This window comes from Ixodes scapularis, unplaced genomic scaffold (assembly GCF_016920785.2).
Source record: "Ixodes scapularis isolate PalLabHiFi unplaced genomic scaffold, ASM1692078v2 PGA_scaffold1__304_contigs__length_218370807, whole genome shotgun sequence".
Lineage (NCBI taxonomy): Eukaryota > Metazoa > Arthropoda > Arachnida > Ixodida > Ixodidae > Ixodes > Ixodes scapularis.
In genome coordinates, this window is record NW_024609846.1 from 8,393,220 (window position 1) to 8,465,308 (window position 72,089).

Below are 72,089 nucleotides of genomic sequence, written 5' to 3' on the forward strand. Positions count from 1 at the left end.
TAGTGTCTTAAAAATGAACTCCCATATTTTAGCTGTAATATATCGTCCGCCCAGCGGAAATCTGGCACGATTTTTGACTTTTCCAGATAAATAGCTGTGTCACGCAAACGAAAGCAAATATGATATTTTTGTCGCTGGTGATTTAAATATTAATTTGTTGGAAGATGCCCCCATCAGTGCCGACTTGTTATTATTGTTACAGCGAACAACTTCGTTAATATAATTACTCATCCCACGCGCACTCCACTGTCCACATCAATGTTAGCTGATCGTTTTATTACAGGCTATGAGAAGGAAAAGATCAAGGCTGGCGTAATAAGTTCAGATATTAATAACGATCTGCCCTAATTTATGCTATAGATGACACAACACGAGAAGAACATAAGCGTGACACAAATTTTCCGACTATCCAGACGTTCACTGATTATACCTCGACGTTCAGTGATTATACCTAATATATTTAAACGTATGATCTCACCCTTTTGGCCATTATAATCAAAGGTGTTAGAGAATGGCAACATTGGTCTGCTGTATTGACGGCTGACTCCTGGTTAGTACAGTTGGTGCAGCCCTTCGCGAGTCCAGGGGGGGCCCTTGGTCGGCTCCTGGACCTGGTGGATATTTTCAATGGCGACAAGTCGCCGAGAAGGCGAGAAACGCGCTCCATTTGAGGTATAAGTAAATTTTTTTCTTGCGTCAATCTACTCTGCCTAGAAATTTCCAGCGAATTATTTTAGGCACTTCATACCTCCAATTATGTGCAGTGTTAACAAGGGTAATAAACGTTACGTTTTCGGGACAATGGGTAATTTTTTGCTCTATACTCCGCGACAATTTTTCTTGGCAATGCAGTGGAAGGTACAGGCCTGCGTCCCCTCTCCCATTTTGAGTGAACGCAGGCTCTCCTCCTCCCCCATTTCCGGGGAGAGGAGGAGAGCCTTCGTACACTCAAAATGGTAGAGGGGACGCAGGCCTGTACCTTCCACTGCATTGCCAAGAAAAATTGTCGCGGAGTATAGTGAAGCACTATCTAAAGTCGTGCACTCACGCCCGTACCTCACAGGAAGGTGAGAAACATCTTGAACAAAAAAGCATATAAACCAAATTTATTTGACTTAAGTGCGATTTTTCATACGTCAATTGGCGTTATATGATTTCAATCGCTTTACCTTAAAATATTGATTTCTGCTTTTCAGTTCGCACACGGTCGTCTAGTTGGCCAACACAACAGCTTTTTCATTAAAGAGCGTAAGGCGGAGGTATGGTCTCGAACGAAGAGCAACAAGCTCGTGTGAGACACATCGATCATACTGGCCAATGCAAGGTCTGCCTCAGATTAATAACTCAGTCTGTATCTCTGTGACTGCCTATCTGACCTCTTTCTTGCACTTTCTCTCTCTACCGGTCAGTGTGCTTTCATGCTGAAGCATGCTTCCTGCGTTTATTTTCGCCCTTCGCATTTCAATTTCCTTGCATAGAAATAGCACAGAAATAGTGCAACCAGCCCCTGCTGCGTTGCGCCACGACAGCGCAGCAGAGGTTGGTTGCACTATTTCTTTACGGGGCGCGGTGCCGTCGGGGCCGAGGTCCGCTCCGATTGCAAATCCAAACTTAAAAACCCATCGAATTTTTACGATTGACACACCTATAAATTTACAAGAAATAGCGAGAAGACTCGTCGCACACACATTGGAAACTTTCCACAATACATCGAACGAATAAAAACCCATCGAATCCACAACACAATATAAAAAGTTAATTACGCAGAAATAATTAACGATCAAATTATCCCGTTTTGAGCTGGAATTTTGCAAGGCGTACGAAATGTGCTCATCCTTACGGACTCAAACTCGTATTTATTTAGGTGCTCCTTAAGGTCATAAGGGGGCATTACATAAAGATGAGATTGTAAAAAAACATTTCAATATTTATATAACATATATCAACGTGAACAAATTTAACTACTCAGAAGCGATTATCAAAAGATAAATTTACAAGAAATAGCGAGAAGACTCGTCGCACACACATTGGAAACTTTCCACAATACATCGAACGAATAAAAACCCATCGAATCCACTACACAATATAAAAAGTTAATTACGCAGAAATAATTAACGATCAAATTATCCCGTTTTGAGCTGGAATTTTGCAAGGCGTACGAAATGTGCTCATCCTTACGGACTCAAACTCGTATTTATTTAGGTGCTCCTTAAGGTCATAATGGGGCATTACATAAAGATGAGATTGTAAAAAAACATTTCAATATTTATATAACATATATCAACGTGAACAAATTTAACTACTCAGAAGCGATTATCAAAAGATAAATTTACAAGAAATAGCGAGAAGACTCGTCGCACACACATTGGAAACTTTCCACAATACATCGAACGAATAAAAACCCATCGAATCCACTACACAATATAAAAAGTTAATTACGCAGAAATAATTAACGATCAAATTATCCCGTTTTGAGCTGGAATTTTGCAAGGCGTACGAAATGTGCTCATCCTTACGGACTCAAACTCGTATTTATTTAGGTGCTCCTTAAGGTCATAATGGGGCATTACATAAAGATGAGATTGTAAAAAAACATTTCAATATATATATAACATATATCAACGTGAACAAATTTAACTACTCAGAAGCGATTATCAAAAGATAAATTTACAAGAAATAGCGAGAAGACTCGTCGCACACACATTGGAAACTTTCCACAATACATCGAACGAATAAAAACCCATCGAATCCACTACACAATATAAAAAGTTAATTACGCAGAAATAATTAACGATCAAATTATCCCGTTTTGAGCTGGAATTTTGCAAGGCGTACGAAATGTGCTCATCCTTACGGACTCAAACTCGTATTTATTTAGGTGCTCCTTAAGGTCATAATGGGGCATTACATAAAGATGAGATTGTAAAAAAACATTTCAATATTTATATAACATATATCAACGTGAACAAATTTAACTACTCAGAAGCGATTATCAAAAGATAAATTTACAAGAAATAGCGAGAAGACTCGTCGCACACACATTGGAACTTTCCACAATACATCGAACGAATAAAAACCCATCGAATCCACTACACAATATAAAAAGTTAATTACGCAGAAATAATTAACGATCAAATTATCCCGTTTTGAGCTGGAATTTTGCAAGGCGTACGAAATGTGCTCATCCTTACGGACTCAAACTCGTATTTATTTAGGTGCTCCTTAAGGTCATAATGGGGCATTACATAAAGATGAGATTGTAAAAAAACATTTCAATATTTATATAACATATATCAACGTGAACAAATTTAACTACTCAGAAGCGATTATCAAAAGATAAATTTACAAGAAATAGCGAGAAGACTCGTCGCACACACATTGGAACTTTCCACAATACATCGAACGAATAAAAACCCATCGAATCCACTACACAATATAAAAAGTTAATTACGCAGAAATAATTAACGATCAAATTATCCCGTTTTGAGCTGGAATTTTGCAAGGCGTACGAAATGTGCTCATCCTTACGGACTCAAACTCGTATTTATTTAGGTGCTCCTTAAGGTCATAATGAGGCATTACATAAAGATGAGATTGTAAAAAAAACATTTCAATATTTATATAACATATATCAACGTGAACAAATTTAACTACTCAGAAGCGATTATCAAAAGATAAATTTACAAGAAATAGCGAGAAGACTCGTCGCACACACATTGGAAACTTTCCACAATACATCGAACGAATAAAAACCCATCGAATCCACTACACAATATAAAAAGTTAATTACGCAGAAATAATTAACGATCAAATTATCCCGTTTTGAGCTGGAATTTTGCAAGGCGTACGAAATGTGCTCATCCTTACGGACTCAAACTCGTATTTATTTAGGTGCTCCTTAAGGTCATAATGGGGCATTACATAAAGATGAGATTGTAAAAAAACATTTCAATATTTATATAACATATATCAACGTGAACAAATTTAACTACTCAGAAGCGATTATCAAAAGATAAATTTACAAGAAATAGCGAGAAGACTCGTCGCACACACATTGGAAACTTTCCACAATACATCGAACGAACAAAAACCCATCGAATCCACTACACAATATAAAAAGTTAATTACGCAGAAATAATTAACGATCAAATTATCCCGTTTTGAGCTGGAATTCTGCAAGGCGTACGAAATGTGCTCATCCTTACGGACTCAAACTCGTATTTATTTAGGTGCTCCTTAAGGTCATAATGGGGCATTACATAAAGATGAGATTGTAAAAAAACATTTCAATATTTATATAACATATATCAACGTGAACAAATTTAACTACTCAGAAGCGATTATCAAAAGATAAATTTACAAGAAATAGCGAGAAGACTCGTCGCACACACATTGGAAACTTTCCACAATACATCGAACGAATAAAAACCCATCGAATCCACTACACAATATAAAAAGTTAATTACGCAGAAATAATTAACGATCAAATTATCCCGTTTTGAGCTGGAATTTTGCAAGGCGTACCAAATGTGCTCATCCTTACGGACTCAAACTCGTATTTATTTAGGTGCTCCTTAAGGTCATAATGGGGCATTACATAAAGATGAGATTGTAAAAAAACATTTCAATATTTATATAACATATATCAACGTGAACAAATTTAACTACTCAGAAGCGATTATCAAAAGATAAATTTACAAGAAATAGCGAGAAGACTCGTCGCACACACATTGGAAACTTTCCACAATACATCGAACGAATAAAAACCCATCGAATCCACTACACAATATAAAAAGTTAATTACGCAGAAATAATTAACGATCAAATTATCCCGTTTTGAGCTGGAATTTCGCAAGGCGTACGAAATGTGCTCATCCTTACGGACTCAAACTCGTATTTATTTAGGTGCTCCTTAAGGTCATAATGGGGCATTACATAAAGATGAGATTGTAAAAAAACATTTCAATATTTATATAACATATATCAACGTGAACAAATTTAACTACTCAGAAGCGATTATCAAAAGATAAATTTACAAGAAATAGCGAGAAGACTCGTCGCACACACATTGGAAACTTTCCACAATACATCGAACGAATAAAAACCCATCGAATCCACTACACAATATAAAAAGTTAATTACGCAGAAATAATTAACGATCAAATTATCCCGTTTTGAGCTGGAATTTTGCAAGGCGTAAGAAATGTGCTCATCCTTACGGACTCAAACTCGTATTTATTTAGGTGCTCCTTAAGGTCATAATGGGGCATTACATAAAGATGAGATTGTAAAAAAACATTTCAATATTTATATAACATATATCAACGTGAACAAATTTAACTACTCAGAAGCGATTATCAAAAGATAAATTTACAAGAAATAGCCAGAAGACTCGTCGCACACACATTGGAAACTTTCCACAATACATAGAACGAATAAAAACCCATCGAATCCACTACACAATATAAAAAGTTAATTACGCAGAAATAATTAACGATCAAATTATCCCGTTTTGAGCTGGAATTTTGCAAGGCGTACGAAATGTGCTCATCCTTACGGACTCAAACTCGTATTTATTTAGGTGCTCCTTAAGGTCATAATGGGGCATTACATAAAGATGAGATTGTAAAAAAACATTTCAATATTTATATAACATATATCAACGTGAACAAATTTAACTACTCAGAAGCGATTATCAAAAGATAAATTTACAAGAAATAGCGAGAAGACTCGTCGCACACACATTGGAAACTTTCCACAATACATCGAACGAATAAAAACCCATCGAATCCACTACACAATATAAAAAGTTAATTACGCAGAAATAATTAACGATCAAATTATCCCGTTTTGAGCTGGAATTTTGCAAGGCGTACGAAATGTGCTCATCCTTACGGACTCAAACTCCTATTTATTTAGGTGCTCCTTAAGGTCATAATGGGGCATTACATAAAGATGAGATTGTAAAAAAACATTTCAATATTTATATAACATATATCAACGTGAACAAATTTAACTACTCAGAAGCGATTATCAAAAGATAAATTTACAAGAAATAGCGAGAAGACTCGTCGCACACACATTGGAAACTTTCCACAATACATCGAACGAATAAAAACCCATCGAATCCACTACACAATATAAAAAGTTAATTACGCAGAAATAATTAACGATCAAATTATCCCGTTTTGAGCTGGAATTTTGCAAGGCGTACGAAATGTGCTCATCCTTACGGACTCAAACTCGTATTTATTTAGGTGCTCCTTAAGGTCATAATGGGGCATTACATAAAGATGAGATTGTAAAAAAACATTTCAATATTTATATAACATATATCAACGTGAACAAATTTAACTACTCAGAAGCGATTATCAAAAGATAAATTTACAAGAAATAGCGAGAAGACTCATCGCACACACATTGGAAACTTTCCACAATACATCGAACGAATAAAAACCCATCGAATCCACTACACAATATAAAAAGTTAATTACGCAGAAATAATTAACGATCAAATTATCCCGGACTTCAATACTTTTCCTAAATGGGCCCCTGGCCCAGAACTAGAACGACACAAGCCTTTTTTCTTTTTTCTTTTTTTGTTGCGACGCGTATTTTTTGAAATACCGAATTTGTCCACTTTTCGTGAAACACCCTATATATATCTGTGTATTTGTGCGCCATATATATATATGTGCGTGCGTGCGTGCGTGCGTGCGTGCGTGCGTGCGTGCGTGCGTGCGTGCGTGCGTGCGTGCGTGCGTGCGTGCGTGCGTGCGTGCGTGCGTGCGTGCGTGCGTGCGTGCGTGCGTGCGTGCGTGCGTGCGTGCGTGCGTGCGTGCGTGCGTGCGTGCGTGCGTGCGTGCGTGCGTGCGTGCGTGCGTGCGTGCGTGCGTGCGTGCGTGCGTGCGTGCGTGCGTGCGTGCGTGCGTGCGTGCGTGCGTGCGTGCGTGCGTGCGTGCGTGCGTGCGTGCGTGCGTGCGTGCGTGCGTGCGTGCGTGCGTGCGTGCGTGCGTGCGTGCGTGCGTGCGTGCGTGCGTGCGTGCGTGCGTGTGTGTGTGTGTGTGTGTGTGTGTGTGTGTGTGTGTGTGTGTGTGTGTGTGTGTGTGTGTGTGTGTGTGTGTGTGTGTGTGTGTGTGTGTGTGTGTGTGTGTGTGTGTGTGTGTGTGTGTGTGTGTGTGTGTGTGTGTGTGTGTGTGTGTGTGTGTGTGTGTGTGTGTGTGTGTGTGTGTGTGTGTGTGTGTGTGTGTGTGTGTGTGTGTGTGTAACGCGAACTTCCTAACCGGAGCCATGCGGACCGTCCCCGGCAAGTTGCCCCGCAACCCGAAAACCACAGCACATCCGGTCAGCCCACCCCTCCTCCTCCGCTTATGGCCTGAATGTCCAACGAGACTGAATGTCCAACGAGCCTGAATGTCCAATCGGTCACGTGACAGGCGAGACGGAATGTACAACGAGACGAAAGATCCAATCGAGACGGAATGTCCATCGAGTCTGAATGTCCAACGAGACGAAAGGTCCAATCGAGACGGAATGTCCAACGTGCCTGAATATCCAACGTGACGAAAGATCCAACCGAGACGGAATGTCCAACGAGCCTGAATGTCCAACGAGTCTGAATATCCAACGGATATAGAATGAAACTTGCAAAGAATTTAGAAGACATTTCTTTGTTGAATTGTAGAATTACTGATAGTTACGGCGGTGAAAAATGCGTTCGATGAAATGGGGAACCGGACATTTCGGTGCGGAGATATCGGTACGCGATCATTTCGGTATGTGGTCGCTTCGGCACCGGCGCTCTTCAGTACCGGGATTTTTGATGCACGGCTGTTTTGGTATGCCGCTGACCTTGTCCCACTGACGTTGCCTCTGTGAATTCCCCAAAATGAAATTAAAATTATGCTCGTAAATTTTCTAGACTTCATAAAATCCCAAAAACGATTCATTTATTGTTCGTTTTATATATCTAGATTTAAAGATTATTTCTATAATTAAAAAAAAAGACGTTTAAAAGGTCATACATGCTACAAGATCAAAGAACGAACTCGTTGACCATTGACAACTTGTCACGCGTTTGATTTTAGAAGGTCGTACCTCTGGAGCGGAAACAAATGTGGGACCCACGAGCGTCCTCAGCCACCGTTTTTCCGTATTTTACGAGTTGCTGTATTTTTCTTATTCATGTCCCTAGTCCCGCAAAGAGGATGTCCCTCGCATGGGAGAAAAGAGCCTTATTGATTTTTAGTATTATAATTATTATTAGGTGAAGTCGGTGTAGTGTGTGTAATTACTCTAAATTGTACTTTTTTTTTTTTTTTCTTTTTTACAGAACGAACGGGAAAGTTTTAGACATTTCTGATTGGACGTCTCGGTCCCCACAAACGAAAATTCGATCCTCATATGAAAATCAGTGATAGAATACAACGTTCCTTCCATTAGGCCTTTGTGCAGCTAATCTCCTCAATTGGTGAGCTTTTGTCCGGTGATTGTGCGGAGGATTCGGCACATTGACGCTTATCGCGACGATTAGTTTTGCATGCTTCGGCAATCAAAGCGATTGCTGTCACAGTGAACCATGTATTAAGCAAGAAGTAGGTAATATTAATAATTATTACAATACTTTTTTAGGGTTGGCTTCCGTCGTTTCTGCCTTTCCTGGTCACGTGGCATGCAGCAATCGCACCGATACGCGCCCAGGTAGCATACCAAGGCTGCGATCGGATTTCAACTGGTTCTAACTCTGTCACAGAGCCGCTGCGACAGTGCGACCGTTATGTATTCATATGCGTACATTACAAGTGCACATATGACCACGGCATCAGGAGGTCAGCCCCTCGCTCGGTCCTCCCAAATTCCCTAATGCTAGAGTTGCGAGTGAACATACGAAGAACCCGACTTTTATCATTTTGAATAACCCGAGTACGATTCACTATCGGACCCTTGCCAATTCTGAGAGCTGCATTTGTCATCCTCTCTTTCTTGAAAAGAAGGTCTCACTGTTGACCCCCACTGTCACCGGCAATCTACACGCCCAACCCTAATCAACTCTTTTCGACAGTTCGACAAACGGGGACTTTCGCCCCATTCTTCATTCTGCGAATCGGGACGAATTGTCCTTCTTCCAGTTTTCCAGAGACCAATGGAATTTCGACGAAGTGACCGGATTCGTGGTGAAATACGCTTACCTTACAAGAATAGAAAGCCACGTGGAACGATCTATTGTTATGTTCACACATGATGCAGGCTATTAGTACATCCGGGTGTGAACCTTCTGCTGCACGCCGAGACAGATATATGCGTTCGCGCCCTTTATCAGCAGTCAAGCTCCCACCTACCAAGACGTCATGAACTACATCGACAGAATGGCGAGCTTTGGAGTGCTTCCAGAAGCCAGTTAAATTACATGGGCTTCTCAAAACCACTATGCATGTCACATGCAAAAGAAAAAAAAAGGAAAAAAAATTTGCGTACTGTGTGATACTAGTATTCTCGCTCTACTCACTGACATACAAACCTATTGGTAGGGAATGGATGCGTATGTAAACAACTGACGACTGAAGTGTACAGTGAGTAGTTGTCTGTTCCAAAGATAAATGAACAAAAATAAAAATGTGTCAAATTCAAACAATTCTTCCGCATTTACTCAGGAATTGTCGGGTCACACCAGCCACCACCCCCATGCATTTACAGGCTCGTTAGATGTAGATTTTATTTTAAAAAAATATATCTATATTTTTTTTATTAGTGGGAAATTACGGCGGGCGGTCATGTGTTTGCAATGCGGATCTTAATATGTAGCTCATCTATAGATCGAAACGGGCAGGGATGAGGACTGAACTAGAAATTCCTGGGTTCTGAAGCGCGGCTTTTATAGACGTCCCCCAATTGCGATCCACTAGAACACCCGTACATTGCATTCCTATTATATATTTCAAATTGGCTGACCTATGTCATCGGAAGATCCCAAACATTTGAACTGTTAATATCAAAGGAGCGTTTGGCGTCGTACAATCGACACCTTTAACTGATTGGTACATAGCTGCGCATCGGCACTCAGCTAACTAACCATCAAGCCTTGCTATAGACGAAATAATAATATTTATGTCTGCTCTGTTTCCTTGTCGGTCTGTCAACGTCGGCTTTTGTGGCACGACATTTTAGTGTGATGTAACTACGGCAATGCCTGCAAGAACGCGGTCTAAATATACACACAAATCTGTACATTTAAAAGGGCAAATTATTTTAGCACGTGACAGGCGAGGCGGAATGTCCAACGTGCCTGAATGTCCAACGAGACGAAAGATCCAACCGAGACGGAATGTACAACGAGCCTGAATGTCCATCGAGACGAAAGATCCAACCCAGACGGAATGTCCAACGAGCCTGAATGTCCAACGAGACGGAAGATCCAACCGAGACGGAATGTCCAACGAGCCTGAATGTCCAACGTGCCTGGATATCCATTATTGGATCTTTCCTCTCGTTGGACATTCAGGCTCGTTGGACATTCCGTCTCGTAATCCTCCTGCTCGGGTTAACCGAGAAGAGCCCTTCTTGTTCTCCTCTCTTCAAGACCGGCGCCCCATTCAATCCCCCTCGTCGCAGACCGGGGTTCCTGGGCGCCTCTCCCCTCCTCAACTAGTCGGAGATGTTCACTCGGACAATAAAAAGGGTCGAATTTTTTATTTTGCTTAAAAAATATATATGTTAAGGCTTCGTCTCTAAGAACGCGGTAGCCACAAACCGCACGTTCGTCGGATTTTTTTGTTCTCGACTTACGAATTTCAAAAAAGGCCGCGGCGGAAAGCAGTGTTTTCACATCCGTCGTGGATCGGAGGTTTCCCTCGATCTCCTGCCGTGGATTTTCAGTCCACTTTATATCAACTCTTTTTTAAAGAACACTGCGAGCACAGGTAAAAGGCTCTAATACCATAATATAACTTTAGCCGTTTTGCTTTTTTTCTGTAAAAATGCCAAAAACGGCCCCTCGGTTAATTGTTGACGATTTTTGACAATTAAATACTGGCGATCTGCTTGGGTTACATCAATATTTTTCTGTCTACGGCCTAGGTTTCGGTCCGAGGCCTTTTACGGCCTCGAACCAAACCTTTCTGACTGCTTGGATGACAGCCTTGTTCCCAATGGCTGCTCGCGAGGCCTTTGGAGCCCATGGAAAAAGTCATCGGTGGAGAAAAAAGTGTTTTCCCTGTAAAACTTCAGTGTAGGAAGTGTTCACATCACAACAAAAAAGTTTCTCACCATTTCTAGTCAACTTCGTCGAAGTTTGATCCTCCAATATATAGACAAATGAGTGAGGTCTCACTTTTTCATGTTATTTCGAAAGGGTTCAATGGCGCTACTGGTGTCAAGCAAGGGTCGCCGGTACTTCCAATCAATTCCAGAAAAGCAAGACTCGATCCGTGATTCAGCCGACTACAAGCAACATCACTGATGGAGGAGCGGAAAAAATAACAGACGAGAAACTCAAACAAACATTCTTCACAATTTCTTTTTTATTAAACAGAATGTTTCTTTTTTTATGAAACAGAAAAGTTAATGTGTTTCTAAAAGCGAACGGAAACAGCATCATCGCCCAAATCATTATTTTGTTTATCCTTTTCGTCACAGCCTATCCTATGACGTTCCTAGTGTCTTTGTGTTCACCACGCCACCTGGTATCGATATTACAAGCCTGTGGGCAGACGAAGAGCAGGCCGTTGCAGGATAGCAAACACACGGCCGCCATTCATGCTTTATATTTTTTTTTAAGTTTTACTATCTCTGAGTTGAACTTCGAAACAGGTACAGAAAAACCTTCTTGAGAAACGACGTTAGCTTACCCAGTTTTAGGTATGTGCGTTTTGAGCTGGAATTTTGCAAGGCGTACGAAATGTGCTCATTCTTACGGACTCAAACTCGTATTTATTTAGGTGCTCCTTAAGGTCATAATGGGGCATTACATAAAGATGAGATTGTAAAATAACATTTCAATATTTATATAACATATATCAACGTGAAAAACTTTTAACTACTCAGAAGCGATTATCAAAAGATAAATTTACAAGAAATAGCGAGAAGACTCATCGCACACACATTGGAAACTTTCACAAGAAAAAAATCGCAGCTGCTGCTGGAAAATAAGCGCTAAACAGGCTTAGAAGCGTTGAGTCATAGTGAAGAGTCACGCAGCAGTGGCATGATATAATCGTGACTGTTTTCGTTAGAGCTTTTTCACTTGTTGTTGTTGCAGTTGTTTCACTTGCCAACTCATTCTAGTCAGTTGGGGTCCGAAAAAATGGGAAAACTTTTAACACCCTAATTCTAGCAAAAGAAATTTAAAATTTGTTAGGGGAGTCATCACAACAAAAAATGTAAGCGGGTGGTAGGATGTCGCCTTGACAAAACTCGGGTGACCAATTAAAGATTTTATGCGAATGGGACAACCTTTAGAGATATCATCTCTGATGGATTCTATAAAAAGACCGTCATAAAACCTTTGGGGTGATCGAACTTCATATCATATATGAAAAACCCCCGGGTCAAAATGACGAGCCCACATGTAGTCAAAAAGCCGGTTCACAGAAGTAACTATCTGAGAAGATATAACATGCGGGCCGGCAAGCGACAGCCCAGTCCCTTCGAGAAAGGCCTAGCGAACAGCTCGACATTTTGGCGGAGTGAGGGAATAGGGCGCATATTCCTATGTGTCGTCTTCCTCGTGCCATCGGACAATGTAAACCTCCATTTCCAAACTCTGGTACCGTACCTATGTACACATAGGCGTAGACTACGAAGGGGGGGGGGGGGGGCGCGTCGGGGCTCGTGCCCCCCTAATAAAATCCGAAAGTGGGGGGGGGGGGGGCAGAGCCCCCCCCCCTTCCCCCGCGGGCTTGGGCCGTGATCCTTACCGAGACGCTCTTTACGCGCCATGTAACCAGCTTCTAGTAGTGGCATATAAACAAAATAACGCCCACGTATGGAAAATGGAATCCCAGCGTTTTTTTTTAGCTTCAATCTCCAGTTCTGGCGAGAAGGTAACGCCCTCCAACCGCCCCCTTCCCCCCCCCCCCCCCCAAGAAAAAAAAAAAGAGTCTACGCCGCTGTATGTGTATGTTCAGTAAGTACGACAGTGGGTGCGCCCGAACCGCCGCGACTGCCCTCAACGGCGTTTCGCTAGATTAACTGCATTTTTACAGCAGGCGGAGAACACCCCCACAAAAAATCGTCATACACGAGGAATGGGCAGGACGACTTCAATGAAAACAACGTATGCCTGTCGTAAATGACGATGAATCGCTCTGTACGCTTGTGGTCAACCTGGGGATTCAAAGCGTTTGGCCCAGGTTCCCCTCCGACAATCGTCAGTGGTCACCCGCACCCCGACGGGGCCAAGGGCAACTGGCCACGCGAGCGGCGCTCCGCCGCTGATAAAGGGCCGTCGCAGCGGATGCGCGGGGGCTTCTTGGGATCGCGGCGCGGGCGATAACGGTGATTGAAGGTCCTCCTGTTGTTGAACCGGTGTGCCTGGTCACTCCCCGAGGCGGGTAGCAGCAAGGGAATTCCCACACTCTCTAGGCTCGTTCGATTTGCCTGCACTGCCTGCACCGGTGAAGAAATGTGAAGGGAAGTGTACTTCCGGCATGTGTATTGAGATACGACCGGAAGTACATATCCCTACACTTTTCTGCACTGGTGCCGGAGAGGCAGGTAAATCTAATGAAGCCTCTGTGGACACCGCCCAAAGGCGTTGCACCTGCCCCGACGCTACCACTATTTTATTATTTTCCGAACGCTCCCTGTTTCTGCTTTCCTCCGCCGACGTCAGTTATTGATTTGCGCGCGTGTATATCTGCACTTCGCAGGCCTTAGCCACAGAACATGGATCCAGATAGCTGGGTTGCACGATGATTACGATTGTTATCAAACCGATGACGCCAGCTGTTTCAGAGTCTTCTGCAACACATTAAATACACGTCAGCTTAATGCACCGCTTCTTTAATTATCGGGCAGCATGCGCCGCCTTGTGTTTATGCACCATCATCTTAGACTGAAATTTCTGCAGTAATCGCTCCATGGCCCTTAAGCAAACAAAACAAATTATATATAATTTGTTTTGTTTGCTTAAGGGCCATGGAGCGATTACTGCAGAAATTTCAGTCTAATATAGGATAATTGTTCATAAAACGTTCATTAAAAATGTCATCATTTTTTTGTTGTAAATAATGGTCTTCTGTACATAAAAGCATATTCAAGTCAGTTTCGAAATTTTCATTCGAAAATTCACATTCGCGTGGATTTAAGTGACGGTTTTAATATCGATTAGAAACCAGAGCATTTATTTTATAAACATTACATATATAAATTGACAAACAGTCAAAATAATACATTTTTCCATTCAGAAAACACGTCAAAGAGGCATTGCATTTTTGTTTTTTATTTCGTTACTGAGACATGCCAATTCCATGGTTAATTAGAAAGAGTCAGTTCAGTTGGTGTCTTGCGTTGTTAAAATTTCGCAACCTGTAGATGGGCTTACGCTGGAAGCTTCTTCACGTGATAGGTTGCGTAGTCTGTCAGCTGCAAGTCCTTGTTTATTTCTTCTAATATTCAGCGTGCTCTTTCCTAAATGTCAGTTGTTCACCTCAGCCTTTTATTTTTATTTCTTCGCACTCGCCTTGAGTAAACAAACGTTATTTGAAAGGCAAGTGCCTGGCGTCAGGAAATTTAAGAATGAAAAAACTGACACGCAGTTTCATTTAGAGCTGTTTGCTTAAATAAAAGGGCAAAGCGTGCTTGAAGCCCTGCGCTTTTGGAGACAAGCCGTAAAATGAAAGCCGCCGTATTGATCCTGATTATTTTCTACTTAAAACACAACTCCGCATCTTCGCCTCGTTTAACCAGTACGTATCTAGCATGCGTTAATGAAATGTAATTGAGATGCAGCGCATTTTCACCGCTAGAGTTATGCAACCCATTGTAAAGTTCAGGATGATACAGCTACCTTGTGCTTAATATGCTATACTCAACGTATTTGAGCTGGATTTTATGTGATCTAGAATGAAGAGCCCCAATAGGCCAAGTCGATGTGGTAATTCCCTATAAGTATCTTGCAAGCAAGTTCAACTTAAATTTATTTTCCCTAATTAGGAAAATGTTCTTGACACACGGGGTAAGCAGGCGGCACCATCAAACATCAACACTGGAATTTTGTACAGTTTCTAGTTTCACATATAAGTACTATCGTAACATATTGTCGGCGGAATAAGGCGAAGAAATGATAAATAATTATCTGAAACGAAACGTTTTATCGGCAAACTCTCGTTAAAAAAAATAAAAAGCCAGCACCGAGACCGAAGAAAACCGGGCGGTGATTTGTCCGCGTTACTATGAGGGAGAGAAAGCGAATCTTCTAGAAGTCCGTGACCACGCGTTGCTTTTCGGTCCTGCGGGTTTCATTATCTTTCCTTTGAAAAGCGCATCGTCCCAATTCAACGCGAAAGGAAAACAAAAATGACCAATAAAAAAATACGGTAAGACAGAGAGAGAGAGAGAGAGAGAGAAACCACTTTACTGAAACACCAGTCAATGAACGTCAGGAGAGAAGTCCATCTCCCCCGTCGCCCCTAGCAGTCGGCCGGAATGCCTTAGGACACAGCAACAGCAAGGGCTTGACCGATGATCCCCTGCTGGAATTTGGGGTCTCGGCTGCGGAGCAAAGTCTCCCAGGATTCTAGAGTGCAAGAGCTGTCGTACTTAGTCGGACATCTCCATACCATGTGGACCAAATTTGCTGCCTTATCAAAAAATTAGCACTTTGACGTGAATGCTTCTGGATGCCACTTGCTGTAGAGTACGGGGTTGGTAAACAACGCCGTGTGTAATTTCCTCCACACAACCTCCTCTTTCTCAATGAGCCTTCCGTCCACTCCCAGATAAATGTTTCGATTTAGTCTGCAGTGTAGTGATTTCCTGATATCCGCGTTTATCGTCTCTGCTTCGGGGAATCGGAAAATAATTTCGGGGAATCGGGTGGTTCCGGAGGTCGACCGGTAAGTGAAATTTTGGCCGACCAAATGAGCCTCCTTGTTCTGTCCAAGTCTCTGGTGAGCTGGTGCCCAAACAAGCAGAACCAGCTCTCTGGGTCCTCCTTCCTTGTTTAATATACGCATGCCAGTCTCCGTCACCCTCCCCGATTCTTAATTTCTAACAGCGTTTTGGAGTCGCTGATGACCAGCTTAACTCCCCTTTGGCTGATAGCCAGGCTATGGCCACTTCTTGCGCTTCTACCGTCTCGACGCTACTGACTGTGCAGCACGTCACCGGGGTGCCGTATTCCATAACTGCCACGGCCGCCGTGTGCCACTTTGCTCTCATAATCTGCGGCGTCCGCATATAGGACGTCCTGTCGACCTGTATACCTAGCTTGTAATCCCTCTGCCCTGTCGTTACGTCTGCCTTCGTGAAAGGAAGGGTTTCTGGGTGGCGGAGGGATATTTATCTTGTCCCTGATCTGTCTCGGTATGTCTCTTCAGCGCACTTGCTCATGCTTGGGCTCGTAGACGTATATCTCTAAAAGTTTCCTCCCCGTTTTAGATCCTAGTATCCTTTAACGGTGCGTGATAACGGCAGCCTCAATCAGCTCTTCGAGTGTGTTCGATGCCCCTAGCCTCACACTTTTCGTTATATTGATTTCAAACTTGTTCCGTTCCACTCCGTTCAGTTGGAGGCAGGGTGCCACCTACACTATCCCACTGATTACGAAAGGTTGCGCGAGTCTCAAGAGACTCGCCTCCTTCATCCCAGCGTACCTGTTCGCTATTCGTCTGATGAGACGACCCGTCTAATTTGCACTGGCTTCTAATCTAGCAGGCGTTGTATGATTCTTCCGGTTCACCTGAATCCTTCGCCCTAGGACGCGGATTTAAACGACCGCGAAGATCTCTCCGCATCTGACGTACTGGTGGATGTCCGCCTCATGATTTTGGTGAAGCCGCCGTTTACCGTGTTCATGAGGAACAGTGCTTCCGACTTTTTTGCCGAACATTTGAGTCCTTTAGGTTTCAGGTACTTCTCGATGATATCAATGGCACTTTGCAGGGCCCTTGTTTGCCCTTACGGCCCTCGTTTGTCCATAATGTTAAGTCATCCGCGTATAAGGTAGGGTTTAGATTCTCAATTTCCCCGAACTGTTCGGGGAATCTCAACATCGCAATATTGAAGAGGGTCGGTGAGAACACCGAGCCCCGCGGCGTCACCCTCTTATTCAGTTTACTGTCCTGAATGGACTCTTCCCCTATCTTGAAAATGACTTTCCCGTTCGTAAGAAAGTCCCTGGTGTAATTTTACTATTTTCCCGTCATTGAGTGAGTTCAGAATCTCCAACATCAACAGGTGTCTCACTTTGTCAAATGCCTTTGCCACATCTAAGCCCACGATCGCTTCTGTGTCTCGCGTTTGCTCCTCTATAATTTGGTATTGCAGCTGCAGCATCACGTCGTTGCCGACAGCTTTGCTCGAAAACTGATCATGGTGTCCGGATAAAGCCCATTTTCCTCTATGTACCTACTCAGCAACGTCTGAACGACGTGCTCCATAAGCTCACCCACGCAGGAGGTGAGTGATATCGTCCTGAGGATGTTGAAGTCCAGTTTCTTTTCCGGTTTGGGAATGAAAATAAGGTTTGCAAGTTTCCACTCCTATGGTATCGTCCCCTTCTAACAGGACTCCTGCATGTACGCTGCGAGGTTAACGATGGACCTGTCGTCTAAATTAAAGAGCATTCTGTTGCTCACTTTGTCCGGCCCACCCTCTGACTTAGACTTCAGCCGATTAATCTCCGCTCTGCCCTCAGCCAGGGAGATCGGAACGTCAATTTCCAAATTCTCTCCCCCTCCGTAGTCCGGGAGGGGTTCAGGTCCGGCGACGTTGATGTACCTGTTCTGAACTTTCACGTGTTCATTCTTAGTTCCGTCAGATTAATACGCCAGTCTTTCCACCTGTTGTTTGGACGCTGACTTTGTGCTATCTGGATCTAAGAAGTGGCGAACAATTTGCCAGGTCCCCGCGGTACTCAAAATCATCTCCGTCTGATCGCAGAGGTTACCTTAATTTGGCTTCGTGAGCGCGATTGCGCGCTCTTCAATTTCCTGTTTAAAGTCGCTATTTGTTTTCTGATATTCCGGTTCCATTTCCTCTGCCGAAGCCGGTCCTCCAACCATTTATTTGTGATCCAGAAATGTATTAATCTCTTGTCTACCGCATCGCTGCCCCTTTCGGATTCCACAGCACGCTTGCGCGTGAAGTATCTAAAGTTCCAGGGCCATGCGGTGTTCTTACTGGATCTGTAAGACATGATTGCCAATTAGCAGATCCAGCCGTCTTACTAATACTTGTTGGGTGAGCAGTCCATATACCGATCCTTCTGCTCAGCTGCCCGGTCGCTTTTCGCCAAAGTCCTCTTAAAGTTCTTCAGTGAGTTTTTTATCCCCTCTATGCAGTCGCTCTGCAAGATTCTTATCTCGCTGATGCAACTGGTCTGGGAGAGTTGCATCAGCGACTCTCCCAGACATTCCCAAGATGCGTTCCTCAAAGGCCTTGCGCCATACATCGTCCTGGCTAGATTTGGCCTCATAGTTCGCCTCCAAATTCACTATTTTTAGGTCTATCACTCTCTCTGTGTCCTTATTTATTTGGGGTTTGTTCATGTCCTTCGCTCCTACATTTGGCTTTTCCGGCACTCGCGATTGTTTCGCAGGTGCTGTATGAGGCTTAAGAGCTATTTGAAGCTCTGCAATCTGCCTACAAATCGCCCGCTAGCTGTTCTTTCAGCATGCGATTTTCTGCCTTAATCTTAAATATTCCTTCGTCGCGTTTATCCTATAAGGCCACGTCCACCCAAACCACTTTTCGGCTCGACGGCTTGGGTCTCGCTGGGTTGCTGAGGACAGCGCCTCCGGAGGTCTCCGCAGACCCGGGTCCGGCCTTCTGTTGCTTCTCTTCTTGCCGTTGCGGGAACCGCGGGAAAGAATCCGATCTCCCTCTCGGCACACTCCGGCTTCTTGACTCACTCCTGGATCTCCCTTGATGCTTTTCATCGGCTCGTCCCCACTTCGGCCTCCTTTGTCTTCCACTCTTCCTCTTTCATGCACAGCTTGGCTTCCCATTGCCTCTTCTCTATCGCATAACAGGCACTGAAAGCTTCTTCGCATTTGCGGAGTGCTGCCAAATTACGTTTACCGCACAACTTAAACTTGGGCTCGCATACGTGATCCACGGTCGGGCTGCCATTTCCCATCCCCCACAATTAACTTTGGCGCTGACACATACGCCTGATCTGTGTCCTAACTCGCCACATCGGTAGCACATCTCGTAGCGTTTACTGCAGACCACGCGCTCCAGAGGTACACCGTAGCAGTACATCCACATCCACACTGTCTCGGGTTTGAAGGTTACGATTGCAGAACTGGAGTTGCCCAGCTTCCGAACGCCAAGTATCGGTGTGTTCTTCCGGTGTCCAAAGGCTTCCGTCAGTTCCTCTGTTGTCAATCTCGGGTCGATGCCGGGTAACTCACCCCGCCCGTTGTCCTTGTGCGGCTCGAGGTACGCCGTGATTTCGTAGTCGTCGACGTCGATATTGGCAGACTTAATCTTCCAGACCCCATGTCCGGGGTGCTGGAACTCAGGGTACCTTTCTTATCGCTAACAATGAGCGCGTCCCCTCTTCGCCCCTTAAGCAACGGAATTTGCGCTGCCATGCGCACCGCCGCACTCAGCCTGGCAATCGGAACTTTTGCGAGCGCCAGCCCGTTCTTCGGCCGAATAATTATCTTGTAGTCGTTCGCCGGTAATCGCGGGAGATGCGACGCAATTGAAGGCTCCGCGATTTTCTGCCCACCTTCTTATACGCGGGGTTCCCTTCCCCCGCCATCTTCTTGCCCTCCCCGAAATCGGCTCCGCGACCTGCCCTCGCGTCGCCATCTTGGCTTCCTCGCCGTTCGCCTCCCGTGAGTTCCTGCAGCTCTTTGACTTTTTTTCCCACTTTCGTGACCGATCCGCGGTTTTCAATTCTTCGGGGGTAATTTCGGTACCCCCTACAGTCACCTCTATGGTCATCGTGCCTCCACTCCGGGGTTCCGAAGCGAGCACCGAGGGCTTCGGCCGTCGAAGAGCCGCCGCGTTCGTTTACCGCTAGCGTTAGGCTTACCTAGGCGGGACACCTCGTCGACACAAACTTGACTGTAAAATGTTCAAATGTCCACTTACAGTAGTAAAATAGTTCTCCAGATGATCCTTGAGACTTCCGACAGGTGGTCGTAAACATTATTTCCCCAAATCGGCACAATTCCACCAGACGAAGCAACTTTCCACGGATCCGACGTGAGCCACGATCACACTCCCTGGACCCCTCGCGGCTTTCATCTCCGGCGAGATGAAATAAACATGCAGCGTCACAGGCCTAACGCGCATAGAACGGCTTCAGTTGGACAACGTGGACCACTCTGGGTCGTGGCTGTTGGCGTCCTGAAGGTCGGGTTCTGTCGGAAAGCACCTCGTAGTTCAAGTCCCCAATGCGGCAAATGATTTTTTAGAGACCGAAGTAACGTTTTAGTTTTCTCGCAGAGGCCGCGGTGGCGAATGGGAATCTACACTCACACCCTGTCTCCGGGCTGGAACTCCACGTCGCGGCGACGAAGGTTTTACCTGCCAGCGTCAACACGTTGTTGGTCCTTTATCCGATAGCAGGCTAGCTGGCGTACCACTTGTGCCAGTTGGGTGACCAGCTGGGCGTCGTCGCGGTACCGTTGTCCGTCGGGTCGTAGGGCAGCGTGGCGCCGAGCATTGTCGTTAACTTTTTGCAGTGCACGAGCTCAAAAGATGGCAACATCTTATCCCATGTCTTGTGTTCCACGTACACATATACCAAGATCATGTCGGCGATTGTATTGATTAGTCGCTCCGTCAGCCCGTTGGTCTGCGGTTGGTATGCCGTGATTAGGTGGTGGTCTATGTGGCTCAGGCGGCGTATCTCTTGTGTCAGTTGCGCCATGAACGACGAGTCTCTGTCCGTAATCATGAATAGGGGAGCGCCGTGTCGGAGGACGATAGACTCAACAAAGAACTTGGCTTCTTTCAAAGCGGTTCCCCACAGGAGTGCATTCGCCTCGTCGTGCCTGCTAAGATAATCAGTTGCCACGATAATTTAACAGTTTCGCTGCCGCGACGGTGGAAAAGGTCCAAGTATTTCCCTTCAAATCGGCTAGAACGGTGTAGTCGGGGGCGCGATCGGCTGCAGGAGGCTTGCCGGCTTCGACGGCGGTTTCTTCCGTCGCTGGTACTTGTGGCACGATCGTGTGTAGAGGAAGGCAGTCATTGAGAGCTTTGGCCAAAAGTACTTCTCTCGGATAATTGCAAGAGTCCTGCTGTAGCCAAGCTGACCAGATGTCGGGTCATTGTGGCAGACTTGGAAGATTTCTTTTCGTAGACTTGTGGGGGTCACGTCGAGTTACTCCATTCGAAGTTCTCTTTGTGTAAAATACCTTTCCAGTCGACAAATGTTGGTAGTGCACGTGAAAAGACTCGGACAATCGTTCGCCTCGTTTCTTCAAGCGATCGATAAGTGCGCGAGGTACAGGATTGTCCCGTAGGAGTGCTGCCATGCCGTTAACGCTCACTACGTCAAGAAAGCGATACTCGTCATCGTCGTCTTTGGCGCAGACTGTGGCTGACTCGACGGGGGCTGTGGAAGGCAGTCGGCGTCGCTGTGTTTTCGCCCTTACTTGTAGACTACGGTCAAGTCGTACTCTTCAGTCGTAGCCTCCATCGAGCGAGGTTTCCCGATATGTCCTTCAGGCTCACTAACCAGCGTAGCGAGTGGTGGACGGTAACCACTCCAAAAGGGCTCCCGTATAAGTAGGGGCGGAATTTTATGATGGCCCTGACGCCGGCCAGGCATTCCTTCTCGGTCGTCGAGTAATTTCGTTCCGTCCAGTGATGACGATCACACTCTCGGTACCTTCTTGTCGTTGTACCAGTACTGCGCCGGGTCCTGCATTGCTGGCGTCCGTGTGGACTTTTGTTTTGACCGATTGGACGAAGTGGCCAAGAATCGGTAGCGACTGCAGTCATTTCTTTAGCTCGTCAAATGCCCGGTGTTGCTATTCTCCCCATTCGAAGTTCACGCCGTCTTTTCTGAAGTGCGTGAGTGGTGCAGCAAGTTTGGCGAAATACCGAACGAACCGCCGGTAGAACGCGCAACGTCCCAGGAACCTTTGGACGGCCTTTTCGTTGGTGGAAAGTGGAGATGCCACTACGGTGCGAGTCTTCTCAGGGTAAGGAAAAACATCTTCGTTGCTCATAACCTGACTAAAGCCGGCACTTCGTCGGGTTGAGGGTGAGTCCGGCGGTCAAGACTTCTTGAAAAACGGCTCGCAGGTGCCGGAAGTGCACGTGGAAGTTGACCGAGAATACCACGACGTCGACGAGGTAAAAGAGAAAACTCTCGCCTTTTAGGTCTGCCAGTAGGGTGTGCATGACCCGTGGAAAGGTTGCTGGCGCCGTGCACAGTCCGAAGGGCATGGCCTTGAACTCGCATAATCTATCGGGCGTGATGAAGGCAGTCTTCTCTCCGTCCCGTTCGTCGACTTCGATCTGCCAGTCGCCACTCTTCAGGTCCATCCACGAGAAGTATCAGGAGTTGCTCAGCCGGTCAAGTGTGTCGTCGATGTGGCGGAGCAGATACACGTCCTTCTTTGTCACCGCCTTGAGCCGCCTTTATTCTACGCAGAATCTAAGTGTTCCGTCCTTCTTTTTCGCAGGTACGACTGGTGAGGCGCACGGGCTGTTTAAAGGCTGCATGATGTCCTCGTTGAGCATCTTTTGCACTTGTTCATGAATGACCTCTCCTTCCTCTGGGGAGACCCGGTACAGTGGCCGATGCACATGGAGCGCATTGTCGTTTGTAACGATGCTATGTTTCGCAACTGTTTGGTGCACTTTCGACTGAATCGCAGTGCAATCGCTGAATTCGGCAAGGAGGTTCTAAGGTATCGACGTTCCGTGGCAATGAGCTAGAGATTACCGTCGAACTGCGGTGGCGGTGTACCGCACCGGTGAGATGGCGAGGGCTCATTGGAGATGACGGCGATTTCGGCGACGTTCCGGACATTGCCGCGGAACATTGCCACGGAACACATTTCGTGAGGTGCTGTGCCTCCTGTCGGAGGTACGTCACGAGGACTACAGTACGTTCATCCTGCAGCTCTGTTAGGCTTCTTGCAACGCCTATTCCTCTGCCGAGAAGCAGTTGGATGTCTTCCAGCAGAAGTTTTCCGCAGTCGACAGCATCGGTCACGACGGGTACAAGAACACTCGACCGCGGCACCCGCTTCACGTGGTCCGCAGTGACTCAGACGGCAGCTGGCGTCGTTTTGGATCCCCCCGAACGTAGGACGGGTTTTCGCAGCTTCAACTTGTTTGCTGCAAGGTCAATCACGGCACCGTACTCACACAAGAAATCCACGACAAGAAATACGTCTCTCGCACCGTCCTGAAGGTCGACGAACTTGACTGGACAGGTTTTTATAAATTTCGACGCCAGCAATGCAACTCCCAACGGCAGTGATGGGGTGTCCTCCGGCGGTGCGTATTTGCCTGCCGACCCACGGTATCGTGACTTTCCGAAGGCGACGAGAAAGCCTACCACTGAAAACAGTGTAACCTGCTCCGGTGTCCTCTAGTGCTGACGCTTCGTCGCCGTCGATAGCAACAGGGAGGTTGTTAAGAACCGTTGCAGAATCGTCGTTTCGATGCTTGTCGTCCCTAGAGTAAGGACCCTCCGACGTTCATTGATGATCTTACCCCCGGACGTCTTTGGCAACTCCATCTCACGGGGTTGCCGCCATTAGCTTCCATGGCAAGGCATAGTTGGCAGGCTTTCTCGGCGGGACCTAAGAAAAGTTGATGCAGGGCTTCGCGGTGAAGGCGAGCGATATATTCGGCGAGGAGACATGTCAAGAGATGTCAAGCGGCGTAAGTAATTGTCGATGTCCCGAGGTCTCTACCCATAGCGTGGTCGTACGTCACTGTGCGCAAACCGTCACAGACCCAGCTGGCGGTAGGGGCATCTTCCGTAACGTCGTCAGCTTCCACGCAATGGCAACAAAACGGGCGTCGGTCGGCCGTTCGCCACACGTCGGCTTTTCTCGGCGAGGGTTGCTCTGGGCGGACGTGCTGGACTTGTTTTTGGCGTCGAGGTTACTGCGGCGTTGGACTGTCCCGTCGAGAGGGCGCCTGGTTTTAGCGGAGAGAAGGCGGCGGTCGTCGGGTCACGGCGGCGTAGGTCAGCGTCGACTCCCCTTGCGCCACCATGGTGACGGGAGCCTCTGGTCGGAGCGACCGGTCAATTTCTTCGCGAAAAGCCTCAGCAATGGAGAGGGAAGCCGGAGGACTGGCCGCAGGCAGCAACTTTCTAAACTGCTTCCGGACGACGTCGCGGGTAATTTCACGGACCGATATCGTCGCTAAGCAGCGTGGAGGCAATGACGTCTGAATGTCGTTGAGTAGTAGGAGGCGCGTGCTTAGAGGGCGCGCTCTGTGTTCATTGCCTCCGTGACAAAAGCTACGACTGTTGCCGTCGGGTTCGCGGACGAGGCCTCCAAAGATGTCGTCCCTCACCCCGCACATAAGGACGCGCAGATTCGTGTTGTCTGTGGCTTTTCGGTCGGCAAGCGCGCTCAGTCGCAGGCCATCTCGAACGAAGCTGGTGACGCTTTCGTTGGGGCCTTGTGTCCTCATTCGAAGGAGTTCCTTGGTGCTTTCCCATCGCTGCTGACTGACGAACGTCCGTCAGAGCTCTCCACTCACCTGGTCCTATGACGTAATCGAGGTTCCATGATTCTCAAACCAGTGTTGCGCGGAGCCCTCTATGGTAAACTAGACGTTCTGCAGGCATTGCTCAGGCGTCCACCCATTATGCCGGGCCACTCGCTCGCACTGGTTGATCTAATCCTTGATGTCTTCGTAGAGGTTGAAGTGGAAGGGCGTCGGAGTACAAGGGGCGCTGGCGTACGAGGGGCGTCGGCGTACAAGGGGCGTCGGCGTACGAGAGGCGTCGGCGTACGAGGGGGGGGACGGGCAGGTAAACGACGCGGTAGGCAACAGCTGGAGTCTTTGTTTGCAGACCCAGTGGGCTCATTGATGGTTTCGTCGACTTATTCTTCTGTAATAAGCTCACGAATCCGTTAGAAGTCCCGATTCTGGGCGAGTTGACCTTTGGTGTGGCAGCTTGTTTAGAACTCGGTAGTCTGCACGGACGGTGTTCTTGAGCCCGGGACTCGGCTTCCGCAGCGAGACCTCGGAGAGGCGTCCTTCATGAGTTTCGGTACCCTGCACCTCCACCAGAAATGTCACGAGGTAATGTGAAGGATTAATATTGAATTATGTTCCTCGCGTTTTTTTTTTCACAAAACAAGTTTATCATCAGCTGCAGTTTTTTAGTGATCAATGCAGAATATCAATGACTAAGAATAGTACTCGCTACAGATCCCAAAGAGTTTCCGAAGATAGGTTTCTGAAAGCAGGAAAACAGCGTTCTACTTTAGAAATAGCTCGTAAACTGTAGTTGAATAGATAAATGGGCTAGTTGGTACATTACTGAATGGAAAGCGCCGAATAAAAAAGGGCGAAGAAGGGGACAGAGACCAAGCGCACTCTCAACTGTAGGTTTATTAAACAAATATTGAATATTAATACAGTCTATCTAGGTGTTGGCTCAAAAACAAAAACTCTTGATCTGTTAAGTGCAGTGACTGCACACCAATACACAAAATCTCCCCTTGCTTTCTTATATGGAATGCCTCATGTATTTCTCGAACTGTTTTGTTAGCGTATCTGCCCAGAACTGTTGTTTTTTTATCAATTCCGGGCCACATGGGCAACTATCACAATGCACCGCAAGATTGCCCGACGGGGACTGTTTCACTTACCAGGCATGTTCCCTGGCCCTCTCATTTCTGCAACCCCCGTTTGGCCCACATACGATTTCCCGGAACTCACTGGTATGTTATACACCACTGACGTTACGCACTCCACGTATTGCTTAGAGTGTTTCTTTTGACACACTTTACCCTCTCCCTTTTCGTTGCTTATTTTTGAACATAGATGAGACAGCTTGTATGGCGCTGAAAAGACCACCGGTACTTCAAAATGAGCCGCCACTTTTTTAGATTGTGAGAGAGATTGTGAATGTAAGGAATCACCGCCGGTCCTGTTAGTTGTCTCGAAGGAATATGATCGTCATCTTTTTTCGTCATCTTGGAAAAAGGTTATCCGCTACTTCCCCCAAGAAGCGATCGGGGTACCCTTCGCATTTTAGACGATTCACCTGCGTGAGAAAGCTTTCATCCGCGACATGGTGGCATGATTTTGACAGCGGGGCTCTCATTAGGCACGATGCTGTTCCCCTTTTAACGAGTATGGATTGCAAAGAATTGAAGGGCAGAACCCCAGTGGATCTTTAGTGTCAAGAGCCACAAAGTAAACTGTCCGTTTAGAGCGATCGTAACGGAAAGGGATACGTGGCAAAAAGAAGTGTGTGTGTGTGTGTGTGTGTGTGAGGGGGGGGGGGGGCATCCTTAGTAGGCATATGGCCGGCATTGAATTGAGTGACCCATTCCTGGTGCGTAACTCGGAGGCTGTCATAGAATTTTTGCCGAAGGGCGAGCAGTCCTACGGCGGAGGCTTTTCTATTGACGTGGAGGACCTTTTGTATTCCGTCCCGCATGACACGCTTTTCCCAGCGGTAAAAAATGCATTAAACACAACTTTGAAATAAGCTTTAGAAATTCGAATGGAGTAAGTGTGGTGTCTTTTTTAGAGTTACTGGAATGCTACCTTAACCCAACCTTTGTGTCCTTTTGGGGTGGTGTTTACGTTCAAAAGCGAGGCATATGTATCGGCTCTCGTGTTGCGCCAGTGCTCCGCGATATGTGTTTGGCTGAATCTTGAATGTGACAAGGGAATACGTAAGGATATCGAAAGATTGGGGTAATTCACAATCTGTCGGTATGTGGATGATTTTTTGGTGCTTGCCCCGAAGTCCGTTATTGTTAGCCTAGACTTAATAAACAATGTGATGGATTGCTTTAACTTGAATTCACGTGGACTGCCGTTCACCCACGAAACAATGACCAAGGGAAGGCTGCATTTTTTTGGATTTTAGCCTCAACTTCGACGGTGACCATGTTTGTTGGAGATATGAGCCTCGAACTAACGAAAGGAGTTCTGCTCTTCAATTCTGCGCAATCCAAACTCGTTAAAAAGGGACCAGCATCGCGCCTAATGAGAGCCTCGCTTGCAAAATCATGCCACCATGTCGCGAATGAAAGCTCCCTCACGCAAGTGAATCGACGAAAACGCGAAAGGTACCCCGATGGCTTCTTGGGGGAGTAGCGGATAACCTTGTTTCCAATATGAAGAATAAAGATGGCGATAATATTCCATCCAAATAAATACCAAGACCGGCGGTGATTCCTTGCATTCACAATCTATCTCACAATCTAAAAAAAGTGGCGGCTCATTTTGAAGTACCATTGGTGCTTTCAGCGCAACACAAGCTGTCTCATCTATGTTTCAAAATAAACAACGAAAAGGGAGAGGGTAAAGTGTGTCAAAAGAAACACGCTAAGGAATGCGTGGAGTGCGCAACGTCAGTGGTATATAATATACCAATGAGTTCCGGGAAATCATATGTGGGCCAAACGGGGCGTTGCATTAATGCAGGGCCAGGGAACATGCCTGGTCAGTGAAACAGTCGCCGTCGGGCAATCTTCCGGTGCGCTCTAATAGGCGCCCATATGGCCCGGAATTGGAAAACAAAAACAGTTCTTGGCAGATACGCTAACAAAACAGCGCGAGAAATACAGGAGGCTTTCTGTATAAGAGAGCAAGGGGAGAGTCTGTGTATTAGTGCGTCCTCACTGCACTTAACAGATAGAAAGTTTTTCTTTTTGAGCCAACACCCAGATAGACGGTATTAATAGTCAATGTATGTTTCAATAAACCTTCAGTTAAGAGTGAGCTTCGTCTCTGTCCCCTTCTTTATCCTTTTTTATTCTGCGCTTTCCATTCAGTCACTCATAGACTGGCTTTGAAACGCATAGTCTGAGGTAACTAGCCGCTGCAACAAAATTTAGTGATTCCCACATTTTAGCGGAATCATCTCCTCCTGCGGCTTGCTGCATATGCTCACATTGCTTTTGGTTCACTAAATTCCGTCAAAGCGGCCGTTGCAATCGGTGCGTGTCTACAAATTTTCCCATTTACACAGGAAAGACATTATACATTGCCACGCGCGTAGTTGAGCGACAACGTGCGTGGCCGAATGATTACCCCGCTTAACTGTCGCGTGTAAGATCTGGGTTTCATTCCAGGTAGCGGAATGTTCTTTTATTTATTCTCTCTACTTGTCGTTCTCGTATGATCGAGAACTTTTTCGTCTCATCGTGTTACGAATGTTCTACTCGCCGAATGTTCTAGGCCGAATGTTCTAGAAACCCACGCCGATACAAGAGGTGCTCCGCGCGGCGAGCCGGGGTCAGTCTCGCCCAGCGTTCGATCCTGCTGTTACGCCGACTTCGACGCCCGCGACGCTCTGTTGTTATCTTCTAGTCCCTTTTCGTTTTGGGCACAAGTTCGCCCCATTAAATGTTTATTTATTTCTCTTCATTTATTGGTTTTTGTCACCACCCGTGACATTCTGGTACCAAACGTCTCAATTCCTGGTGTTTGCCTTGGGTGCGGCGACTTAATCGGGTCTTGGTAGTGTCTTCGTCGGGTCGTCATGGGCTTGCCGTCGGACTTGCTTTGCGGGCCCTCGGAGGGGTACGCTGCAGGTACATCCGGCACCCCGCACCTCCAACAGAATAACAGGGGTGGTGACCAAAATAACAATAAATAAACGGGAATTAATAAAAGCTTAATGGGGTGAACTTGGGGTGAAACATTGCGATCAAACGTTTGTCTCGTCATTCAAATTAGTTTACAAAGACATTATGGTTCTATTCTTCACCTAATAAAGTTAAAGCAAGAGTGCAGGTGAGCTGTTTAAAAACTGACATCTTAATACAGGGGAGTGGGAAGAGTGTTGTCCCGTCCTGTTTTCCTGCTCTGGTTAAAAATGTGAATACTTCACTTGATTTCTATTCTGTTTATGTTCTAAGGTTTTGGCTAATCATTGTAGTCACAGCGTACTGACAGCATCTCGTCTATGTTCTGACGCTACAATTCCAAGTAGTTCGTGCTACTAATTATAGTTAACCATGAAGAGTCAAACACTTTCATCTAATAAAACACCCTGCTAGCTCTCAGTTTTATATACCGGATCTCAATTAAATGTATCGCTCGGCTATTTTCTTTCTATAACGCATTACCTCCTACTAATTCCACGTAACCATTACCAATAAGATGTTTCTAATCCGTTTCGTTCAGAGAACTGTGGACTTGTTTCAGCAAAGCCAGACTCTGTGATAAGCGAGCGCATTTTGAACGGCACAAACGCAAGTCTTGGAGCTTGGCCATGGATGGTTGAAATTTTAGAAGATGACAGACACCGTTGCGGTGGAGCCCTGATAAGCTCTCGACATGTGTTGACAAGTGCTCACTGTCTGACGTAAGCAATTTTAGATATATTGTTCTGTAAGGTTCTCATTGAATAAATCCCGAAGCAGTCTAAAACCGTTTCTTTATATTAACAATAATCAACAGTTTTACGAAACTCAAGAAGAACAAAATGCCAGTGACACTTGAAAGTGTCACCGGCATCACTGGCCCTTGAAAGTACTGCTGTATTTTCCGAACCGTGGTGTGCACACGGCTCATAGTTCTCACCTCGTGCCCAGAAGACGACGTCAGTTGCGAGTATAAAGTATAAACAGCAAGTAAGCGATTTGTTGAGTGACGAGGCAAGCGACGGCCACCCGCTTCGCTGCCGCTCGGTCAGTCGAGCGACGAGGGAAACCGCAAGGAAGCAACGGGAGAAAGTGAACAAGGATATGAGCGACTTTTTCTAGCAACCCAGCAACCGAGCGACGCGACGAAAGACAGTTAGAGATCTTCGTCGCTCGTCGCTGACTCTCGTCGCTATCGCCGTCGCTAGTCTCGTCGATCGATAAATCTCTTACATGCGATTCAGCCCTAAACGTCGGTTGTGAGTTGAAGTCAGTAGTGAGTTAAAGGTAAGTTGTTAGTTAAACATCACTTGTGAGTTAAACGGCAGTTGTGAGTTGAAGGTCGGTTGTGAGTTAAGCTTCAATTATGAGTACAGCGCTTGTCTCTACGTCTTTTGCTTGTCCTTGTCCTTGGCGCTCTAGTGTATATTGCCGAGTACACGTAAAAAAACAGCTTTCCTAACCGCACGCCTTAAAAAATGCCGGCTTGATTAGTTCAAAAAGAAGCTTGTATCATACATAAATCATCACTAACCGGCTCCGTCATTCACAAAATCCGTCATGTCTAGTCATAGTGAACGATCTATAAAAAAATAAAAATCCGTCCTTGTACTGTACGCACCTGGAGATAGTCCGACTCCCATAAACTTTAACTTTTTGAAAGTATATATTCCGCGGACTAGTCCGGAGAGTAGGGTATCGGACATGGATCGCGTTGTTTAAAACGCGATCGTTTAAATTGGTTTCAAAAGACATTAACAAGTCGCTTTCGGGGTGAAGAAAAACAGTGTTTATTCATTTCCCCATGCTCCCCTACAACACCACCACACACTACGGAGAACGTATGCATATTGTATTAGACCAAGTCCGCGTCATCGCCTGTCCGCCATTGCTCGCTCACATATTCTGAGCGTGTATTGGACACGAAGACTGCGTCATCACTCTCAAGAAAAAAGGGTGTCAAAAGGTGTATCGTTACACCCTTTGTCCCATATAATACACCCCAAATTTTCAATTCGACATACAGCACCCTACAGGCTGCCCGAAATTTTACAATGTTGTACCACACGGTTGTACCACAACCGTGTGGTACAACATTTTAAATAGCTAAAGTACGTATCAAAGACAACATAAATAAAACACCGAGTTTTTACAGTAGGGCCAAGAAAACCCCGATTATTTTTCTTGTTGTCAGTAAAACGTAGATTAGCTATTTGAATAAGTTGTACCACACGGCTATCAAGCCCATTGTAAAATTTTGGGCCGTCTGTTTGTCTGTAGGGCGCTGTATGTCGAATTGAAGTTTTGGGGTGCATTATATGGGACAAAGGGTGTAAGAATACACCTTTTGACACCCTTTTTTCTTGAGAGTGATCGTTCGGCGAGCACTGGGATCCAATCACGCGCTTTGGTCCCAGCAATGGCTGCCGCCAAAGTTTTTTGGCAGAACTTTTGAAAAGAGGTTATTGGGGTAGGAGACGTGGGGCACGCTACTCAGTCGACACACGACGGAAGTCGATTCATTGACCCGGCGGTAGAGCATAGGGAGGTGGCCGAAGATGTGTAGGTGCGATTTCTGGTAGCGATGGGTATGTATTTGATTCATTCTTTCAGTTTCTGTACATCCTTTTGCTTCGGCAGTCATAGTAACCAAACCGGTTTTTCTGATATTTTTTGTCACGGGTATGCGTGGTCCGCGTGTAACATCAATAAGGTATGAACACCGCACGCGCCGCAGCTGCAAGATAAAACCCTCTCCTCGTCTTGGTTGCATGCGGCACCACCATATGGCTGTTCGATATGCGGCTATTTAAAGCTAATGGAAGCTTCAATTAGTGGTCGCGTGTGCGTGGTGTGGACTAACCCGTCTCAGCTCGGAGCGTGGAGCGAAAGCCTGCGCTGGAAACCTCCTGGGTTCGATCCCCGCCGCCCCCTCCCGTTTCGATCTGGATGAGTTTCGTACCGGAACGCGCTCGTGGAATCACTACTGCGTGATGCACGTTAGAACCCCCAGGCTAGCGGTCGCACTGCACTGGCTAAATTTCTCATCGACAGCTAAGAGGCAGATCACCCGTTGAGGCGTGTATCATCAAGGTTGTATGAACATACAAAGCAAGCAAATTGTTTTTTGCCCTATTTGTCACAGTGGGGGATAGCACAGAAAGGGTACGCAGCACGCATAAAAAAAAATAAGTGGAAACTTTCAAGAGGGGCGAGGAAACGTCGAATGCAAAACCGTAAAACTAAGGTAGAGAATCTCGCTGAGCGTGTTTTCACAGTCCAAGAAGCGGCAGAAAATGTCTAGCTGATAGAGGGCGCGAGAGTCGCACCAGCGGCATCAGCATAAGCAACATGGCGACGGCCTAGGAGCGTTTTTCTGAAAGGTGTATAGAGGAGGCAATGTCTGAGCGGGAAGAGCACGCCCCCAGGTGCCATAAAAACGAGACAAAATGTCTCCCTTTCTTTCTTCCTTAGTCGCGCCGTATGGACGGCTGTTGCCTGAGGTTACTCGGGCGCGCGCCAGCAGATATATATATATATATTGTTTTTTTGTTTTTCTTTTAAATTAACAGATTTGTTTAAAAAATGCCGCTAAAGTTACACTAATGCGGTTTGTGCAGGTGAGTTATACGGCCAGGCTGACATAGTCTTAGGGCCTAATCATAATAATCAGCCGGCTAATTAATTAAATATCGCTAATTATTTTTAATAATATAAAAATAGGACATATTCTTCTAATTAGAAACTTGTTCAGCGACATCGAAAATTACTAAATCAACACCTTTTAGAAGGATATAACGAAGGGGCAATATATTACGGCATTCCGTAAAAACGCTGAGTTGGGACGCGTTTCTAGGTTTCGATTTCTTATCGGAGAGCATCTCTGCGCCCGCGGTCCTGCTGCCCAGTGGCTGAGACGCGCAACACACGTGCGCTCAACTTCCCTCCATGCTACGAGGGAGGCGAGGGGGTGGCTTCGCGCCACGACCTCCGGGGGTCAGGACCGCGGGGGCAAAGATGCGCTCCGATAAGAAAGCCAAACCTAGAAACGCGCCCAAATGGAGCGTTCTTGCAGAACGCCGTCAGATGCTCCCCCAGCGTTGTATCCTTCTAACAAAAGTTGATTTAGTGGTTTTCGATGATGCTCCGCAAGTTTCTAATATAAACTATATATATTTCTAATTTTATAAATTAAAAAGTTGTTAACACATTTTAATTATTTAGTCAACTTATCGTTACAATTAACCCCCTATACTATGTCCCCCTGGCCGTATAACTCACCTGCACAAACCGCATAGGTGTAGCTTTCACGGCTTTTTATAAACAAATCTGTTAATTTAAAAAAACACCCGGTGTACCTATATATATATATATATATATATATATATAACTGAGAAGAAAAAACTCTGAGTGAAAACAGCAACACTGGACGATTTAATCTTCGACGTTTCGGCCGGAGTCCGGCCTTCGTCAGGAAGAACTTTTACAGGTGAACGCGGGTGGTATTTATACAATGCTACGGTCGAGTCCAAGTTCCAAAAACTGCGGGATGACGGTTGGAGGTTCCAAAGAAGCGTAGGAGGAGTTCCAGATGGGCAAACGTTTATACAATGTTACGGTCGGGTCCAAATTTCGGCGGGGTGACGTTTGGAGCTTTCGTGAGAGGGAAGCGAGGGCAGTTCGTATCCGGGTGAAGAAGCTTGACGGTCGGGGCCAAGTTTCAAGGACGGTGGGATGACGGTTGTAGCTTCTTGAGAGGGGGCGCAGGGTGACTTTGTGTCCGGGCGGCCAGGGGTGACCTGGACGATAGCGTACAGGAGACGAAAGACACACCAGAAAACTAAAGTGCTGCCTCAAAAAAAAAAAAAAAAAACGACACGGTCATTTTGTTTATTTTTTTTTTTTTTTTTTGCTTTGTGGCGCATGCATGAGTCAATTTAAAAGGGAAAAATGTGGGTCCGGACATTTCGTCGAACGCCGTTTCATCGAACGCCGTTTCATCGAAGCCCTTTCATCGAACGCCGTTTCATCGAAGCCGTTTCATCGAACGCCTTTTCATCGAACGCCGTTACAGCCTGTAATATTCTTGTAATTTATTTTAATCTTTATACACAACGTCATCTAATTCTCCCTTTTTTAAATCACAGGATGCAGTGACGAGATAAGTTCCATTGTGAACATGTCCTGCTTCGAGAAGAAAGCCTCCATGAAAAAATTACACCTCTATGTCACATGAAACTATTAAAAATGAGATAAAAAAAAACAGAAAGCACGATGTACTTTCTGGGAAGCGGGTAGTGTTTTCTTGTCTGACAGCGTGTACTTGTAACCTTGGGTTATGTGAGGATCCGAAAGGGTTCTGTCTTCTTGGGTGACAGAGTACACCCAGGGCTTTACTATTATCTGGTGCGGGTTGGCCTTCCTAAGAAAGCGTCCTGAAGAACATTCATAGGCAAAAGGGTCGGTGATAAAGTTGACAGTGAAAGGGAGGTGGTTCCAGTTCAGGTGTAGCCCGAAACCATGTTGGCTGACACTTTGTGCAGCTTTTGTCTCTTTGAAGTTTGAAAATTAAAAAAAAAAAAAACAGAAACGTTCAATCTGAGCATACGGCTGATAATCAGAGTATCGTTATATTTTATTTTGTGTGCTCTCCTGGCAGAGTATCGTTATGTTATAAGCGTGCTGCATTGGCAGTTAAATGCCTTTTGTAAATAAGCCTTCAACTAAGCGTAAGTGTGCAAACGAGCTGGTGTGAATTTCACATTACTGAAACCCCCAGATAGCCGGTAAAAAAAAACGACACAGATTCAAAAGCGTTTTAAGTGTCGGTCCTTTACCTCCAGTGTCATGTTTTTTATCATGTATATGAGTAAAACTTCTGGTTTTTATTTCTAGTATGGTTTCAGATGGTTTTTATTTCTAGTAATTTGGCTCCACCCTAAAAACAGTTTCACAAGTGACTACCTTAGTCTTAACAAATGTAAGGTAAAACATCTATAAAGCACTGTTATGCCCCGAAACTCGATACAGAGAAATTCGATGAAACGGCCCTTAGCGATTCGATGAAACCGCGTTGGATGAAATGGCATTCGATGAAATGTCCATTCATTCGATGAAACGGCGTTCGATGAAACGGCGTTCGATGAAATGTCCGCTACCCGGAACAATGTTAAACCTAGAAATAAAAAGAAAGGGAATGAATATCAAACCTGGAAATAAAAGAGAAAAGTTGATGGTCCAGTTCCGGCCACAAACGCAGTACCACTGCTAACAATAAGGTCTGGGACCCGAAAATATGTCCCCTGATCGCTGTTGCTATTCGTCTGTTAGCATTTTAATCGATGCCAGAGTACCGGGGCTTTCACTTATTCTTTGTTTAATAGCGTTGAATCGGTAAATTAGGTAGGATTCACGCTGTTCACGTTCGCGATTTGATTTAAATCCAGATTTAGGAGCGTCACTGACAATTTATCAAACGAGAGTTCTGGGGTAGCGAGATGTTTGGATCGAGGCAGTGTCGGAAGATTTATGGCGTAAGATTTATGATTATTAAAGCGCAGTCTAAATGCCGTTCTAGTCTGCCCTATGTACTGCATTTTGCATACTGTACACTCAAATAAGTACACGACATTCGACGAGGCACATGTTAGGTGCCCTTTAATTTTTATCGAGAATTACTAGTGCGTGCTGCTGGCCGTGTTTGTTTGCTGCATCTGTTTACAGATCAGACATCCTGGGTGCATGCAAGGCCTACATTCGTTAGGTGGTGGCGATGAGTTAATCCGAGAGTTTACTAGCGCAGTGGTTCTCAAATGGGGGTCCACGGACCCTTTGGGATCCGCGAAGTCCTGCCTCATCAGTCAAGCCCGGCAAAAAAGAAGTCGTTTTTTTACCAGGTCGAGAACAAATGTTTCAGTTTGGGGCGAGTTTTCTCGTGTGTATGTCAATAAGAAAGGAATACTTTACACAAGCCCCCAGTTAAATGCTATTAAATCATTATAATATTTAGCCTATACCTTTCGCCTCCCCTCACCACGAACGGGGTCCTCCATCGTCTCCGCCGATCCACAAGGGGTCCGCGAAACATCGACAGTTGAGAACCACTGTACTAGCGTGCCTTTGAGGTTACGCGATCATGTGTGGACTACCCCAGGGGCGGATGGAAACGCGCGTTTAAGGCGCTCGCTTTGTATATATATATACAATATACAATAAAATATATATATATATATATATATATAAAGTAAGGTAAAAATAAAACAATGGACCGGGAAAAATTAATAAGTCAAAGATGCGTGCTGTCGGAGTTCCTAATACGAAGTTTATTACGACATTTCGAGCGGGGACCGCTGTTCATCATATATAAAAAAATAGAAACGAAATATAGGCTGTCCGAAATTTAAAACAAAGAACTCTTTGAAGTAACGAACTACCGTCCTTAGCGGACGTCAAGAGTTGCAAAAACGTACTAATCGGCAAGATAATGAACTAAAATTTATTCATTATTGTTTTACTTAGTGAAAACAAACACGTGGTTCAACTGAGGAACTTTCCAAGCATCATCCGAAACCACTAAAACAACTATTTTTAGAAATATATGCAGCAGCTGCAGGGAGAGCATTTTACGGCGCTCTGAAGAACCGCTCAGTTTGAACGCGTAATCGGAGCGCATCTTTGCACCTGCGGTCCTCCTCCCCAGTGGCTGAGACGAGCAACACATGTGCGCCCTAGACGCTGACGTCATATGAAACGCGTAAGTCTTCGGCGGAGTACAATGTAGTCTTTTCCAAACTTTTGTACTGATCAGCTTTCTTTAGTCAATAAATTGAATCAGGAGGACGCACTGGGTCTCAGGTGGTGTTCATATGACGTTCCTTCAAAGTAGAGAGTAAGCACAGAAATAGTAATGTTATGTATAATCAAATTACAGCCAAACACCCAAGAGATTCTTCAGAGTTTTGCTCGGGAGCTATTCCAGGCAGCAAGCAGAGAAAGAAGGACTGAAGGAAGGAATTCAAACCATCTGCATGTACTCTCAATTTGTAAAGGGCAAATTTGAGGCAAGTGACCGCATGAACGCTCTCATGAAAGTTGTTACCTTACCAAAATGTTGTGAATAAAATTTAATAGTAATCACACTTACTTAAATTAACTACTTAATTACTAATTGTTATAAAAACAAAACAAATTTTAAAAAATAACTATCGATATGACCTGCTCTTGCAGCACACACTATATATTTGTCTAAATCTCACTTTATTTCTCGTCAACGCTACATGCGTTAAGTACTTTCGGGAACGTCAATGCGGTGATTGCACATATTTGGATGATATGCTTTTGCGATGTTACCGCTAAAGGGAAGACTAAAAATTACAGTTATCTAACAGCTCAGAAAATGTTCAAAAGGCTAGAACACAAAAATTTTAACGTGTATGGACATTCGAATGCTTCATTTCGAGAACAATGCTTAAGCGAGTTCGGCGGGTCAAATGATAAAACCTCTCATATCCTTGCTTCAGCGGGCGACGTTGCCAGTTTTATGGGCGATCTGCATTAACCAGGTGGCACTGTAAGTCTTTATTCGAAGTAGCACCTCCCGCCGAAATGTTCACGTCCATCGGGTGGTAGGGAATTAACCGCCCCACGGCGACACCGGTATCTTGAAGCTTTTCGCGTGCCTGGATTTGAGAGCGCTTGAAACTGGTGAATGAGTATTACGTGATTTGTATTATGGGTTAAATTTAACTGTACAATTAATGTGGAAGGAGTTAACGAAATCGTTGGTCGACTGCAGGCAATTCCGCCTTTCCGCCCGCGATCTTGCTCTTGACGTGAAAACGCCGACGTGCAGCCAACCCGCACAAGAATTGGCCGCCACTAAACTGAAAGCGCTCTGCATGCTTCAAGTTCTTCCCTCTCTCAAATCTAGGTTTTCTGGAAGATCTTCTGGAAGCATAGAGAGGAATTTCCGTTGGTTTTACGGCAGCTTTAGGTCTATGTTTCGAGATTCGTATGCCCTATTGAGGCAGTTACTAAAATCAGCTAACGATGCACAGGTTCTATAGGCTGGTTTCCGAACTTGCGTTTGACTGCAACTAAGTGTGTTAAACAACATTGTGCACCCAATTGTGCTCGCTTATGACGAAAGAACTCACTGACCAGTGACGTCATCAATCGGGGAACCCTGGATCGTCTAAATTGTTTGCACATTCCCTTTACTTGTAAATCTTTTTTCAACCTGAGCTTACCATACGTTTAACAATGTTGTGAAGGACAATTTCTTGTATATGGAGCAAACAATTAATATCGCAAATATTGCAAAACCTTCACACTAGTTAAATACAGTTTCAGTCCTATCTCATAGATGGCGCCTGAGTACCAGGCAGCGTGTTATCTTGTCACAAGAGAGCGCAAGTCTGCACAACGCCCATGGCTGCAGAAAAACGCAAGGGTGTGGATCGACCTTGCGTAGACCACCACGCCTTTATCACCAAAGTTCTACTGCGTCTGTTACCCTTTGAGAATATCGCCCCTTCCAATGAAAGCCAGGAGCCTTCCGGTGTAATAAAAAGCTAATATTACTATCTAATTCGTTGTGCAAATATTATGAAAACCTTTTTTGACAAATGCTTCGCAAAAAACAAACAATTGAAACTTATTTAATTATGTGAGTTGAGAACTTGTTAGAATAATAACCCAGCCATTAATCCATTCCTCCACGAATCAACAATAACGATCAAACAATTATTTTGTCAAAAAGGGTTTAGAAAAGAGTTTGGCAACAATCCTCTAGGGTTGCCAAACTCAACATCAACAACTTATTTGCTGGCGAGAATCCGTGTCGTCCGGAACGAATGGTGTTTAGCGCACCACGGCTTGTTGCCGAATGTAAATAATTTATTTTGTTTTCGCAGCTTGCAAAGTGAGAGACAATTTGAAGTACAGCTGAAAGTAATATCATTTGTGTACGTTGAGAAATGCATTGCCTTCACGTGGAAAAATCTACTTAGTACAATGTGCAATGATTGTTTTAATATTTTCTGTAAAACTTTGTTTCCTACATTACACTACTCAATTGCTCAAATAGTGCTTGGTAGCTGTCAAATTTACGCCACTAAAGAGTATGTACGTGTTTTGTTTTTGTTTTATCCTCTGCTTGTGCATCATCTCGTGGAATTTGAATCAATAGAGCAAAAAATAATAACTAAAATTATGCTTCTTTAGTAAACCGCATAGGGTTCTTTCATCCCTAGGGCTATAAATTCTTGAAAACATTCAAAATATTGAAGTTTTATCCGCCTCTAGAATAGCCCAGTTAAAACTTTTATTATTCTGAATGTCGCCAATTTGTTCATGCACAGGGCTCGAAAACAAGATTTAATTTTTATGTATTTGCAATATACTAATCTGAAAGTATAAAATATTGTTCTCATTATATTTAGAATTATATCAAACCACTTGTACCTTTTTTTTTAGACTGACATTGCCATCATAACACTGAGAAGACCTGTGGATCGCTCAGAAACCATTAAAGCAGTTTGTCTGCCCGACAACAGTGACAATCCAGATTGTGACGTTCCCATGTATGTTGCTGGATGGGGATACACTGAACGTAAGAGCAACTAATAAAGTTGTCATTCAAAACACCTAAGGCTGATATTATAAAAAAGATGACTATTTTAGAGGTTTCTGTCTGTCCACATTGTAACGTTCCGAAAGAACGCCCACTCAAAATGAAGAATTTAATGCTGAAAAACATGGGGTGGGCTATCTTTGGGGATGCCACAGCAAAACTTTATAAATAATTAATGTTAAAGACCCTGGCACCGGCAACAAACCACGTGACGCGGGAACTGATACCGCAGATCGCGGACACGGGAAATTCGCGTTTCATGGTGCGAAGGACTCGCATCTCACGGAAACAGATACCGCAAATGGCGGACGCAGCAGGTACAATTCTTATGGCGCAACAAACTCGCGGTAACCCTCTACAACTTTGCCTGTCACATTTTTCAGACCTGCCGGTAGAGCAAATTCCGCGGTTGGTGCGATTCCTCTCGGATATCGCGTGACATCCGACAGGAATCGGGGGGTGGGCGATGTTTCGGAACCTTTATGTTACAAATAATTAGCCAGAAAAACGGGAGGCCCACTCGGGGGCGTGAGTTCTCTTGGAACTTTACGGTAGTTTTAGTTAGCGGAAAGGAATCACAAAGAGTTGTTGCCACCTCTGGTATTTCCTGGCGTTGCCGTTTTCCTCTTGAAAAACCAAAACGTTCCTTTCTGGGACCCCTCTAGTTTTTAATCCTTATTAATGAACTCCCAAATGACGTATTTTCCATCTTCCGGTTGTACATTGATGACTGTATGGTTTACCGAAATATTCACATTTATTCAGAATACACCATTACACAACGTGACCATAATCGTATTCTCAGCTGGAGTAATAACAGGAAAATGGCGGTGGGCGTTTCGACGTGCTACCATGTGCAGTTTACGAGATAACACTTTCCATTCCTTTTCCCTTAATCTATAAATATTTAACTTGTAGCGTTAGGTGAACAAATGTAGTCTTTTGGCGTATATTCCACCGAAAATATTTCTGGAGGAACATTCCTAGGATTTACAAAGTGCACAAAAAACCTTCACGACTTTTTATTTAACATACTGCTAATACGAGAGCATGACTACATTTCAGTCAGGCCAGGGTATTCCTGTCAAAACTGCCTTTGGTTAATACTGTTGTATGACATACACTCAAACAAAACAAAAATCGAAAAGAGTAGGTTTGGTACTATACTCCATCTCATCCTGCAATGAACTAGGGCCCGAACGCCAAGGGCCCGAGCACTAGCTCAGGAAAGCGCGCATCCGAATTTCAAAAGAGTGCGTGAGAGAACTTTCGATACGCAGAGTACGAAGAGCACTAATTTCTCGCAAATGGTTCTCTGTTTTGAACGGGCGCTATTTTATATTGGTGAAGGAAAGGTACACGGTATTCAGTCTCATAAACATTCATGCCATATTTCGTAAACATGACAACTGTTTGGAGAAGCTGGAGGGCGCAAGTCGTTTAGCCAATCCAATCCAATCTTTGTGAACGCACCTGGACCTGTATCCCCCGTCCACACGTAGTCCGTACATACGCTCCCTCGTGGAACGCACGATCTGACTCATCTTCATTTATTAATCGCCACTGGTTCTTATCCCGGGTTCTCTTCGTCACATCGCATACAGATGATATTTAGTCCCTTCAGTAGTCTTCAGTAGTAGCAAGCGTACGCAGCCAGCAAATGGCTTTATCGGGTTCCTTATTGAACCCAGCGGCTTGTAGCACTGGTCCATCGCACGATGAGACGGAGTATAGTCATACAGTAACTCGCAAATGTTCGATCAAGATAGTGAAGTTAAAAATGTAAATGTTGTACGTAATTGATGCTTCATATAACCATTCTGTGCAACAATACTTCAAGAATGAAATCGGATACACACTAGCATAGCGTCAATGATTTGGAATATTTTGTTAGCTTTCCGGTGATAATCCCTTGGGGTGCTGCAGTATACCCCTGTAAAAAGAGATTAGGTTATACCTAACTAACAGTTAGAGTTGGTTTATTACACGAAATTACGACACTGCTTTTTATGTGTAGTATAACAGCGGATTGAACTTTTAGGGTGTTACTAAAAGCGCTTTCCCAGTACAGTGTTACGCTTCCACCAAGAGCCTATCAAACTATAATTTTAAAGCAGACATAAAATCTGCACTTAAACTATTGTATTGCTTTGAAGGGACTCTTTAAAACATTAGAAATTAAATGTGCGGTTGAGCAGCACCTATATTAATTTTCCTACGGTTTCGAAATTAGCGGTTCAACGTAAAACAAAATTACAATTTAATACTCGCTCCTAAGAAAATGTTTGAAATGTTACATAAACCATTAACACTTTCTTTTCTTTTTGTTTTCTTGCAATATTTTTTAAACGTGTTTTCTTGTCATCACATAAGCTTACTTGCTGTTCTGTTTGAGAAAGACGGTTCGGAGCTGCAAAGTTCGTAAGAAACTACCTCATGAAAGCACTTTTTTTAGGAATTATACCATATACCAGATATTTATATAGTAAATATGAACGCGTCCGGCGTCACCTACAGTGATTAGAGCGTGGAAAAACGAAATCAAAGATTTTGGCAGCAAATAAAATTTAAGGTTGCTAAATTCCTGTCAAAGTAATTTATGGTTCACTTAATCATATAAGCAGAGTAAATAAAAATACGGTATTTTTTCAGAAAGCCCAAGGCAGTTGTTTTGGGATAATGATTTCAGCATACGCGTAAATCGCGTAGAATTCATCCCCTTTATAAAAAAAGTAAAAAAGCAAACAAAATGTAATTTAGGTGTTCTTTGCTAACTGGTAAATTCGGCATGGCATTATGAAGCGCAGTGGTGATGTGAACGCATTAAATTCGTAACAAAAGTGAGCTCTCGCTTGGCGGTCTCCCTGACTTTTCTTCGTGTAACTCAATACTGGCCAACGCCTCGATGCAAGACCCAAATCTGTAAAAACTGTTCTAAAAATTGTCCGCATTGGTTTACAGAACGTCTAAATACATTGTGGTTATACTCTGTATTCTGGAGTCCTCACCGTGTGTATCAAACCTCCAGACAGCAATTGTGATGTATGGTGCCAAACAACAATAAAATCGCCTTCGCTCCGCATAAGTCCCCGGCACACTGATTTTCCAATGCTTTGATGGATTCTAATAACAATATAGTTTCTAATTATACGTGCATATTATCTGGGACTCCACTCGCAACAATTTGTTGTAATCATTTAACGATGTTGATGCACTCTTAAATATTAGCACCTACAGAGTCCAGCTACATTATTCAATATCTCTTTTTTTTCTACTCATTTTTGCAGCGGTCATGTCGAATAATCAGTCTTTGTCTGAAGATGTGGACGAGTTTGATGCCAAAGAAGATTTGATGACAGTAAACTCCGGCTCCGAGGAAAAACCCCAAGAAGTAACTGAAGGTGGGGTATACCGATGCACTCAGATGTGCTTAAAGGGGCGCTAACGGGTCAAAATAATATTTTCTTTATTATCCGAAACGGTAGAAAAGGATGCCTGGACATGATCCTCAAACTTCGAAACTTGGGAACTCAGTATTTGTGAAATAAAAAAAAAAAATTCCCAAAGCCGAATTTGAGCTTCCCACGGGATCCGCGCTAGTGCAGTAATGTCAAAGATTGAATTGTCCTGCAACTCAAGTTTCTTTCACACCTCCAAACCATCCCGTCCCGAAGTGTCGTGTTCGCCCGCGTTCCGCGATCAAACTCTCCTCTTCGTGCCCGCCGCCTGCTGCTGTAAGCAGACGACGCTTCACTTTCGAGTTTGAAGTTATCTTAGGTTCCTTTCAGCGATTTCAATTTCTTTGAAACGGTGCGAGGTCGAAGAGGACGCGCAGTGGACTTTGTCAGCGACGTGAGGGGCCACGTTGCGCCGGTTCTGCGTGAAAGGCTGCCCCGGCGGAGTTACCACCGAAACTACTGTAAAACAGATACCGAACGCAGTTGTTGTGGCCGCTTGACGATTTCCTTTTCGAAGTCTGAGAGGTCATCGGGCATTTAAAAAAGAGAACTTCGCCCGATTCCCCGACTCACCGATCATTCTCACTGCCATATATGCCGTGCGCCGCCAGCACCGCCATGCTTACCGAGGGATGATAAAAAGAAAGCAGGCGACGTTACTTCATACTTTGATTTTTGGTATTTCCAAAACAAAAGCCGGAGTGCGTTCGCAATTGCGTTAAAAAAAAACACATCTCGTACGATTGTGCTTATTAAATATTTAAGAAATGTCGCTTACAAATCTTCTGAAATTCATATTGTTGGCGCCACAAATAAAAAAAATACGAGGAAGTGAAACGAGGGAGAGAAGGGCGCCAAAAAAAAAAGGCGCGCTCGCTTGTAGGAAATTTCCCTTTTTCGCGTTGTGGTATTTTTTTTTCGTTTCTAGGACTACAACTTGCATCGTTTCAACAACGAAAATACGACCTTTGGGGTGTCAGTGCCCCTTTAAGAATGTTGCTGCGGTATTGGCTTGCTATAAAAGCGTCTAACAGCTTAGGTTCACGTATCCATTTGGTTCAATGCTTCTGGAGCAGAAATGCTCCAAATGTCTAGTACAAGGATAATTTTACCTTCACTAGGTATTCCTCTCACCCTATATGGGCATTCTAGTGTCCTTCAGAGCCTGATTCCGTGATCCCCTCCATGCTAAAAAAAATAACTGTAGATATAGGGATACACTACCTGTAGCCACAAATACTTACAGTATAGCTCACTAGAACAAACTTAATTTGAAAACTCAAAATCAGGGTTCTAATGGTGAAACTCGCCTTAAACGCGTTGCGAAAGGTGTTCTTGCGTTCCAGCTCTCATGATCTGACCATTTAATTTACAGGGGTTTAAACTCAGGTTACCTAATTTTAGCGACGTTCGAGAAGTATATTCTTATTTATAACTAACGAGATTCCTTTTGATAATAATGTAATTACTGCAAAGGTGCAAGCGAGTTGAACAAGAATAACGCTAATAATCCCTGCGAAGGGGAAACTAGGAAAAACACAAATCTCTAAAAACAGCTAGGTGCCTCTTGCGCTACTTCAAAAATCCTTCTCGTCCTGATATCGAACCATGGACGTCTCTATTTCCAGTGGAGCGCTCTACCAACCATGACCAGGCGGATTTTCCAGTCGCGTACAGGTCACTGAGCTCTGTTGAAAATTTGTGCTTGTCCTTTGTACTACTTGCTTCCCTTCTCCAGGGAATTAATATCTTTAAGATTCCTTCATACCACAGACGTTAAGCAATTTTACCTGGAGAGAAAATACAGATATACTAAAATCAATCCCGCAGTAACAGACGTTCTTGCGTTCTTTAATTTTTTTCTTAAAGTCCTACACAAATCGTGAAGACCAATCTCGCAATATAAAGCCCATATAGAAAAACTTTAATGGTTCCCAAACTCAGTTCGAGTTACGAAAAAATGTTTCATGGTCAGCTTAATCCCTCGGCCTCCATCTGATTTTATATTTCAGACACAGCAGAGTATTCTTACGAGTATTATTATGATGCGACACCAATGTACCCGGCCAACACCATTCCTGATATGCTCCAAGAAGCCCGGGTTCAGTTAATCCCAAATGAGGAATGCGAAGGGATGTACAACGACTCGTCACTTCATGGAAACATCGTTTGCGCTATGCACGACTTTGGATCTATATGCTGGCTGAGGATAACCATTTCTTAGTAAGATATGCACCATTAAGTTAATATAAGGCAAGTCTTAAGAACTAAATATACCGATCGTCTTTTCGAAGGCATTTAAAAACATCTGCAATCAATATAAATATCTTACGTAGGTGTTCGCATGCGTTCAACGGCCCTAAAAACATCTAGCAGCCCAAGAAAGACGGGGTGCAGCCAGCCAAGGTAATATTATTACTGAAAAAACTCAGAATGCAACATTTTCTAGCGTCAGCAATCAAGAACGCTGTCGATTGTGCTCACTGACAGAATGAGAATGATAGGGAGCGTCGTCAGAACGCCCATTCACCGGCAAACTCTCAGCACCTTCAACTGTGCTTTGGCAGCGCACGCGCCCTTGAGGTGCACGAGACGTCAAAGCGTCCTCTAATGTCGGAAGCTCGCGCTGGGGGCGGAACAGCTGAAGCTCCTCCCCGCAGTCATTCTGCACATTCATCCCTACAACCACTACTTTCCTCGATATATTTCTTTCTTGGACCGGAAGTCACGTGACTTGTTTGGATTTTCGTCGTTGTGTTATTTTTTCTCTTATTTCTTTCGTCATAATAGACTGCCTCCGTGACTATCATCTAGGCATACGAACAATCTCCGAATATTCAGCATTCTGCCTATACTTCGTTCACCTCTAAGCTGGCAGTGCGATGGAAGCTACGCGCTCGCCGGGTCAATCAACCGCCTCCCTCTCACCAACTGACTCCGCTTTCGTGGCGTTAGGATGGGCGGGCGCGCCATCGTGTGGAGAAAAATAGACGTATAACTGGTCAAGCAAGCACGTAGATTCCACTACACTGCCCGTTTAGAAATCAACTTGGTATAGAAACAAGTTCCGACAAAGAGGAGTCCAAGTGTACTCAAGCTTTCTTTATGACCCCCAGTGTAGCTCTTCCATGCAGTGCTCTTTGTGGTGAGCACGAAATTTTGATTGGTAATTTTAGAACTGATTGTTAGAACTTTTAAAGATTCAAGAGTGTCGAAATTAGAAGTGTTAGTCAAACAAGACAGACAACAATAAGCATATCCGTCAGCCTTTTGGTGTTTATACTGGTTCGCCTATACTTCTTTCAGTAATATTGGGAATTATAAATGAAGCCCATGTTACCACTCAAATATTCGTTAATGTCGTTAATGTAAATTTTGAGTTACAACTCAAATTAAGCGTGTGTCGCCGCGCAGACACGGTGCATTCCAAGTACCTTTCAATGAGAGTACATTGATTAGTAAATACAAGCCACAGGTTTCTTCGACACAAAAATGGAGGGCGTCAAACTAGCGCAATGGCTGGCCGACATGGCGCTATCTCTTAAGCGTGAACGAACGTAAATTAGCTTTTTCGTGCATTCCCGTTATTTAACTCTTCAATTTTTTCTGTTCGCCTTTCATTTCTTAAATAGGGCGACAGTGGAGGGCCGTTGGTGTACAAGACAAAGGATGACCGCTGGACCTTGATGGGACTAGTAACCGCTACCGAGATGCCATGCAACGTCACCCATCTCCCAATGTACTTCGTTAGAATTAGCCCCTTCATGGACGACTTCATCCTTCCGTGCGTTCATGATCCTAGTAATTGCACATGCAAGCCAGCAATCAATACAGAATTCGGCGTTTATAATTAGTGTGCTTTTATGAAAATCTAAAAACCGGTCATATGTGTATGTTATTAAAACAATTACTGAGATCATCTGTGCAGCCTTCGGGCGAAATCATTTGTTTAAAGTGTTTAAGGTGTTTAAAGTTTTACAAAAAATAAAAAAAAATATGTATCTGCTTTTTTGCAACTAGTTACCGAGTGTGTCCGCGTTAAGACCACATATTAAGCAGACGCTCAATATACCAAATTCCTTAGAATAGCAACAGCAGAAACATGCTTCTTCTGCATGAGGTTCAAAGCGGCAAAGGTAGCTAATGCCGGACGTGCGGCAACACTGATAGTGATGATGGTCGACCACGACGACGACGGAGTGGTGTGGAGTGCTGATTTCGCTGGTGTCTAATAAGGCGGCTGCTGTCATGCTGTTCCTGACTTCCTGCGACTTGGTAGCCCTCTGGCTCCTGCTAAACTCCTGACCGTCCCGAAACCTGGCCGGGACGGCGAGGGGTTAAGAATGTTCCTGAGACAATAATCCAGAGGCTTTTAAACTGGCCATGCGAAGCGCGATGTGTTCAAAAGTTATACTTTTCGCGTAATTTCACCGAACAATGATATGATACCGAAAGTCAACAATTTAATTAATCAGTTACAGGTTATTAATTCGCAACAAGAATGGGTTGCTTTTGGTAAATCTCTTCCCATTTTCCTTCACTTCTAAAGCCGCAGTTCGCTGCCGTGGTTGTTGCGCACATGTGCAAGTTACAGAAAGATTGGCAGTTTCTTCGCAGAACTGAGTAATTTCATATCCCGTAAAATGGTATTTGTGGACGCACTGGACCAACATTTAGGGTGGCGATGCGTGCTAGTTGGTTCATGCTTAGTAGATTCGACACAGGGCATAACAAATGCAGACAAAGTAGAAGGTGAGCACAGGACAAGCATTTGTACTCGAGTGAAGTTGTTATTGAAAATTAACACCGAAGTAAACAACAGCATTCACTACCAGCATGGCCAATTCAGCACGTTTCCGGATATCATGTCTCTTCGCGATGTAGAAGGACCGATGTTTGGCCTACACGCTGCCCAGACCATTTCTTGATTGTGTAGGCCTCTAAACGTTCGCTAGCCGTCTGATCTCCCCCCCCCCCCCCCTCCACACTTCCAGCAATCGTGACGTGGTGGAAGTCGGGCTGCCGTCCACGATTTGCGCAATGAAGCGCCAAGTGCCCCCCAGCTATCGACCGTAGAGACCAAGCATGCTCACCCAATATTTCATTTATACATCGGCCCGTTTGGCCGACTAATACCTCGCCGCACGTCAGCGGAATCCTTCCTATACACGACGCCCATCGTACATTCCACATATTTGTTCCTATATTTGACTGAGCAAATGCGCTTGGACACAATTTTGTTGGCAACCCTTGGACACAATTCCGCGAGTTTGTTAGGTGCAGAAAACACCATAAGCGTGTCGTATCTCTGGGCCACTCTTAGATTGTGGGATATTTGATGAAGGTATCGAATGAATATCTCTCTCTTATTTGGCCTATCTTTTTTGCACTGTAGCCCTCCCCTCACTTTATTAAGTAGCGACTCCGGAACACGTACAAACAACGATGTGGGGAAGCCAGCCGCAACCAGTTGCTCCAGCTGCCGGCCAAAACTGGCATGCATCGCATGGTGGCATGATTTCTCCAAAACCGCATGTAGCGAGATGAAGCAATACCTATTTTTATGAGTTTAGAATGAGAAGAGACGAAAGGAAGGAGAGCCTTCTTCGATCTTAGGTTTTACCACCAGCAGACATGACTACGTGGGCGCCATTTATCCCCGTCCGAGTGAAGCGCTCTGTGCGCCGAACATAGTGTGGTTGCCGCGTCTGGCAGAGAGTCATCACCTAAATCTATCTTACACCGTGCGTCCTGGTCACTTTTTTTTTCTGGTTGCTTAAAAGAGTAAGGAGTCGTAAAACCTCAATTATACAATATATTTGAGTACTTCTCAAAAACCGCTGCTAAAAATCCCCGACATATTTCGAAAGGCTACCACACCAAACTTGTCAATACACTGAGTTGTATGTAGACTATCAAAATAAATCGGGGATTTCTAGAAGTGGCTTTTTAGATATTCTCAGTTAGTTATCTTTGGAAACTTTTGTTCACTATGATGGCAAGCATTACTCGCAACAAGAGGGCATATGTATCGAGTAGTGCATCGCGCCAATCCTCAGCGATATATTTTAGCACAACTTGATAGCATTCTTAGCAGCCGGTTTCAAGGGTCCAAAGTAAAGGAAGTTTTAGATACGTGGATGATTTCATAGTTTTTACTGCTTCCAATACCAACGCTTTTGAAGCAGAGACTGTGAAAACCATGACCACTTTTAAGTAATGCCCCTGCACGCTCGACGCCACGCATGAAAGGCCCGTAGACAACACTATACGTTTTCTTTACGTTCGGTTTTTATTTCTCAACGGTCACATCCGCATGCGCATAAGCCGCTGCTTCCTCTTCATTCAGACAACTCCAAGCTGATCAAAATACGTATTATAAGCCTCTGTCTTAACAATGCATTCAAACATTTCACTGAGCCTTTGACCTTTGCTGGTTTTGAGCAGCACGCAATGCGGTTGACAGCAGCTGGGCACTCCAAACACATCCTTGTTATGATTGCTGCAGGCCTTCTAGGAAATCACTGTCTCAAAGAAAAACAGTGGAAGCCAGCAGGCGACACAGAAAGAAAAAGTTGTTATATCGTATATTCACCAAGAGTTGCACAATTCGAAAAAAATCGCTTTACAGTCAAGTGTAAAGGTAGTGTTTTCCGCGCCCAATACGCTCATGAAATTGTGTAAACCAACAAAGCTTGACGTGCCTGCAATACACGGATGAGAAAAGAAGCGCTGAACAAAAATTGTCGACTGCCACGTATTTCATGGTATATGGCAATTCGCTGTCTTGTGGCGTACAGTACGTCGGGCAGACGGGGCGATGCCTAAATGATGGGCTTCGCGAGCATTGTAACAACGTGCAAAAACACAGCGATGGATTTCTTGACATGCACTGCAGGGCATGCGTTCATGCTCCACTATTTGATGGATGCGTTAGAATTAAAAAGGCGAGGCTACGATAACAGGTGAAATTGTAGTGGCTGAACTCAATAATTACTTAGGCGAAACGTGTATCGCTAAGCCTTCGATAACTCTATCTGAAAAGGAACTTGCTTACCCGGGAGCAAGATAATGCTGTACCTTGAACATGCTCAGTGATGGTTGTTTGTTTTGTTTTGTGACGAAGTTTAACTACAAATACCGCAACACGTTTCAATAACAATCAGTTCGAAGAAGTGCCTCGTTTGCGTCCTCGCCCCCTTCCTCATCGTTTTTGCTGCACAGTCCGCGGACTCCCTCGGAGTCCACGGAGCAATTGAGCCGCCTCAATTGCTCCGCGAAGCAATTGAGTCGTCTGTTAGCAAGGCAAAATCTTTTGTGAAACTTTATTGCCAGATTTTGTTCTCGCTTTATGGCACAGGGGCGATACAAAAAGTCTTCGTGATTAAATATTGAAAATATCAATGCTTACAAAAAAATATCGACTTTTTTATCGGGAATTTCCTAAACTTACGTCGAGCCCCTCTGTGTCTGTTGGTAACAACGGCCCTGGCAACGCTTTGTTTGGAGCGGAGCGCCATGTTGTGACGTCATCACTTATGGGGTCGATTGGGCCGATTTAGACCAAATCGGATTTCCTGTATCGGCTCCCTACGAGAGTTAGAGTTGCGCGTCTGCTTTCCACGTGTCGCAACGCCGCTATTTGCCGAGATCCGATCGCGTGAGGAACCGGATCAAATGCCGTGCAGGAAAGTAGACGTTGCACACGCCTCGGCGTATATTCCCCTGCTTTTGAGCGTGCGCGTGCCTCGAGCGCGCGGCCCCTCTATTCGCGTTTTCAGTCACGTGAGGAGCCGCATCAACAGGCCGTGCAGGAAACACGGCGTTACGGGGATGAACGCGCAACTCTGACTCCCGTAGGGGACCTATAGACCTATTCATTTTAGTAGTCGCTTCACCGGCAAATAGAGGGCGCTGGCGCACTCGGCGCCATTAGTTTGCCTCAATTTGGTTGGTTTTGGTTTCAACGTGAAGGCTGCTATGTTGCTGTTTTACGTTGCATTTGCTTAATTTTGTGCTAAGATATTTTGCTTGTTGTACACAACCAATGAAACAGTGGTATTAAGCCACTTTGACGACAACCAGGTGTAACCCTAAATTGCGGGCTTTTTTTACCAGCTTCTTTCATGCATCTGATTTTGGACAGTTGCGAAAAGCCTGACTAATGTACAGGGCAGATTACCATCGTCTACGGCCGTACCCAAAGACACCAGTCTCCAGAAAAACAAACTAATGAAGAGACGAACACGTGAATGTAAAGAAGCATATCGACAGCTTGATTAGTAGTAAGTGTACTAAATCGGCTAGAACAGATGGGCTCGCGAGTTAACTACTCACTGCTTGCTTTTCGTGGGCACCCAAACTTTAGTGAACTTCGCAGACTAAAAACGTATCGTGTAAGGATGCAGGTAAGTGATATAAACAAGTAGTATCGTATCGGCCTTTGTTTTTTTTTTCTTTAATTGCGGACTTCAGATACTGCAGCAAAAGTTAAAACAACGTACGCAAAACAACAAAAAAAAAGTGTTGTTGTTATGGCGCATGAGCCGAACCCAAACCGCGTTTCGGATTTGCAAATAGAAAAATACGTTATTTCTTTGTGCACGCTACTCTAAAACTCGGTACTGTTAAGTGTCTGTGGCAGTTCCTTACCCGGGAAGACCCAGCCATTGTGTTAAAATAATGGAGGTGGATGACAATGGTTATCTAAATATAATCAATAAATTACTTAAGTGGCTGTCGAAATGGGAGCAAGGAATTTATTGAATACCCTAAACTTTAGAGGTTAACCGACCAATTAAAAGTTTACGTTGCGAAAAAAAAAGAGTGAGAACCTCAAACTCATGTAGGCGTGATATTATGAACAAACAAATCACCTGATGTTGACGTACTTTTAGCCTCAGATAAAATACAAGCAAAACGTTCGTTGTCTATCTCCTCCGCGAGTTTTTGACATAATCATAGGAAACTGTTTTCGATGTATTATGAATACAAAGAATAATATTTTCAGGAAATACGGATAGTCTCCTTGCGCTGACTATTCTTGAAGCCTTCCGATCCTACATGCGCGGTATAAATATACGCGCTACTTACTGAGAATGTTCCGCGACTATTATTAAGCAAATCTCAGTTGTCATAAGGACCTTTGAACCCTCGTGATGTCTTAGTCGTCGAGTAGATGGATCGGACTACCGTTTCCGAAGTAAAGCCCGAAACATATGTACGACAAAACCGTCCGATCGCGCAATACGACGGTTGGAGGCGAGGGTTTTCCACGCTCTCCGATGCTTCGAAAACCCTCTCCCCCCAAGGTCATTCCGACAGTCCGCACGTCGGATCCGAAGGTTTCGTCGTACATGTGTTTCGCGCTTTAAGCGCGAAACATATGTACGACGAAACCTTCCGATCCGACGTCCTACCGCGCAATACGACGGTCGGAGGCGAGGGTTTTCAACGCTCTCCGATGCTACGATGACCCTCTCCCCCCAAGGTCATTGCGGCAGTCCGCACATCGGATCGGAAGGTTTCGTCGTACATTTGTTTCGCGCTTTAAGCAAGAAAGCGCGGTGAAACGCGACGAAGAACACGACGAAAAACACTCTCCCCTCCACACCTTGGCATCCGCAAGGCGTGGAGGGGAGAGTGGTGCAGCAAGTTGACGCAACCTAATGGCTGCCGCTTCACGTGATTCCAAGATGGCAGCCCGCATGCGGAGAAGGATGAAAAGGTCTAAACAGGAACTCTAGACCGAATCGCATCGCCGTGCTCCCTGACGGCGCGCCGCCTGCTGCAGAGAACAGCGCAGTGCGCAGGCTCGTTTTTTTCTAATCTGCTGGCTTTCTCGTTCGCTCCCTCTGCTCGCAGACTGAATTCCGGCGACAGACGCCGCTTCCGCCAGTCGTGGTTCCACAATCTTCGCTCATCGCCCTAGACAGCGGCCGAACGTCCGAGCTCCCGTGCTGTGCTGCACGGGCAGTTCACGCGACTCTATTGCTCGACTAGCAGAAGCGTCAAAAACAATCGCACGAACTCAGCGTATGCGCCTCGGAGATTGCGGCGCGGGGGGCTGCACATTTGCCTCTACAGGACTACAGTTACTCCGAGCCACAGGCATTCGCTTCTTTCGCACCCGACATCGTCATGCGGGAAGAGCCCGTGGACGTTTTCTCTTCCGCGGCCGTAGTTCTATAAAAAAGACGCACCATAATAAACCTTTAGACCGAATCATTGTTTTATGGTTTTTGTGCATGCGGTTTTTGTGGAGCAGAGGAAGGGCCGTCCGCTCTGCGCAGCCATCTTTCACGTCAACCTGGACTACCACCGGAAGGCGTGTGCGCTCGGATACGCCGGGTGCTGCGCAGGCACCGAAAGTTCGTCAACAACGCCTTCTACAACTCGCCGATGATTGTCGCCTGGTGCGTTGCCTTCGCTACACTCGACCCGCATACAACGAGTCATCCTCACGGAAGACTTCTGGGAGTCTTTAAGAGCCTAAATTTTGACGTGGGAGTAATATCGCCGTCTAAAATGTCAGATAGGTAGGCACTCTAAGAAATACGGAGTCTCGGCTTTCCTGACTTTTGTGTTGCTACAGAGTCTGGAACGCACTCCCAGACTCAAAGGCAACAGAACATGGCGTGGTATTGTTTAGGAAGAAATGTGACGATTTATCGTTAGATTAGTTCCAAGGTGATCATCTGTTTCAGCTTGATTGTGCTCGTCATAGTGTATGTACATGACTTGAGTCAATCAAGGTCACCTCTGCTCTTGTTCTTAATCGTTCGATTGTTTTTTGTGCGCGCCTGCATTCTCATGTCTCTCGTTTAATAGATGCTGAGTTTTTGGTATGTCCACAGCTATCCAGGAGGACTTTACGAGACGGCCGCAAAAGCGCTGGTGCACGAGAATCCTGTGCTAAGGGACACACTTGGCACAGTCTGGGTGAGCACAAACACAGTTACAGTTACGCAGCCGGTGCTGTAAGAAAACACGTGTAAATATGACTGTTTTTGTCCTAGATTGCCTTTCTGTGCAGCGTGCACTTTAGCCATAGTCCTAAACTTTGTGTTACCACACAATTTTAAAAAAGGGGAAAATGTTTAATCACAGGACTCATGGAAAGTGTGTTTTTAATATAACTTAGGAAATGTGAGAAAAACTCTGGACAGGGTGCCTGCTGTACAAGCAGCAAGGGAGATATTTGGCAAGCGAAAAAACGTTTAGGACAGTGCAGCTACTAAAAGACAGTGTCGTAAGTTGAGTCACAATCTCTGCATTTCAGACCATTTAAGAAATTGTTATCTGCTTGGACCAGGCGCAGCCTTATTCGCTACAAGGCCCCAGAGACGTTTGTTTTGAAAGTATAATTTAGAATTTTATAAGGGCTTAACATTGCGGGTATGCAATATATTAATATAGTATTATAAGAAAGCAAGTATTTATGGAGCGGGATGGCAACACTGCAGCAAGCACTGACCTCATTTTGATTGTGTACTGCTTAAGGAATATTTTAATGACATTTTCTTAGAATCAAAACAAGCTGGGTCGTCACCTGAAGCTCAGTGCGCAAATCAGTACCAGCTAGTATGAGAGCTTGTTGATGTTATTGGTGGTGTCTCTTTCCTGTTAACTGCAAATGTCCCACTAGCCACAGATGTCAAGCTCGACGAATCCGTCATAAACGAACATGTTGACTTCATGACGAGGGAGATGAAACGACGTTCTCCTGACCTACGGAAGCTCGGAGATTCTATGAAAAAGACTCGCTCTTGGAGAAGAAAATGAACTGTGGATACGCACCCATCAGCAGCTGATATACTGAAAAAGTACCCAGCCTTAGACAACACTGAAATGGTGAGCAGAGCATGAGGCTAGTGCTTGTATTGCTTCCACATACAATGTATGCGCACAAGATTTTATAACTTCCTTAATTAACTCTTTACACGAATTCTATAAAGTTCGTTTCTATTTAAATTGTATTTCTATAACAGTATTATGTTTTCCTGGGCAATAATTCCATACAAATGCTATTCCCATAATTTTAGCTGCACCAGGAGTTCATTGCCATCACGGTTGTAGATTTGGAATCAAAGTTGCTGGCATTCATTAACAAGTACGGGGAGAGATGCCTCTACCTGGTGAAGTCTCGCCGCTGCGCGAAGGAGACAGTGCACTAGCTGCAAGCAGACCTAAAAAATTGCAAGGAGATGCCAGGAAGTGTATGTGTTAAAAACCTCCTCCTTAGATTTAACAATGCTGTAACTACGCTGTTGCTCGTCGTCATTAAAATTTTCTTGCAACAGATCGCTTTGCAGTTGGCATGTTTCAGTTATTACTCATGCTGCTAAAGGAACAGCCGAGATCTCTAAAAGGACCGGTTAGAAATACCCTCTTCATTTTTACGCGGTCTAAGTCATCGCAACTGGGCTGAATTTCATACTGCAAATGTTACGGGACATCTAGCCTGCCCTTCGTTTTGAGGGCTCAAAGGCACACGAGGCCAAATATATATTTGCCATGTTTGAAGGCGTGATTGTGGAGGTCGTCGACATTATAGCTGGTGTCGCAACCGTCATGGAGATTTATTGGATCTTCAACATCAAGCACTCAAGAAAGAACAAGAACACGTTGGCGCTCCTCGAGCACTTCTGCGGACTTCCAAGCGCACCGCAGACACCATTGGTGATACGGGCAATTTCTGCCATCGAGAAAGTTTTGAAGGATGTTGAATGATGTCTAGTCTATATGTGCTGAATAAGTGTTCAGTGTTGAATTCGTACTGAATAAACGTTCAATAACGAATTATGTTGTGCTGTTTTCTTCTTGCTGATGGCTTGCTAAAGAATGCGAGCCATAGTTTTTAGGGTATTATATACGTTAAGCTAGTAGTTAGTACTAGGTTTCGCGGATGAGGTCAGTTCCCGTTACTACCTTCTTTGGTTAGTAACTGTTACTAACACTCCTGTTACTAACTGCAGTTACTAAGAGGTTAGTAACATGTCACAAGCAGTTACTAACCTAAAGTCAGTATTTATAACGACCATTTTTTTAATAGTGTAGGTCTATAAACATTTACGCACCAGAATAAACCTTTTCACCGAATCATTTTTTTAACGGTTTTTGTGCAAGAGGTTTTTGTGGAGCAGAGGTAGGGCCGTCCGCTCTGCGCAGCCATCTTTCACGCCAACCTGGACGACCATCGGCAGGCTTGTGGGCTCGGATGCGCCCGGTGCTGCGCAGGCACCGACAGTTCGTCAACAACGCCTTCTGCAACTCGCCGATGATTGTTCCTGATGCGTTGCCTTCGCTACACTAGACCCGCTTACAACGAGTTATCCTCACCGAAGACTTCCGGGCGTCTTTAAGAGCCTAAATTTTGACTTGGGAGTAATATCGCCGTCTAAAATGTCAGAAAGGTATGCACTCTAAGAAATATGGAGTCTCGGCTTTCCTGACTTTTGTGTTGCCACAGAGTCTGGAACGCACTCCCAGACTCCAAGGCAACAGAACGTGGCGTGGTGTTGTTTAGGAAGACATGTGACGATTTATCGTTGAATTAGTTCATTACTTGAGTCAATCAAGGCCACCTCTGATCTTGTTCTTAATTGCTCGATTGTTTTTTTAACCCAAGGTTTCTTATGTACTGTGCCCTTGAATTTGTTTTCAAGCCCTCGCTCATGTAATACGTTCGAAAGGATTTCTTTGAGCAACAATGAATGAAATGAAAGGAAATGAAAGTGCTTGAAAGAGCTAATTGCTGCAATTTAGGCAGGCCGCTCGTCGATTGACGGAACTAATAATGCGTTTAGAACCACAAAAAAAAACAGTCTGCGCTATGGCACAGAACAGGGTGAAACGTGAGTCATGCTCAGTGCCAAAGCGCAGACAGTTTCTTTTTTATGTTTAGACATATTACCAGTTCCGTCATTCACCAAGCCCCCTCCGGATTGCAGTGATTGGGTAATGCCAGTTGACTTGCGAAAGAGAAGACGCTGCAGATGTGTTAGATCGATGTACAATGCTTATGACAGTTGCACATTACGCGAAAGGGAACGGCTTTCTCCGTCGGGCGCTCGACTGGTGGCATTAGAGGCAACTAATTTAACCACATGGGGAAACACGGAACATCCCGCTCGAGGGGCGTCCTGCCTGCTCCATCGGGGTCGTCGAGCCCTGCTATCACACTTTTCCCAAACGTCATGAAACCCTATCCATAGAACACAAAAATAAAATTTTATGGCTTAGTAATAATGTGATTACAAAGAAAAAAAACATCTTTTTTTTTTCTCGTGTTGTGTTTTAAAAGTATTTACCCAATCTCTTATCAAGCAGGCGTCGTGTTTGTCGACGACACCCAACCAAGCGGGCAAAAAACCCCTCGAGCGGGTTTCTATGTTTCCCCACGTGCCTAGATTAGTTGCCACTAAAGCTACCAGAGAGCGCTCGGCGGAGAAAGCCGCGCTTAAGCAAAAATGGTAAAACAAAATGGCAGTAGGGCCGGCTATTCGTCAGCCCTGCTGGCTGATGTGGCAAACGCTCTAGTGAAGAAGGCAAAAGACTTCCAGTCCAACAGGACCAGTGTCAAGTAAACAAGGCGAGTAGTAATAGTGTACCTGCACAGGATGTCCCAATATTGAAAAAAAAACGTCGCAAGCCGCTATGGGGTCGGAGTAGTTTTTTCTGCACCAGAAGAAATTAACCAAATTTTCCCTACAGTGAATGCGCATGCTAAGGGTACCACAAAACCCACGTGCACGAAGAAGCATGCAAACTAATTCCGTCCATGCGCTTCAGGCTTCGTATACAAGTAGGGTTCGGCGTTTTCGCTTTTTATGTTTCCAAAATTCGGCGTACTTGTTTCGGTGTTTATTTTAAAATTTAATTTTCGGTTTTTTTCGGAGTATATTTATTCCCAAAAATGTTTACCGGATTTTTCCGGTGAATATGAAAGAAACACCATCGGAGATCGGATCAGATAATCCTTGTAGGTGCGATATTTGTGATTACTCAAAGAATAACAGCACATATACATACGTGGTCTTCACTGCAACTTCCGACAAGACACACCTCAAAATCGCGGAATTCGCGGGCATGATCTTCAGCACGCTTCTTTTTCTTTCCCATTCTAACGACGTGACCGTCTGAGGTGACGACCATACAGCAACCAGCGGAATGGCAAAAAAAAAATCCATTCTATTTATGTTTTAGCCACAGAGAAGTTTGCGAGATGGTATTAAGACAGGTACTAACGGTTTTCCTCGACGTCCTCTAAAGTGCCTGAAACGAAAAACCTTACACTAGCCCACATCCAAACTTTTTTTTAGGACCGGAAACTTGACACACTAAGCCCGATGACAGAAAGGACACGGATGTCCCGTGAAGGCCAATCCAAGACGACTTTTGTTGCATGTTGAACCTTGGAAGAGGGCAATCACGAAGACGTCACACAATGTCGAACCTTGCCAAGCCCTCTCTCTCTCTCTCTAATAGGTACTAGATTTTGACCGCCATTAGCATACACAAATTTAGACTGGTACTGGAGTTACTAGATGGCAATGAATTTGTGAAAGGGTCTATTGGTGACGTGCGCGATCGAAAACGTCGCTGTGGTCGGCTTGCCACGATTGGCCGAATGCTGACTATGACGTAAGAATAGTATTCATCTTCTACGGAAATAAAAGGAATACGAGAGCTTTGATTCTGACGGTGTTGGCAGTGCTGCTTTGAGAGCGCAGTGAATTCATGCTTCCACCATGCAAGTTACAAACACTATAAAGCTTGTTCTTTGCAAAATAATGACGTCACGTGAGGGAACCATAGGAGGGCGCCACCAAAACATTTCGCCGATAATACACGGATGTCTATGGGAGAAACACACACAAGAAGGAATATTGAAGCTTGTACCTGGTGCTCGAAGGCCAGTATTTTATGTTGTGCTGCTAATATTATTTTGGATGTTAGGAGATCGATTCTTTATCTGTCAAGTGGGTCAACGCCGAAAAAAAAAATGTGCCGGAGCACCATCCACTGTGCCGGCATCGCACGCTCCAGTTGCTAAATAAATGACATGTTCAACAAATGAACGACACGCTCTCCTTTAGTTCCTGACAAAAGCCCTCACTGAAGTTTGAAGCAAAAACTTGCACCAGAAGTACTCCGTACAAGCGCTTAAAACGATGCGAATGCCCCGAGTAAAGGTCTCCTATCTTATGGTTTGCTAAGCTCTGATGACTTCACGATCACGATTGACTGCACATTGACTCTCGGGAATCCTTGTTTAAATGAACCGTGTCACAGTTTACGCCCAGCAAAGTCGCAACCCTCGACTCTCAACCACGAAATATTTATCTGAAAAAGATTGGTATTCAGGGCTTTTGATATTTGCGCTCAGAATGTTAAGGGTTATTCCCGGAAAACATGATTAAAGTTACACGGTCACAAGAAGCTGGTAAGGTAAGAAATTGCAGATTTCACCGTTTCTACCTAAAGGCCGGTTCACACATATAGCGGAGCGCTAAGTTAGCGCTACGCGAGCGCTCGAAGAAGTGCTCATGAGGCGTTTCTAGCGCGTGAAGTAGCGCTCGGTTAGCGCTTCAGCAGCGCTCTGTTAGCGCTCTCGCGCTCGTTGTGTCGTGCTTGCTGCTGCGGATTAGCAGGTGCAGGCGACTCCGTTGTTGTTGTTTTTCGTTTGGCATTAAAAGAAAAGGAAGTAAAACAGCCGCCCTCCAAGCAAACGGTCGGGCAGATAGATGATCCAGGGTCATGGACTTTGAGCGACTAATCGATTGGGTACGAACTCATCGATTTCCATTCGACACGCGTGAGCCTGGTTTCAAAGACACGCAGTTAAAAAATAATCAGCTTTGAAAAAACTCTCGTCCCTCAGCCTGAGAACAAGGCTCGCCAGGTACCCATCATTATCTCGGTGGCAAAAGATTTTGCGCACCCAAAAGGCTTTTCTGTGCGTTAAGCCGTCTGCACACATATGCACTACTTGCGTATGTAACGGCATTTGTCGCGTTGCTATTTCAGCGTCCCACATGTTCGCCATAGTGCTGCTCATGCACCCAACCACAGGAACTGGAACCGCAGAGCACGCGCGAATCTGCAGCAGTAACCGCGGTACAAGAAGCGCTAAGAAGGCGCTACCGTTGCGCTAAAGAGGCGCTACTGAAGCGCTAACAAAACACTACAAAAGCACTAATCGCGCGCAATATTAGACCTAAGTCACGTGCCAGAAAGCGCCACATGAGCGTTCCTTGGAGCGCTCACGTAGCACTAACTTAGCGCTCAGCTGTATGTGTGAACAGGCCTTAAGAGTATCATGCATTGGCTACTGTCAAGTAGGGTGCCTTCATGTGCGCTTCGCATAGAGTGATGCCAACAGCCTGTTTCCCTTTCCTACACCCTCTTCCACCGCCATTTTGTTCCTCTCATTTTTTCCCCGTGCGCCGGAAAGTGGCCTTTGTGTCCATCGGTCCTCCCATCCGAGGGGGAAAATGCTAATCCTCCCTCCCTGGGTTCCAGAACGCTGCTCCGAACTTGTGAGATAAGGTGCTTGTTTCCGGGAGGGTTATAAGCCCCACGGATTATCGCCGAGAACCAAAATGGCTGCTGGTTTGTCGGCGAGTGGTATTACAAAGGGTGGCATCACCCTAGAAAAGCGCACATGAAGGCTCCCACTGTCAAGGGATGACTGCCGGTGTTTGCACTCGACCCCAGAGAGACTGCCTCAATCCGCGATCCAGCCCACTACAATAAAGATCAGTGCTACGGAGAAACGGTTCGACCGCGCCCATGGTGCGGGTGTGGCGGGCGCTCTGAGAGCTTGCAAAACTGCGAACCCAGAACAATGGCAACGCAGGTGCAAGCCTTCCTCCTCCAAACCCCACTCAAGACAAGACGAGGATCCCACTCAAGCGCGCCTTCTAAAGTGTTAGGCAATGTGTTATTGCATTTTTGCTTCTCACTAGATTGTTTTCTCTGAAAAAAAAGACACGTGATAAACAATATGACAAGTTACTTCCGGAAGCTTGCTTCGTCATTATAGGAGGTTTCTCAATATTGTAGCGGTTAAAGAAGAACTCCGCCGATTTTTTTAGCTACCTTATCCAAAGGAATCATCGGAATGCTCGTGGCTTTCCGATTCGGAAATGCTATCTCGTTCCTCGAAATTCACTCTAGTTGAATAAGAAAAAAAAATTGATATTTTGTTCTCTGTTCCTCAGATTTCGCCGCCACCCTAACGGATGTCACTGGCGGGCAGCGAGGCGCGCGGCCGGGAATCTGGAACGCTCGCCCCCGCCTTTCTCGCGTCTAACAGCGAGAAAATAGACGCGCTCGTGCTATCTGAAGTTGATAATGTTCTCTACTTGCACAAAGTATGACCTCGGCCTACCTGCTGAGCTATGAGAAAGTAGAAAGAAAAAACGGATGAAATTGCGAATTAAGACAAATAAAACAAATAAACTCTTCAAACTTTTTCACTCGAATTAGATCAGTTGAATCAAAGATATACGAAAACTTTTCTGTTTTTTAGTAAATGTTCCTTTGATGTTATAATGTTCACGGAAACGTGGTCCAGAGCAGAAACATATTTTTTCATTCCCCCCCAGTATACTCATTTTTATCGAAATCGTGATTGCGTGCGGTGGGGGGAAAGGGGGGGGGGGGGGTTCGCTATGCTTCCTTCTCGCGAGTGATGAATTCAAAAATGTTCCTGAATATACATCTGTTGCGAATGACTATAAAATAATGTCTTAAAAAGGAACTCTCATATTTTTGCTTTTATATATCGTCCGCCAGCGGAAATGTGGCACGATTTTTGACATTTCCAGATAAATAGCTGTGTCATGCAAACGAAAGCAAATATGTTATTTTTGTCGCTGGTGATATAAATATGAATTTGTTGGAAGATACCCCCATCAGTGCCGACTTATTATTGTTAACAGCGAACAACTTCGTTATTATAATTACTCATCCCACGCGCACTACACTGTCCACATCAATGTTAACGTATCGTTTTATTACAAACTATGAGAAGGAAAAAATCAAGGCTGGCCTAACAAGTTCAGAAATTAACGACGACCTGCCCATATTTATGCTATTGGGGAGGAGATCGAACGGTGGCGCTAGCTAGCGGCCGCCGTCGGAACTATTCAGCGGGAATAACAATCCCGCCGCTAGTATTCGTTCAGCCATGGCGGACGAGAACTTGAGGCTCGTGAAAGGCATGTGGAAACAGCATCATTGCGCAAATCATTATTCTGCTTATCCTTCTCGTCACATCGTCTCCTATAATGTTCCTGGCGTCTTTGTGTTCGCCACGCCACCTGGCATCGATATTCCAAACCTGTATGCAGACGAAGAGCAGGCCGGCGTAGGATAGCAAGCATACGACCGCCATTCATGCTTTATTTTTTTTTCAGTTTTACTTGCTCTGAGTTTAACTTCAAAACAAATATACATAAACCTTCCTGAGGATCGACGTTAGCTTACCCAGTTTTAGGTATGTGCGTTTTGAGCTGGAATTTCGCAAGGCGTGCGAAATGTGCTCATCCTTACGGACTCAAACTCGTATTTATTGAAGTACTTCTTAAGGTCATAATGGGCATTACATAAAGATGGGATTGTAAAAAAAACATTTCAATATTTATTTAACATATATCAACCCGAATACTAACTACTCAGACGCGATTATCAAAAGATAAATTTACAAGAAATAACGAGAGGACTCATCGCACACACATTGGAAACTTTCTCAAGAAAAGAATCGCAACTGCTGCTGGAAAACAAGCGCTAAACAGGCTTACAAGCGTTGATTCATAGTGGAGATTCACGCAGCAGTGACATAAAATAATCGTGACTGTTTTCGTTGGGGCTATTTCACTTGCAGTTGTTTCACTTGCCAACTCATTCTAGTCAGTTGGGGTCAGAAAAAATTAGAAAATTTTTAACACGTTAATTCTGGCAGAAGGAGTCTAAAATTTGTGAGGAAGTCATCACAACAAAAAATGTGAGCGGGTAGTAGGATGTCACCTTGACAAAACTCGGGTGACCCATTAAAGATTTGTTGCGAATGGGACAACCTTTGGAGATATCATCTGTGATGGACTCTATGAAAAGGCCGTCATAGAACCTTTGGGGTGATCAAACTTCCTATCATATATTTAAAAACCCCGGGGTCAAAATAACGAGCCCACATGTAGTCAAAAAGCCGGTTCAAAGAAGTAACTACCTGACAAGATATAACATGCGGGCCAGCAAGCGACAGCCCAGCCCCTTCGAGAAAGGCCTAGCGAACAGCTCAATATTTTGGCGGAGTAAGAAAATAGGGCGCATATTCCTATTTGTCGTCTTCCACGTGCCATCGGACCAATGTAAACCTCCATTTCCAAACTCTGGTACCGTACCTATGTGTACATAGGCGTAGACTACGGGGAGGGTGGGGGGGAATGGGGGCTTGTGCCCCCTAGTGAGATCCGGAAGGGGGGGGGGGGCAGAGCCCTTCCCCCCCCCCCCCCCCCCGGGCTTGGGCCATGATCCTTACCGATAACAATGATTGAAGGTCCTCGTGTTGTTGAACCGGTGTGCCTTGTCACTCCCCGAGGCGGGTAGCAGCAAGGAAATTCCCACACTCTCTAGGCTCGTTCGATTTGCCTGCGCTGCCTGCACCGGTGAAGAAAAGTGTAGGGAAATGTACTTCCGGTATGTGTATTGAAATACGACCGGAAGTATATCTCCCTACACTTTTCTGCGCCGGTGCCGGAGATGCAGGTAAATCTAACGAAGCTTCTTTGGACACCGCCCAAAGGCGTTGCACCTGCACCGACGCTACGACTATTTTATTATTTTTCGAACCCTCCCTGCTTGTGCTTTCCTCCGCGACGTGAGTTATCGATTCGCGCGCGTGTATATCTGCACTTCGCAGGCCTTAGCCACAGAACGCGTTTCCTGGTAATTCGTGATACGATAATTGTTCATAAAACATTCATTAAAAAAATTTCATCAATTTTGTTTTTGTAAATAATGGTTTTCTGTGCATAAAAGCATATTCAAGTCGGTTTCGAAATTTCCATAAAAAAATTCACATTTACGTGGATCTAAGTGACGGTTTTCATATCGGCTAGAAAACAAAGCAATCATTTTATAAACATCACATATATAAATTTACAAACAGTCAAAATAATTAGGTTCGCATTCAGAGCACACTTCAAAGCGGCATTGTATTTTTTTTTTTATTTCGTTACTGAGATATGCAGATTCTATGGTCAATTAGCAAGAGGCAGTTGAGTTGCTTTCTTGCGTTGTTAAAGTTTCGCAACTTGTAGATGGGCGTACGCTGGAAGCTTCTTCAACTGGTAGGTTGCGTAGTCCGTCAGCTGCAACTCCTCTTTTATTTCCTTCTAATATTCAGTGTGGCCTTTCCTAAATGTCAATAGTTCATCTCAGCCTTTTATTTTCATTTCTTTGCACTCGCCTCGAGTAACCAAACATCATTTGAAAGGCAAGTGCCTCACGTCAAGACATTTAACAATGAAAAAAAAAAACAGACACGCAGTTTCATTTAGAGCTGTTTGCTTAAATAAAAGGGCAAAGCATGCATGAAGCCCCGCGCCTTTCGAGAGAAGTTGTAAAATTATACGCGACGTATTGATCCTGATTATTTTCTACTTAAAACACAACTACGCATCTTCTCCTCGTTTAACCGGTATGTATCTAGCATGCGTTAAGAAAATGTGATTGAGATGTAGCGCGTTTTCGCCGTTAGAGTTTTGCAAACCAATGTAAAGTTCAAGATTATACAGCTACCTCTGCTCACTATGCTATACTCAACGTATTTCAGCTGGATTTTGTTGTGATCTAGAATGTAGACTTCCAATAGGCCAAGTCGATGTGGTAATTCCCTATAAGTATCTCGCAAGCGAGTTCAACTCAAAATTATATTCCCTAATTAGAAGAATGTTCTTGACATACGGGATAAGCAGCCGGCACCATCAACACTGGAATTTTGTACAGTTTCTAGTTTCACATATAAGTACTGTCGTAACATATTGTCACGATGCAAGGCGAAGAAATGATAAATAATTATCTGAAACAAAACGTTTTATCGGCAAACTCTCGCTAACCAAAATAAAAAGCCAGTGCCGAGACAGAAGAAAAGCGGGCGGTGATTTGTCCGCGTAACGGAAAGCGTCCCAATTCAACGCGAAAGGAAAACAAAAAAGATTAATAAAAAATTGCGGTGAGACAGAGAGAGAGAGAGATAAACCACTTTACTGAAACACCGGTCTATGAGCGTCAGCGGAGAAGTCCATCTCCCCCGTCGCCCCTAGCAGTCGGCCGGAATGCCTTAGGACACAGCAAACGCAAGGGCTTGACCGATGATCTCCGGCTGGACTTTGAGGTCTGGGCTGCAGAGCAAAGTCCCCCAGGATTCTAGAGTGTGCAAGCTATCGTACTCAATCGGACATCTCCATACCATGTGGTCCGAATTTACTGCGTCCTCGCGAAATTAGCACGTTGACATGGATACTTCTGGATTCCACTTGCTCTAGAGTACGGGGTTGGTAAATAACACCGTGTGTAATTTCCTCCACATAACATCCTCTTTCTCACTGAGCGTTCTGTCCGCTCTCAGAAAAAATTGTCGAATTAGTCTGCAGTGTAGTGATTTCTTTGTATGCGCGCCTATCCTCTCTGCTGTTGATAGTTTCGGGGACCTGGGTCGTACGGGGGTTGACCGGCAAGCGAAACCTCGGCCGACCGAATGAGCCTCCTCGTTCTGTCTAAGTTCCTGGTGAGCTGGTGCCCAAACGAGCAGCACCAGCTCTCTGGGTCCTCCTTCCCTGTTTAATATCCGCATGTGAGTCTCCGTCACCCTCCCGACTCTTAATTTTTTACAGCGTTTTGGAGTCGCTGATGACCACCATAATCCCCCTTTGGCTGAAAGGAAGGCTATGGTCACTTCTTCAGCTTCTATCGTCTCGACGCTACTGGCTGTGCAGCACGTCACCGGGGTGCCGTATTCCCTAACCGCCACGGCCGCCCTGTGCCACTTTGCTCTCATAATCTGTAGCGTCCGTTTATAGGACGTCCTGTCGACTTGTGTACCTAGTTTGTAATGCCTCTGCCCTGTCTTTATGTCTGCCTTCGTGAAAGGCAGGGCTTCTGCGTAGCGGAGGGATTTTTATATTGTCCCTGATCTATTTCGGAATGTCTCTTCAGCGCACTTGCTCATGCTTGGGCGCGTAGCCGTATACCTCTAAAAGTTTCCTCCCCGTTTTAGATCCGAGTATCCTTTAATGGGGCGTGGTAACGGCAGCCTCAGTCAGCTCTTCGAGAGTATTCGATGCCCCTAGCCTCAGAAGTTTGTCGGTGGACGTGTTCGAGGGGAATCCACTTTTCCTGATATTGATTTCAAACTTGCTCCTTTCCACTCCGTTCAGTTGGAGGCAGGGTGCCACCTACACTGTCCTATTGATTACGCAAGGTTGCGCGAGTCTCAAGAGACTCGCCTCCTTCAACCAGCGTACCTGTTCGCTATTCGTCTAATGAGACGACCCGTCTGATTTGCACTGGCTTCTAATCTAGCAGGCGTTGTATGATTCTTCCGGTTTTCCTGAATCCTTAGCCCGAGGACACGGATACAGACGACCGCGAAGATTTCTCCGCATTTGACGTACTGGTGGATGTCCGCCTCGCGCTTTTGATGAAGCCGCCATTTTTCAGGGGGCATGAGGAACACTGCTTCCGACTTTTCTGTCGAACATTTGAGTCCTTTGGGATTCAGGTACTCCTCGATGATATCAACGGCACTTTGCAGGGAGCTTTCAATTTGCCCGTTACGGCCCTTGTTTATGTATAATGTTAAGTCATATCTGCGTATAAGGTGTGGTTTAGATTCTCAATTTCCCCAAACTGTTCGATGTATCTCCACATCGCTATCTTGAAGTGGGTCGGTGACAACACCGAGCCCCGCGGCGTCACCCTCTTATTCAGTTTAATGTCCTCAATGGACTCTTCTCCTATCTTGAAAATGGCTTTCCTGTTCGTAAGAAAGTCCCTGATGTAATTCTACACTCTTTTCCCGTCATTGAGTGAGTTCAGATTCTCCAACATCAACAGGTGTCTCACTTTGTCAAATGCCTTTGCCACATCTAAGCCCACGATCGCTTTCGTGTCTCGCGTTTGCTCCTGTATAATTTGGTATTGCAGCTGCAGCATCACGTCGCATGCCGACAGCTTTGCTCGAAAACCGATTATGGTGTCCGGATAAAGCTTATTTTCCTCCATGTACCTACTGAGCCACGTCTGAACGACGTGCTCCATACGCTCACCCACGCAGGAGGTGGGTGATATCATCCGGAGGTTGTTGAAGCCCAGTTTCTTCTCCCGGTTGGGAATGAAAATAAGGTTTGCAAGTTTCCACTCCTAAGGTATCGTCCCTTTCTACCATGACTCCTGCAGGTACGCTGCGAAGTTGGCGATAGACCTGTCGTCTAAATTGCAGAGCATTTTGTTCCTCACTCTGTCCGGCCCAGCCGCTGACTTAGACCTTAGCCGATTAATCTCCGCTCTGCCCTCATCCAGGGAGATTAGAACGTCTAGTTCCGAATTCTCTCGCCTTCCGTAGTCCGCCAGGGGTTCAGGTCTGGCGGGATTGATGTACCTGTTCCAAATTTTCACGTGTTCATTCTTAGTTCCGTCAGATTGATACGCCATTCTTTCCACCTGTTGTTTGGAAGCTGACTTTGTGCTATCCGGATCTAAGAGGTGGCGAACATGTTGTCAAGTCCCCGCGGTACTCAAAATCCTCTCCATCTGATCGCAGATGTCCCCCAATTCTGCTTCGTGAGCGCGATAGCGCGCTCTTCAATTTCCTGTTTAAAGCCGCTATCTGTGTTCTGATATTCCAGTTCCATTTCCTCTGTCGAAGCTGGTCCTCCAACCCTTTCTTTGTGATCCAGCGATTTATTAATATCTTGACTACCGCATCGTTCTCCCTTTCGGTTTCTACCGCACGCTTGCGCGTGAAGTCTCTAAAGTTCCAGTGCCATGCTGTTTTTTTTTGGATCTGTAAGACATGGTTGCCAATTAGCAGTTCCAGCCGACTTCCTAATACATGTTGGGTGAGCTGTCCATATGCCGATCCCTCTGCTCAGCCTGCCCGGTCTCTTTTCTCCAAATTCTTCCTGAAGTTCATCAGTGAGTTTATTATCCCCTTGATACCGTCGCTCTGCGAGATTCTTATCTCGCTGATGCAACTGCTCTGGGAGAGTACAAAACATTACCAACATGCTTTCCTTAGAGGACTTGCGCCATTCATCGTCCTGGCTGAGGACGATGAATGGCGCATTCCAATTTTCCTATTTTTAGGTCAATCACTGTCTCTGTGTCCTTATCTATTTTGGGTTTGTCCACATCCTTCGCCCTCTTAGCCGGCGGCGGAGCCGCCACTCCGCTCCTTTGTTTTTCCTATCCGGCACTTGCGATTGTTTCGCAGGTGCTGTATGAGGCTTAAGAGCTATTTGAAGCTCCACAATCTGCCTACTTATCGCCACCAGCTGTTAAGCACGCGATTTTCTGTCTTAATCTTAAACATTACTTCATCCCGTTTATCCTAAAAGGCCAAGTCCACCCAACCCACTTTTCGGCTCGACGAGTTGGGTCTCGCTGGGTTGTTGAGGACAGCGCCTCCGGAGGTCTCCGCAGTCCCGGGTCCGGCCTTATGTTGCTTCTCTTCTTGCCGTTGCGGCAACCGCGGGAAAGAGTCCGATCTCCCTCTCGACACGCTCCGGTTTCTCGACTCACTCCTGGATGCTTTTCCTATCGGCTCCTCCCCACTTCGGTATCCTTTGCCTTCCACTCTTCCTCTTCCCTGCGCAGCTTGGCTTCCCATTGCCTCTGCTCTATCACATAACGGGCACTGAAAGCCTCTTTGCATTGGCGGTCTGCTGTCAAATTACCTTTACCGCACAACTTACACTTGGGCTCGCATACGTGATCCACGGGTGGGGCTGCCCTTCCGCATCCCCGGCATTAACTTGGGCGCTGACACATGCGCCTAATCTGTGTCCTAACTCGCCACATCGGTAGCACATCTCGTAGAGTTTACTGCAGAGCACGCGTTTCAGAGGTACACCATAGCAGTACATCCACATCGACACTGTCTCGGGTTTGAAGGTTACGATTGCAGAACTGGAGTTTCCCAGCTTCCGAACGCCAAGTATCGGTGTGTTCTTCCGGTGTCCAAAGGCTTCCGTCAGTTCCTCTGTTGTCAATCTCGGGTCGATGCCGGGTACCTCACCCCGCCCGTTGTCCACGTGCGGCGCGAGGTGCGCCGTGATTTCGTAGTCGTCGTCGTCGATTTTGTTAGACTTAATCTTCCAGCACCCCATGTCCGGGTGCTGGAAATCAGGGTGCCTTTCTTATCGCTAACAAACAGCACGTCTTGTCCTTGCCCCTTGATCAATGGAATTTACGCTGCCATGCGCAGCGCCGCACTCAGCCTGGCAATCAGAACTTTTGCGAGCGCCAGCCCGTTCTTCGGCCGAATAATTATCCTGTAGTCGTTCGCCGGTAATCGCGGGAGATGCGACGCAATTGAACGCTCCGCGATCTTCTACCCAGCTTCCTAACGCGGCGTTCGCCTCCCCCGCCATCTTCTTGCCCGCCTCGAAATCGGCTCCGCGAACTGCCCTCACGTCGCCAGCTTGGCTTCCTCGCCGTTCGCGTCTCGCGAGGTCCTGCAGCTCTCTGATATGTCTTCCCACTTTCGTGATCCAATCCGCGGTTCTCCATTCTTCGCGGGTAATTTCGGTACCCTCTACAGTCACCTCCATGGTCATCGTGCCTCCACTGCGGGGTTCCGAAGCGAGCACCGGGGGCTTCGGCCGTCGATGAGGCGCCGCGTTCGTTTACCGCTAGCATTAGGCTTACCTAGGCGGGACACTTGGTCGACACAAACATGACCGCAAAATGTTCAAAACTCCACTAACAGTAGTAAAACACTTCTCCAGATCATCCTTGTGACTTCAGGCAGTTGGTCGTAAACATTATTTCCACAAATCAGCACAATTTCCACCAGACAAAGGAACTTTCCACGGATCCGACGTGAGCCACGATCACACTCCCTGGACCCCTCGCGGCTTTCATCTACGGCGAGATGAAATAAACATGCAGCGTCACAGGCCTAACGCGTGTAGAACGGCTTGAATTGGACAACGTGGAGCACTCTGGCTCATGGCTGGTGGCATCCTGAAGGTCGGGTTCCGTCAGAAAGCACCTCCTAGTTCAAGACCCCAATGCAGCAAATGATTTTTAGAGACCGAAGTGGCGTTTTAATTTTTTCACAGAGGCCGCGGTGGCGAATGGGCATCCGTGCTCCCACCCTGTCTCCGGGCTGGAACTCCACGTCGTGGCGACGAAGGTTGTACCAGCCAGCGCCCACACGTTGTTGGTCCTTTATCCCATAGCAGGCTGGCAGGCGTACCCCTTCCGCACATTGGGTGACCAGCTGGGCGACGTCGGTACCGTCGTCCGTCGGGTCGTAGGGCAGCATGTCGTCCAGCATAGTCGTCACCCTCCTGCCGTGCACCAGCTGAAAAGGTGGCAACACCTTATTCCTTGTCTTGTGTACCACGTACACGTATATAGAGATCATGTCGACGATGATATTGATTAGTTGCTAAGTCAGCCCGTTGGTCTGCGGCTGGTATGCAGTTATTAGGCGGTGGTCTATGTGGCTCAGGCGGTGTATCCCTTGTGTCAGTTGCGCCATGAACGACGAGCCTCGGTCTGTAATCATGAATTGGGGAGCGCAGTGTCGGAGGACGATTGACTGAACGAAGAACTTGGCTTCTTTCAAAGCGGTTCCCGACAGGAGTGCATTCTCCTCGTCGTGCAGGATAAGATAATCAGTTTCCACGATAATTTAGAAGTTGCGCTGCCGCGACGGTGGAAAAGGTCCAAGTATATCCCTTCGAATCTGCTAGAACGGTGTAGTCGTGGGCGCGATCGTCTGCAGAAGGCTTGTCGGCTTCGACGGCGGTTTCTTCCGTCGCTTGTACTCGTGGCAGGATCGTGTGTAGAGGCGGGCAGTCAGTGGGAGCCTTGACCAAAAGTACTTCTCTCGGATACTTGCGAGAGTCCTGCTATAGCCAAGGTGACTAGATGTCGGGTAATTGCGGCAGGCTTGGAAGATTTCTTCTCGAAGGCTTGTAGGGGTTACGTCGAGTTACTCTCCTCGAAGTTCTCTTTGTGGAGAATACCTTTCCAGTCGACAAATGTTTGCAGGGCACTTGAAAAGTCTCCGACGATCGTTCACTTCGTTTCTTCAAGTGATCGATCAGTGTGCGAGGTGCAGGATTGTCCCGTTGGAGCTCTGCCATGCCGTTAACGCCCACTACGTCAAAAAAGCGATCCTCGTCATCGTCGTCTTTGGCGCAGACTGTGGCTGACTCGTCGGGGCCTCTGGAAGGCAGACGGCGTCGCTGTGTTTTCGCCCTTACTTGTAGACCACGGTCACGTCGTACTCTTGCAGTCGTAGGCTCCATCGAGCGAGGTGTCTCGATGGGTCCTTTGGGCTCACTAACCAGCATAGCGAGTGGTGGACGGTGACCACTCGAAAAGGGCTCCGGTATAAGTAGGGGCGGTATTTTATGATGGCCCTGACGGAGGCCAGGCATTCGTTCTCAGTCGTCAAGTAATTTCGTTCCGCGTTGGACAACGTCCGTCCAGCGTTGACGATCACACTCTCGGTATGCCTGATCGTTGTACCAGTACTGCGCCGAGTCCTGCATTGTGGCGTCCGTGTGCGAAGTGGCCAAGAATCGGTGGCGACTGCCACCGATTTCACGCAAAGTTCACGCCGTCTTTTCTGAGGTGCGTGAGTGGTGCAGAAAGCTTGGCGAAATACCGAACGAACCGCCGGTAGAGCGCGTAACGTCCCAGGAATCTTAGGACGCCCAATTCGTTGATGGAATGTGGAAATTCCAATACGGCGCGAGTCTTCTCAGGGTAAGGAAAAACATCTTCGTTGCTCATAACCTG

At 45.4% G+C, this 72,089-nt stretch overlaps 1 protein-coding gene and 1 pseudogene across 1 annotated transcript; both read left to right on the plus strand.

The window, feature by feature from the left end:
- The first annotated feature begins 14,830 nt into the window (after positions 1-14,830).
- On the plus strand, positions 14,831-46,891 carry LOC120836228 (plasma kallikrein-like). The gene is made up of 7 exons (XM_042290624.1): positions 14,831-14,903; positions 29,488-29,668; positions 36,877-37,006; positions 39,423-39,558; positions 42,867-42,980; positions 45,050-45,239; positions 46,669-46,891. The coding sequence occupies exons 1-7, from the start codon at positions 14,831-14,833 to the stop codon at positions 46,889-46,891; spliced, it is 1,047 nt and encodes a 348-aa protein (XP_042146558.1).
- Positions 46,892-53,271: 6,380 nt separating this feature from the next.
- On the plus strand, positions 53,272-55,769 carry LOC115318291 (annotated as a pseudogene).
- Positions 55,770-72,089: the final 16,320 nt, after the last annotated feature.

What these genes read in the sequence shown, in the direction of transcription:
- LOC120836228 (XM_042290624.1), top strand. Translation starts at nt 14,831, where the DNA reads ATGAAAGCCGCCGTATTGATCCTGATTATTTTCTACTTAAAACACAAC. An exon ending in TTGTAAAGGGCAAATTTGAG is followed by an intron (nt 37,007 to 39,422) that starts GCAAGTGACCGC and finishes CTTTTTTTTTAG; the next exon opens with ACTGACATTGCCATCATAAC. An exon ending in TGGATGGGGATACACTGAAC is followed by an intron (nt 39,559 to 42,866) that starts GTAAGAGCAACT and finishes TCATTTTTGCAG; the next exon opens with CGGTCATGTCGAATAATCAG.